At 37.6% G+C, this 72,089-nt stretch overlaps 1 protein-coding gene across 1 annotated transcript; it reads right to left on the bottom strand.

Moving 5' to 3' along the window:
- Positions 1–5,365: 5,365 nt before the first annotated feature.
- Positions 5,366–56,301, bottom strand: LOC131030896 (ribulose-phosphate 3-epimerase, cytoplasmic isoform). Its single transcript, XM_057961850.2, has 6 exons — positions 56,144–56,301; positions 55,860–55,966; positions 55,653–55,750; positions 6,369–6,461; positions 6,226–6,267; positions 5,366–5,828 (listed from the first exon to the last, which is right to left on the bottom strand). The coding sequence occupies exons 2-6, from the start codon at positions 55,942–55,944 to the stop codon at positions 5,673–5,675; spliced, it is 474 nt and encodes a 157-aa protein (XP_057817833.2). The 5' UTR covers positions 55,945–55,966; positions 56,144–56,301; the 3' UTR covers positions 5,366–5,672.
- Positions 56,302–72,089: the final 15,788 nt, after the last annotated feature.

Genomic DNA, 72,089 nt, shown 5'->3' on the forward strand with positions numbered 1-72,089 from the left:
GAAGGACATTGCCAAATGATGAATAAAGTTTTAATGAAAAACGATGAAGAATCAAGCCTAAATTACAAAAATCGCTCTTGACTCTCAGAGAGGGTCCAGAGCGAAGTTGCCTTTAAGGACATTATTTCCTCCAAAATTGTTGATGAATTAACTTGGTAATGTAAGGGAATGGATTTTGGAAGTGACATTGTGAGTTTAACAATCGAGCCAAGGTGCATTCCAGCTAGAAAATAAAAAATTGCTCCTGACCCTTGTTGAGGGTCCAGGGTGAAATTGACATTTCCACCTATTTTTCCTCACGCAAAATGTCAAATTTGAAGTGCAACACATTAACTGGATATCAATTTACCCTCCAGGAGATTTTCAAGTCAAGATGTGAAGTATTCAAGGCTAAAATTAGAAAATCGCTCCTGACCCTCAGAGAGAGTCCAGGGTGAAATCATCATGGAGTTTAATCAAGCCTTGTTTTGAAAATTAATATTCTCCAAATTGCATTTGATCACCAGAATTGCTAATTTTGAGGCATTTGGAAAATTAAAATTAAATTAGCATTAAATTAAAGCATTTTGGCATTTAATAAATTGATTTTAAGCCTTAGAAAATCGAAATTTATTTTGGAGGCATTTAAAATTAATTTTTAATAAAACGCTCAAGCCTTATTTTGTTTTTATTAGCCAAGTTGGCCCCCTTTTTTGAGATTTTACTTATTTTTTACCTCCCTTTTTGCCAAGTCGGCCTAGAGGAAGCAAAGGGGTGAGCGCTCTATATAATAGGAGATGCTTTGTTCAAGTTTTAATCATTCATTCATCCTTTTTCAAGTGCAAAGTTGAAGTGCGAATTGGAGGAGTGAAATATAGCATGTTGGAGGCGAAATTCTACTAATTGAGGAGCAATTTGAGGAGCGAAATCCAGAAGATTGGAGGCAAAGTTTGCTAAGTGTTGGAGGTTAATGGAGGCGTGATTCATCCAAGAGGAGGCTATGATTTAAACTTTGCCTAGCGAAATTCATCTATTTTTTTACATCATTTCTTAGAGTTTAATACTCAAGAGGAGGTATCAAGATGACGACTCCAAAGTCTGGAGGATCTACAAGTCGGCAGGTTCTCATCAAAGAAGATCAAGCAAGGATAAGGACGACCTTCTTCAGTCAAGCATCATCATGACTAACCTCTTCCAATCCAACATTCTAAGGCGAGGTACATCATCATCCTGCACATCAAAGACAAAAGAAGTTAGAGAAAGGGTTCGTTGAAGAAGCAGATAGTCTCAGAAGAGTTAATTAAAGCTAGCTTCTCAGCAACATCAAATTGGCATCAACCAGGTGTCAGACGAGGTGGCATCCTAGTCATCACTCCTCCAGTCGGATAGGTCCACTTCAGCATGTCCATATTCAATGTACCTAACTCATGGGAGATGACACAAACTTCGATGTACCTACCCCAGCTATCTATTGGTCGAATTTTCCAAAGAAGACATGTGTCCTAAAGATGTAATTTTATCATTGGTCAAGCATTAAATGTTATGTAATGGTTGTAACAAACCCTAATTAGGGTTTTCATTATTGAATCTTGGCCATTGATCTCAAATGGATCTTAGCCATTGAATTGTATTAAGGGCACTATATAAGCCCCGACTCTTCATTTTGTAAAGGCAGTAATAATAAAGATAGATAGAGAGTAGTTAGAAGGTGAATAGTCAGTTGATAGAGTAGCAATTAGAGTAGAATAGGAGGACAAGGCAAGAAATTGTTGCCATTGATTGTAAACAAACTCCATTTTCATTGAAGTAATGGTGAAGTGTGTCGTTTCTTGCAATATGCATGGTTTCTTGTTGAATCTTCAATTCTAGATGGTAGATGATTAGATCAAATGAAGGAAATTGTTGAATGCACCTGTGTGGGATCCGTCTAATCCAAACCACTAGCCTCTTGCTGATGGTAAGTGCGCCTTGCGTGGTCAACTGGAACAAATGAGCTTAATCATAAGTCATTACACGTCTATTGTTTCATGCATTTTCTTGAATGGTGATCATTGTTAGATGGTGTACGATTTAAACATATTAGAAGCATCCCTTAGAAAATCGCACTGAGTTGGTGTTGAATTGTTCAGCTTGATGGTGAGACCCAACCCAATAAGAATCCGCCTAGTCATTCATCCATCTTCTCGCATTCTAGGTAGTAGAGTAGACTTTCTAAACCTTGCATCTTTTGCCATTTGTTTGTCTTCCATTTAGTAAATAGGACTCGTGATTCCAGCAAATCAGACGTTCAATCATCAAGCGTAAGTCCCCTTGTGATTCCAGCAAATCACATCATACCACAGAGAGCTTATCCACACGTAGAGATCCTACAACAAAGAACCTTGAAGTCATCCCGATTGATCCTTTTCGCAACATCTTCAACATTCAGAGGCTTTATTCAAGAGAGGATAAGGTACCTTTAGGTATTTTATTCCGTGTTCGAATGTGCATAAAAAACACGTCAACACATCTCTAAACAAAACTTTAATAATTTACAAAAATCATTATGAAATCCGAAAGATTCTAAAATTAGTTCTATGAATGACCATTCCACTATGTTATAGACTTTTTCAAAATCAAGCAATAATATACTAACATTTTGATTTTTTTTCATAATCTAGGCTTGCAACTTGTGATACAACCTAGCTTGGGTGCCATTAATAATTCCTAGAAGAATAACCATTAGTCTTAAATATAAATCTCTTGCAAGAATTTTATATGATACATTTAATGAGGGTATGGGTCTCCAATTTTTCATTTAAGCCTCATCTCCACCTTTAGGAAGAAGCTTAATAATTTCCCATTTAATTTAAGCCCCATCTCAAATTTTTTAAGAATCTTAGATTCTTTTTTGAGATGGTTTTTCTATGTATTTTTTGAGCTTGTTTGCTTTGAGTATTTTTATCATTTGTTGTAAATGAATTCAAATAAAAATCTTTGAAGGCCTCCATATTATTGTTATTGTTCCAAAGATTACCATTCCCCCAAATAGGATAGATAGCTTCCTTTCTGTTATTTGCTTTAATAATATTGAAAAAATATTTTGATCCCTTGTCATCTTTCTTGATTCAATTCATTTTAGTTCTAATCCTTGCCTCCTCAACCTTTTTTTCTATGCCACCTTACTTTATGTTTGATATCCTCTTGAATAGATACAAAAAGTAACATGAACAAAAAAAAATAGACAATAGATATATCAACATAATCTTCATTTATCTTCAATGTAAATCTTATGTGAAATAGTAGATTTGAGCTTCTTATAAAGAACTTGGTTAATTTAAAAACATGAAATGCCTTTCTTTTGAAGTGAAAGATTTATCTTTTATTTTTATCCTTTGAATTTTAACTAATATTATAAATCGCATTTAATAGCCTCAATCACATAAGATTTTTCTTCTTTGAATTTTAACTAATATTTTTATTCTAAGTCACTCGAGGCACAATCTAAACCTTGGGGTATTGCGAGCCTTGCACTCATCAGGACTTGATCCCTGATAGGAACAATCATCATTTAGAAACATTTAACTTACAACAAACCAAGGGACCATGGACAAGTTTCATTTATTGATGTTGGCACTAATTACAAAGCAACCAATTCGTTCAAGGTGGTTTTCACTTTCTACAATCTACTTCCATCGTCATTTTATTTTTGAAAATGTAAGTGTATATAAAATGAATTTAATTACAATCTTATCCCACAATTAATAGAGAAGGCTTTAAGTATTCTTATTACATGATGAATGAAAATAACAGATAGTGTGTAAATTATTAGAATATTTAATTATATTTTAGTCATCTATATTGAGTACAATGACCATTAAGGAGGGTGTTAAAATAATTAGTCACCTATATTTAGTTCCTTGTTTAATGGTCATTTAGATTTTTATTTAATTAGCTTTTAGCTTTTTCTTTTTAGTTAATTAGCTTTTAAGCTTTATTTAGCGTTTAGCTTTTTAGTAGTTCACTTTAAACAACTTGTTCTTAATTTGGAACGTCGTTTTGTAATCTCTATATATACGCTTGTATATTGTTGAATACATTGTCTGATTATTGAATCATTCATTCAATTTATTTTTCATGGTATCAAAGTGGGTCGATGAGATTCTTTGAAGTTTGGCGAATTTTTTAATAAAAATTCATGACCTTTTTCGAATATTTTCCAGATTTTTTTTATTGTTTTTTTATAAAAAAAACGATTTTGCTTTTTTGAAGGCTTTTTGAGGGTTTCGAAGGTTTCTGGTTAGTGAGTGAATTTCTTTGTGCTGGGCAGCAGTTCATGTTTTTTTTAAGGTTCTGGAGATTTTCGGGCTTGCAACTTGGAAGTTTTTTTTTGCAGATTGAAAATTTTCCTAAGGTTTCTACAATTTTTTACTAGAGTTTTGACCCTTAAAAATAGAAGATGACCACTAAAAACAGAAGATGGCCATTATAGAAGAGGGTATTAGAATATTTAATTATATTTTAGTCACCTATGTTTAGTTCCTTGTTTAATGGTCATTTAGATTTTTAGTTAATTAGCTTTTAAGCTTTATTTAGCGTTTAGCTTTTTCTTTTTAGTTAATTACCTTTTAAGCTTTATTTAAGCTAAACTTCACTTTAAACAACTTGTTCTTAATTTGGAATGTCGTCTTGTGATCTCTATATATACGCTCATATATTGTTGAATACATTATCTGATTTAAAAAAACCGTTAATTTTTTTTTTGAAATGTTTTAAAATAAAATAAAGTAACTTTTGAAGTAAATAAAATAAAATGCCCAATGTAAAATAACTCTGAAATAAATAAAATGACTCTTAATTAAAATAAACATAATTTTTTAAATGATAGAAATAAAATAAACATCATAAAGAAAATAAAACAATTTTTTAATAGTATATTGAATCAGTATTCTTATCCTTCATTTTAAAAGATAAAATGCTTAAACTCGCTCAAATACTTAGGATAATCTCATTGTGTAGACTCATTCGATACCACTTATGTGATAACTTAAATGAATCTACACCATACTCTCCTTAAGTTTAATGAACAACGTTCAAAGGTTGCATTTCTTTTCATTCTTTTATATTCTTCTTGTCGGAAGTTGAGCAATTTTTTTAAACCTCTATCAAAGATGGTAACTGCTTTTCCATGATTAGCATGAGGTATAAACAGTTTTGGCTAACAATAACTGACTAAAGAAAATGACTGTCCTTTAAATCATCACCCTCACACTCTAGTGATGAACCCTTAAAACTTTTCTGACATGTGAAATTATGATAAATGTTTAAAACATAAACATGGAGTAAATTATTAGCAACAATTTGCTGGTTTATTTGAATTTTTACAGACACAAGTTGACAAATTAAATTGAAAATTATCAAACACCTGCACTTAACTAGGATCCCATTGATAATGGAATCAAAAGGAAAAAAATGTAGGAAATATTTTAATAAGTACATAATGATTGGCAAATCTTCCCAGTTTGTGTATATTTACTATCAGTATGCGTATATTTTATTAACGAATAACCAGACATCACACAACTACAGTTGCTACAGAAACAATGCCAATATAGTGGAGATTTCGTCTAAAAACCTCCATGTTTATTGTAAGGCAATGTGATATGCCAGCACTATAAGTGATTTTTTGGGAGCATTCATTCTATAAGCAAAGATTATGTAAGTTTTTGAGCTTCTTCAACACTTTTTCTCAAGAGGGCAATTACGGAAGGTGGGTCTTTTGCTCCAAAGACAGAACTTCCTGCAACTATACAATTTGCACCAGCAGAAGCTGCCTGATCAATTGTAGATGGGCCCAAACCTCCATCAACCTGCAGCGATTAACATATCATATAAAGATTTTCTCCTCCCATAGCTTGCATTATGTCACAATAGAAGGAAACAAAGCTGACACATTGGAAGAATAATGTAGGTAGAGCTTTTAAATTTTGTTCTTGAGGTTTTGAAACATAAGGGCCATGAAAAGCTAAGAACTGACATTTTAGATTGTGCAATTAATGTGCATGGATTATATGAGGACTGACAACAAATTATGGTAGTATTTACTTCTGCCTTTAAGAAAAAATAAATCACAGATGGCCAATTTAACCATTGCCAAGAAATTTGATGAAAACACGGAAATACCTAATAAATTAGAGCATTTGAAGAAAGAAATGAATATTGCAGGCAGTCTATTGTGTTCTAAAGGCCGAAGTTTCATAGAGTTACCTCAATGTCAAGAGTTGGGTATTTCTGCCGAAGGTCACGGACCTGGTATAAGAACAAAAGTAACTTAAACAAACATAGAGCATAATTGAGGATAATATTGAATTAGGTAATTTTGCTAAATGATTGAATTTTCTAGCACTGACCTTGTCCATCATATGAGGCATGAATTTTTGCCCTCCAAAACCAGGTTCAACTGTCATAATAAGTACCATTTCCACAGGCTCTTCACTTTCCACCTGAAATTACACTTAAGATAAGAAATATTTTCCCATTAACCTAATAAGTTGCAATGCAAAATATATAGCAAATGCTTATCCAGCTTCCTGGACACAAACACTACTTCCAAATCTCCTTGTTAACTGGTTTTCTTTATGGAGAAGAAAGAGGTGCAGTGGTTTTACTCTAACCAACTTATATACAGACATTTGGTATGGAACCTTATGGTGGATATATGACAGATATGAAACACAATTTTTACTATTATTACATTAAAATATTTATAGTTAGCATAATTGAGTTCATATTGTAATTTTAGTTTCACAGGTCATTACAGAAACACTGCTAGCTTTCAATCCTAATAACATTTTAGTAGAAAGATCTTGGGATCTGAAACATAGCCAAGAAAACATCCATTTGAATTTTCATGAGAAACAAAGTCTGATTTTCTCAAACATGCCTGCAAGCTACGCAAGACCATTACAGATAATAGGCTTGCTTTCTGTGAAACTCAAGAATTCCAAGTATCGTATCCTCCTAGTTTCTTTGATGTAGAATCAGATAAAACAAATTTTTACCTTCAATATCATTATCTCTGTGCTGAAAACGTTTTCACTTTTCAGTTCCAAGCTTCAATACCACTTTACAGGAAAAGTGCAAGGCAAAAATAAACTGCACTAATTGGCAATGCATCATGCTAGAGCTCTTCCGGGCTACCACCTTACCTTTGGATGATGCAATATATGAAACTGTCATTGGAATGCATGCCAATCTTACTGAAAGGTAACTGATGACATACAATTTGTTCAGATACTCTTGTTGCAACCCGGTTTTAAATTGGCATGAATGGATAATTCTTAATCCCATAAACATAGTTACGAGACTCGGACTCGGACTTGGACTCGGGACTTAGCAAAGTGAAAAACTCGAGAAATTTAGATTTTTAAGGATTTAAAACTTGTTTCATGCACCCTTTATTAAAGAAGCCTTAAAGACACAATAACATCATCAAACAGAAGCTAATTTGATCACACACAAGTATACATTGATCACATAAGTATAAACGCAAATTGTAGCTGAAGGAAATAGCACACTTGGATATATAAATATTGTCAAATGTATACAAAACTCATGGAAAATGAAATCCATGACATCAAAAGTTCCAAACAAATATCAAAACAAAAATTAGAAGTCCAAGGCTTAGAGGACCCTACATCTTTCCTACAAAAGGCATCTAAGGTAGGTCCTAGATGATGTAGCAGCCATAATATTTTTTTAACTATGAATATGCAAAGATTTACAAGGAGGGATATGTATCATGTAGATTTTTATGATCATGATTCATCATTGGCCTATACTTGCTTAGACTTATACTTTGATGGGGGTTTGGGGGCAACACCGAAACAAGGTTGAGAGTAGAAAACCTCTTAGGGGCTTGAGGGTGAGAGAGAGGTAGAGAGATAGGTCTAGATCTTGGGGGAGAGAAGAGAGAGTGAGATAGAGAGAGCGAGAGAATGCTGATACGAGCTTGATGATTACTGGAATTTGACTAAATCTAAAAAATTATAAGATCTTCTAAAACCTAGAATTTTCATTATAACTCCTAGAGATCTGAAACCACTCTCAAACATCCTGCCAATATATAAATGAAATATAGTATAAGGTCTTATACCGAAATGTTATATTTCATGTATATTGTAAGGGCATGTCATAAACCAGCAAAGCATTGAAATTTTGAGACTTTAAATAAAAAAATTGGGTTTGGGTGAGTCCTAGGTGAGTCTGTCACCGACTTGGCCAGGTCAGTCCTAGATTTGGTCGAGTTCGAGTCTGAGTCCAAGCCCCTGGGACTTGCTAGGCTTGACTCAACTCATGACTTGCTGAGCTCGTGCGAGTTTCGTTTCTCTGCCCATAAACAAAGGTCAATAAAAACTAGATAGCTAAGAAAATATTTTCAAAGATTTGGTAATATCTGGACTAAAATAACCAACATCATGAAACGCATGGATAAATTCCACCTTTCATATGCAAGTTCAACTACTTGTAAGCAAGTTCCAAATCAGTCAAGGGCTCAATCCATTTCCTCAAATAAGGCTTGTATTGGGCTGATCTCGACAATATAAATGATTAATAGAAAGACAAAAGGATCAATAAGATTAAAAAAAAACATTTCAGTTGCAAATAAGAAGAAAATGGTAAGCAAAGGCAACGGAATTCTATCCGATGAAGTGTCGTTTATTAAAAATACTAAGAAAGAGGCATTTGCATGCTACAGCAATTTATAAGGTATGAGTTTATAAGCTTTCATTCTTCCCTCAAACTGACTTCAAGGATAATCAACAAACCAAAGTCAATACAACTAACCCGATTTCAAGATTCTATTAGCAGATTCAATAGAATTTTCCATCACAATCAGTTAAATGCCTACAACAAACAGGTTTAGTTCTAGAAACCGATTTAAGTACTACCAAGAGTGTTCAAACTAAGATCACCACTTACACAATTGAGTGAATCCTTTGTTTTATGGGCAATTCATGAGATTTGCAGTCCAGAAATGAGGCAAACCAGTTTCAGCAGCTTTAAGAGGGGTTCAAACTTCAGCTAACTATGTAGTTGAGGCATCTGCACATAAAGTAAACAGATAAATCACCTTACTCAAGTTTATTTATCAGAATCTTTGCAACTTTTGATCTTCCATATTGTGAGCATCATGGGCATGATCAAATGCAAGGCTACTTCCCATTTGTACTGCTCCAGGTATAAATACCTAGCTCCAATCTTTAATACAACTGGCAAGCCAAGGCTTTTAACTTAGCTGGTACGCCACTGCTTTAGAGATGTCTTTTTTTGATCCTATGTGGGATGATGAAGCTCCGATACAAAATTTGCTGATAAATCCTCTAATGTTGCCAGCTTGAGACTCCTATTTCACTAGAAAGGATGCTAGTACATCTTCAGGAGATCTATAAAGTTCATATGAAGCTAACATTTAAGGAGCCAAAAGAGCCACGGACTTCCATTTATACTTGGGTTTTCAAGATGACCTCGTTGATTCCTCAGAGTACATCAAGATGCCGCTACCCTATAGCTACTAACTTAGCCTCCAGTCTTTTCCCATAAACTCCTAATGGATATACATATATTATCATCTTCCAAGCTACTCAATACTCATACATTTGACTTTTGTAGACTTCAAAGTTCAATGACTGAGTATGGTAGATGGTTTGTGTCCTCTATAATGGAGATCAAATGTTCGAATCCAGAGGGGTAAGTGCTGTAAACCTTATTACAACATATATAGTAAATGGAAAAAAAAAACTTTTTGTGAAATGCATATATAGGGGGTTTCTCATACACCAATTTGGTGTCTAAGTCTTAGTTGGTTGTGACCTTTGAAATGGCTTTTTTAAAACCTTTATATAGAGTGAATTTCACTTTTAAATTCCCTGTTTATTAGAACACATGGAAAGTATCACCACTAGTTGAGAAATTTGCACATCCTTTTGAGCACTATTAACTTAGTTCTGCTTATTCTAGCTTTCTATATTAGCTGTCTTCTTTGTGTTTACATGGGCTTTATAAGGTTTGGACAAGAATTCTCCATGGTGGTTATGTCAAACTTGTCCACAACGCCCACATTCTCTATTATTGGGTTTTTCTTCAGCACCTTCTCCATCATTCTTGCTGTTCTCAATGAGTTAAAGCCACCATAGCAGGTTCAAGGATCACTTCATATTGATTGTCTTGGACACCACAAGACTCCAATATTTGACCGCTTTTGTGTCTTTTAAAGAGTGGTGGTTGGCATCTTTGTTTTATTTTTGCTTGTGTGACTTTAAATGTGAACTGATTTGAAATGATTCCTTCATTCTCGTATGACTTTAAATGTGAACTGATTTGAAATGATTCCTTCATTCTCATATAATCTAATCATATGATTTTTCATGTGAATATGCTAATTCCTTCTTTCAAGCACCATTACTTCTTTCAAGTGCTATTTGAGTGTATGTTCTTCTCTTCCCTCCTCCTTACTGCTCTCCCAAGTTCAATCTCTATCATTCTTGCTCTTAGTCCACTGTGTTATTTGCAAATCAGCTCTCTGTTTTGCTCTCAGGCTTCCATTTATCTCCTTCAAACTTCATTTCAGAAGCTTAGTCACTCTTCCACTCTTCCAAATCTATCTCTCGTCATTATTCTTCCTCTTTCTGCTGTATATTTTACTGTTTTACAGTAGGACAACAATGGCAACATTTCCTACTTTTGTGATAAACCTCTCATCTTTTTCTATAGTTTGTTTCTAGCTGTTCTTGTCATCTTCCTTGTCTTTTTTCATTCATTTCACGTGTATTTCAATCTACTCGTGTCAACTTCACATCATCTCTCAAAATGTTTTTGCTCAGACAATTTTGACAGCTGTATAACATTGTTTCTGTCGCTGTTCTATTGCTGTTTTTTGACCTTTTTTTTTGTGTGTTTCATGATTATCTGTGTTTTGTTTGTCTTAGAAAGCATCTTGACATCTTGTTATACCTTCCCTTGCATTCCCTATCCATTTGATGGTTGTTTGAGGAGTTTCCATCACTCAGTTTTGCTGTTTTCTTGCAACTTTATTTGGTCTAAAGTGTGTTCTAATGTTTAGAATCTTTTTTGGTCTGCTTGAAAGCTCTTTCTTTGTTATCCAAGTGTATTTCATCTATATTCCTGTTATTTTCAATTTGTATCTTCATTGTTTGAGTTGCTATAGGCTGATTACCTTTTTCTTTTATTTGTATCATCTGAAACAACCTATGCCAAACATTGTAATCAATTAAAAAGATTACTCGAGAGCATTTTTAGAGTTATTAAGCTAACTTGCAGCACTGTAGCACTTTTCATACAAAAATAAAAAGCCTAAAGATATCATTAGGTGCTTCTTGTCAAACTACTTTATCAATTTTCACAGTTTGAATAAGATTTGCACGTGTTGTTGTAATGCCCCCTATTGGGACTTTACTTAATTTGTCCTAGAATTTCCTTAAGGGGGTATGTGTTTATTTTAACACTTTCAGATTGATATAAACTCAGAATTTATAATTAGTTTCTAATTAGTTTGATTAACTGAAAGAAATTGGAATTAATGACAACATAGAAATGAACAAATTGAGAGCAAGACACAGTTACCTTGGGAAAACCTCCTAGGAGGAAAAACCCAGCCAGAAAAGATCCTCAGATCTGATTATGGATTATAGTTTATGCAATCATTACATCACTTATCTCATGTATTTGTAGGTTCAGATGTTGCTGTCACAAGAAGTATGGCAGATTGAGGTGGCTGCCTTCAATATCAGCTTGCTGTCATATGAGTGATGGTTGCTGCTGCTCCCTTAACATAGATTGCAGACCTTTCAAGGAATTTGCTGTAGATTGCAGACCTTCAAGGAATTTGCTGCTTACTCCTAATGATGGATTTCGCACCTCCAATGGCAGATGTAACTTGCTTAAGTGCAGATGTAATGTGTCTCCTTGAAGTTCGCATTTAGGCAGGCATCTAAATTTCGCATGAATGAGAGAGCTGACCGAATTGAGTGAATAACAATGAGGTTTTACATTTACTTATATGAGGAGCGAAACCTTTTAGATAGGTCAGCTTTCCTTATAATTACCTTTAATTATATTTTTCCTTAATTGCCTTATGAATAGGGTTGGCCCTATTTATCAACACGTTGAGTGTTTAAGTTTGTGAGGCGAGGTTTTAAGGTTGCCCTGAGGTATAGGGCTTTGCTCTACACATTTGAGGAAAGGGGCCAGCCCTTTTGGGCGGATTCCAATGTTGCCCAAGGCAATTGGAATCCGCCATTCCCTAATTAACATCAACACTCCCTCTTAAATAGGGAGGAGAACCATAATTATAATCTTCCATCTTGCACACAAGCAAAGGATGGATTACATAATCAGAATATTGTAGTCTTCCATCTTGTACACATACAATGGAACTACATAATATAATCTTCCAGCTCGCACACAAGCATAGACTGGATCCACCTTACATTGCCCGCAGAGGGTGGAGAGGATCTTTTCTACCATCTTACATTGCCTGCAGAGGATGGTTAATAATTACTCTTCTCCCTGAGAAGATTACAATACCATCTTACATTGCCCGCAAAGGATGGTTAACAATTACTCTTCTCCTTGAGAAGATTACAATACCATCTTACATTGCCTGTAGAGGATGGTTAACAATTACACTTCTCCCTGAGAAGATTACAATACCACCTTACATTCCCCGCAGAGGGTGGTTTGATACAACACAATGTATCACTGAGGTTGAGACTCCCTCTCAATCAGGATTTCATTTTCCACAACATCGAGTTTGTCCCTGAAGTATACAAACTTTACTTTGGACAGAGGCTTGGTGAGAATATCTGCAACCTGCTCATCAGTGCTCACATACTTCAGCTGAATGGTGCCTCTTTGCACCATATCCCGAATGAAATGATAATGAGTTTCCACATGTTTTGACCTATCATGAAACACTGGATTGATAGACATTTTGATACAACTTTGATTATCACAATGAATAACTGTAGGATCCCAAGGCTGACCAAACAGCCTAGCAAGAAGCTTGTGAAGCCACACTGCTTCCCTAGAAGCTACACTTGTTGCAATGTATTCAGCTTCAGCAGTACTTAGTGCCACTGAGGATTGTTTTCTGCAAGCCCAAGAGATCACTGTGGATCCTAAGCTGAAGCAAATGCCAGAAGTTCTTTTCTTGTCTTTGACGCTTCTAGCCCAATCTGCATCTGAATAACCTTCCAAGGTTATTGAAGTGTTAAGTGGATACTTCAACCCATAGCCAACTGTGCCTCGCAAGTATCTTAGAATGTGTTTGGCCGCAACAAGATGAACATGTTTGGGTATGCTCATAAACTGGCTGAGAGCATTCACTGCAAAACATATGTCTGGTCTAGTGTTAACTAGATACATTAAAGGGAATAGTGAAACACTTAACTTCTTTAAGCTAGATTCCATAGGAGTAGACATAGGTTTACAATCCATCATTCTAAATCTTTTCGAGATATCAATAGTGTACTTCCCTTGACTTAGAAAAATTTCGTTAGATCTTTGCAATACTTCTAGACCTAGAAAATAATGCATTAGACCTAAGTCTTTCATTTCAAATTTTGAAGCTAGTTCTTTCTTACATCTAGTGATAAGTTCATCTTTACCAGTAAGAAATAAATCATCCACATACAGAACTAGAATTAACATTTCATTATTGGATAACTTAAAGTAGATGTTAGAGTCAGCATCATTTTTACAAAAACCTAGAATTAACAAGTATTTATCAATTCTTTCATACCAAGCACGAGGAGCCTGTTTGAGGCCATACAAAGCTGTCTTTAACCTGCACATATGAGTTATTCTATCCTGAATCTCATAACCCTCAGGTTGTTCAATATAGACCTCTTCCTCAATGACACCATTAAGGAAGGCAGTCTTAACATCCATCTGATGTAGCTTCCAACCTCTAGTAGCAGCAATAGCTATTATAGTTCTAATAGAAGTATATCTAGAAACAGGAGCAAATGTTTCTTCATAGTCTATGCCTTCCTTTTGAGAAAAACCACAAGCTACAAATCTAGCCTTATACTTTTCAATACTACCATCAGTATTATGTTTAATTTTAAATAACCATTTAGAGGAAACAACAGATTTACCTTTGGGTCTGGGCACAATATCCCAAACATCATTCTTGATGATTGACTGATATTCTTCATCCATAGCAAGCTTCCAGGCATGATGGTTCAAGGCTTCTTCAACATTGCAAGGTTCAAATTCAATGAGATTGTTCATCAATGCAACGTAGTTGGAGAATACTTGAGGTTTCTTGATTTCACGGAAGGTGCCACTGGGAGCAGCAAATCTTTCAGCTTCTTGGATGGTGTTTCTTACCCAAAGTGGCCTCTTTTTGGTAACAACAATGTCACTAGGAATGTCTGTAGGATTCATGGGCTCTGTAGGATCATCATGTACTTCTTAGGGTGAAGGTTCAACAGGCTCCCTTTGAATCTCAGGGTTAGTATCAACATTCATGTCTTGATTGTCTTTAGCTTCATCAATAACAAAAGAACCTTTTGATCTCTTAAAAGCAATATCTTCTTCAAAGGTAACATCCCTATTTACCTCAACATACTTTTGACCCGGGATGTATATCCTGAATGCCTTGGAGGATTCACTGTAACCGACTAGCATGCCTTTCTTCCCGAAGGGTTCCAACTTGGTTTGCTTTTCCTTGGGCACATGAACATAAACAGGACTTCCAAAAATTCTGAGGTGACTGATGTCTGGTTTGGATCCTATGAAGGCTTCTTCAGGGGTCATGTTCTTTAGAACACGGCGAGGACATCTATTCTGGATATATACTGCTGTTCTAGAAGCCTCAGCCCATAGGAAGGTCTGCAAATCTTGATCGTGAATCATAGCCTTTGCAACCTCAATAATAGTCCTATTCTTTCTTTCAGCAACTCCATTTTGTTGGGGATTGTATGGAACACAAAACTCCCTCTTAAATCCTGACTCAACACAAAAATCATAAAAGCTACCGGAGGCGTACTCACCTCCATTGTCAGATCTTAAACATTTAATTCTTTTACCAGAGGAGTTTTCAGTTAATGCCTTAAACTCTTTAAATTTACTTAAAACTTCATCAGATTCTTTAGATTTCAAGAAGTAGATCCAAGTTTTCCTAGAGAAATCATCTATGAAGATTACGTAATAAAGAAATCGACTAGGAGATGCTATAGACATAGGACCACATAAATCAGAGTGAACAAGTTCTAGTTTATCTTTAGCTCTATTTTCATTTTTATGAAAAGGACTTTTAACATTTTTACCTATAGCACAACCTTTGCAAGTATTATCATGAATTTGACTGAGTTTAGGCATACCTTTGACTAACTTTTCAAGAGAGGGAAGAGCTTGATAGTGCAAGTGTCCAAGTCTTCTATGCCATAGCTCACAGGATTCGGGAGCCTCATTAATGAGGGCTTGAACAGGCTTAGTAGAGAGCTTATAAAGACTATCATATTTATTATTGATTACACAAGCAAATTTAAAACTAGATTTCTTAGGCCAAGCAAGAACTTTTCCCTCAGAAAATGCAATTTGATAACCTTTATCTTCTAGAGCAGAAATGGAAATTAGGTTTCTTTTAATTCTAGGAACAAACAAGATGTCACTAAGGTGTAGTGAAATACCAGAGTCTAAATTTAAAGTAGTGCCAGAACCTCTTACCGAATAACAAGCGTCATCACCAATTACCACGTGAAGGTTGGTACCCTTTTCTACTAAGTCTGAAAGATGATCACGGTAGCCTGTGATGTGTCTAGAAGCACCACTGTCAATCAGCCATGTATTACTATCTAAAGGAATACTGCTAGACAGAGCAGAGATGAATAAGAAGTCATCATTTTGTTTTGAGACTTCATTTAGGTTGGCTTCTCTTTGGGTAGGGTTATTCTGACATTCTTTAGCATAGTGACCAAACTTGTCACATTTAAAACATCGAACAAGCGAGGTATCTCTTGGTTTCTTCCAAGAGTGCTGAGAACTAGATGGTCTGAATTCCCTATTTCTTTTTGGATAAGGCTTCTTCCAATTTCTACCTTTCTTGCATTGGGCTGCAAGCATGTGTTGATCATCTACATGGGGACTTTTGGTTTGCCCTCTTGTGATGAGGCGGGATTCTTCTTGGATGCAATCATTCTTAAGGCGATCAAGGGTAGGAAACTCCATTCTACCACTTATGGTTTGGATAAATGACTCCCATGAGTGTGGTAAACCATTCAAGGCAATCATGACAAGGTCTTTATCTTCCATGTTATGTCCAATTATACCTAGCTGATTTTTTAGTTATGAAATTCTCATAAAATAGGAAACAACAAAGTCTTCTTTTGCCATTTTGTTATTAAGTAGTTGTTGTCTTAAGGTAATTGCCCTACTAAGATTGTTAATTTCATATGTACCTTGTAGACGACTGAACATTTCCCTTGCTGAAGTAAATGAGGCAATGGAGGTGACAAGGTGGTCTTTAACTGAATCAATGAGGAGCTTTCTGGCCTTGACACCATCCTTCTTGAATTGTTTTAGCTCAGCAGCATCTGTAGGTTCAGTTAGCTCTTTCGCATCTATGAAGTGGAGAAGATCTTCTTCTTCTAGAGCCAACATGATTCGAACCTTCCATGCAAAAAAATTGGTATTACCATCAAGCCTATCTTCAACTTTAAGCCCCATTGACCTGACCTGTAAATGAGACAACAATCTGGAAATGAAAGAGTACTAAATTCTGAAATCTAAAAGTTGATCTAGCCTATAGCTCTGATACCATGTTGATTTTAACACTTTCAGATTGATACAAACTTAGAATTTATAATTAATTTCTAATTAGTTTGATTAACTGAAAGAAATTGGAATTAATGACAACATAGAAATGAACAAATTGAGAGCAAGACACAGTTACCTTGGGAAAACCTCCTAGGAGGAAAAACCCAACCAGAAAAGATCCTCAGATCTGATTATGGATTATAGTTTATGCAATTATTACATCACTTATCTCATGTATTTGTAGGTTCAGATGTTGCTGTCACAAGAAGTATGGCAGATTGAGGTGGTTGCCTTCAATATCAGCCTGCTGTCATATGAGTGATGGTTGGTGCTGCTCCCTTAACCTAGATTGCAGACCTTTCAAGGAATTCGTTGCAGATTGCAGACCTTCAAGGAATTCGCTACTTACTCCTAATGATGGATTTCGCACCTCCAATGGCAGATGTAACTCGTTGTAAGTGCAGATGTAACGTGTCTCCCTGAAGTTCGCATTTAGGCAGGCATCTAAATTTTGCATGAATGAGAGAGCTGACCGAATTGAGTGAATAATAATGAGGTTTTACATTTACTTATATGAGGAGAAAAACCTTTTAGATAGGTCGGCTTTCCTTATAATTACCTTTAATTATATTTTTCCTTAATTGCCTTATAAATAGGGTCGGCCCTATTTATCAACACGTTGAGTGTTTAAGTTTGTGAGGTGAGGTTTTAAGGTTGCCTTGAGGTATAGGGCTTTGCCCTACACGTTTGAGGAAAGGGGCCAGCCCTTTTGGGCGGATTCCAATGTTGCCCAAGGCAATTGGAATCCGCCATTCCCTAATTAACATCAACAGTATGGATGAACTTGAGAAGTGTAAGTTGTCAACTCAATACCTTGATTTAGAGCCTGCAATCAGGTTAGTTATCAAAGATAAACAAATATATAATCCAACAATGCTACAAATAGACCTAATCACTTGTATAATATTCAGAATGTACAATATTAGATTCCCTTAAGGTTCTACCCATACAACTCATAGTCATTATGGAGCACCAGTTGGGAGATCATACAAGGTGCCTTGAGCCGTTCCATCCACCCCAGGAGCAAGGAATGACTACCATCATTCGGCCTCCCAGCCCCACTTGGGGTGTCTCTACTGGAATGGCTGCCTAGCTACTTGCCTTCCTCATATGCATTAATATCTCCCCTCCAAATTGGCATGGCCAATTGGATGAGAACTTTAAAGGAATCCTAATATCTATTCTATTATGCTTAGGCAGTATCATAACAAGAACAACAATGTATATAGAAACAGATAAAAGTAGCGATGTAATATTCTACATCCTATTGATAAAAGACCAATAATAACTCGGCCCAATCATTATGCATTATAATTCATACCACACTATTAGATAGATATCTAGGCTGTTGGTTAATAGCTTAATATATAGATACTGAGTCTGCTAACTCTGATAGGATCGAATGCTTAATTATTCTACTTCTTCCCTTTGTTTTATGCAGATATTATTCTTCCTGATTCTGTAATGCTTATCAGATTTAATTGTTTTTCTTCTTCGATGCCTCCTCCAGGCTGCTAGAATGGTCTTATATATCATTCCTTGAGGGTGGAGGGTCATATTCTTTCCTACTGGTTGTGATGGTTGGGAGAGAGATGTCTCTTAATTGTTGATTGCTGCCCCTTCGTAACTAATTCCTGCTTAGAGTCACCTTGTTCCATTTGAACTGTTCCTCTTAATTCTTTGTTTGCAAATCTAACTGATTATTTATGAGATCGCTGCTATAAGGGAAGAAGAACGATCTGGATAGGCAAATGTTAATAACAGACATCAAGTTTCCACAATCCATGAGATATCGATTTTGATTGTTTCTGGATTAGATTGTGTACGAGTTTTTTGCATCAACATTTCAGATCACACTCCGTGATCCATCATTAGTTTGAAATATTTTAGGAAAGCGAGGTCTGCAACTTTCTTTGAGAGTTTGATTCTGAGCATCTCTAACTGCTTAGCCTTGAAACATGATTCCCTTCCGTGTATGGTGTCAATAACAGACATCAAGTTTCCACAATCCATGAGATATTGATTTTAGGCAAATGTTATTCGATGAACGTATACAGGAATTCCTCCCCACGTGACCTGCTGTAGTAATCATGAACTGGTGTTGACATCCTGATTAGCACTGGAGAAAAGAGGAAATTGTGAAGTCTTACTAATCGTAAGACAATTTCCAGATTTTGTTTCATGGAGATTGTAACGACATGGTGGGGCATGACAGTTGTCAGAATGGACATAGCACTAGCTTAACTTCATAGCTTCCTGTTTCTAATTTGATTTAGCTTGAGGGTAAAAATTTTATTCGGATCATTGACTGTTGTTGCCTGTTTCTCTTATTGTTAAACTAACTTAGATTTCCTTAAATAGTATCTATTGTAATGTCCCCTATTTATACACTGTCAACTTCTTTTTACAGTATCACTATTAATTGAAAACAACTAACTAATTCTTTGTAATATAACTTATGACACCATTAAAAACCATGCCTAAACCCAAACCAATCTGACCCCATTCCCAGAAGAGGGCTTGGCTGCCTAGGATGCTTGACACCACCTCCTTAATGTAGCCTAGATTACCGGAACTCAGTCCATTCACCCTTGGGGCTTACAGCCCTGATTTCAGGAGTCGTCCTTTCACCCTTGGGGCTTTCTATTGAAGTGGTTTTACTCTGCCCTTCCCTAGCAGCACCCATCTCCCTTGGGGAATAGAAAATGCGGAACTGATTATGGTTTAGGACATTCTGTTTATGTTTCAAGAATTATCAATCATTTATTTATCTTGTTATCTATTTATTTATGAACCTCTGATTTGTATAATTGATTAAATCTTATTTGGTATATTTAAATTAATTGGTAATCATGTTCTTTGATGAATTTAGTATCACTGTAAATCTGGTTAAGTACTATCTACTTATAATAATTATTCTCTGTGTATATATCCATATAATTGTTCTCTATCTCTCTCTCTCTCTCTATATATATATATATATTATTAATATGTTCATATCCTTGAATAAATATTAAATAACAAAAATACAGGAATATCTTTTACTGTCTATCTTACAGTCAGCAAGGTTGGATATTAATATACATACCAGGAAGTCCAATCAGGATGTCACTATGGAACGGGACCTTTCTCCTGCGATCTTCTCTATATTTTTCTCCATTTGAGTGCTGATTCCTTAATGAGTTACTCTGCCTTGTCGGTTCTATATTTATTGCTCAGTGATGCCGATATTCTGCATAGGTGTTCTTATATTCTCCCCTTCGTATCTCCTTCCCCTTGATACGCATCGAACATAACTAATATCAAGAGTTATGTCCCTTTGAAGGGATGGTTTTCTCTAACAGCCATGTCCTTTACTAAATAACATTAATTTATTTACTTAGCATTCCTTTCCTTTAATCGCACCTTCCTAGGAAATGAATTACTAATCGGTTGCTACAAACTAATCGCACCATTTGGTTTGTTCTCATTCCTTTCCGATGTGGCAACCTTGTATTGCTGGCTTGTATCATTGTTGTCGCTTGACTTTGATATGTCTTAGTTTATTAAATGATCGCTGCCTGGCCCTCACAAATTAATCCATATTTTAATCACTGCAAAACTGATAAGTCGACCATGAAGTTGGCTTATATTCTAATAATAGATGCCAGTATGGAGTACATGAATGTCAAATCATTGATTGAATTCTAGACTTCATCAGCAACAGAATATAAACCCCGCCTTTTCTCTCACGGTCTTCATTACTATGTATTCGGCCAGCATTGAGACTTAAATCTCTTCCTATCCATTTGTTCGGATTTGGGGACATGACAATTATACTAAATCAAAAGAGGCAAATGCTAGTCTACACACAAGCTAGTCCACCAATTCTATCTTGCTCCTTTCTAGCTTATCTAAATCTAGCTGTTCTCTAGCAGGACTGGTATAGATTCTTTCCTTTCTTTTGTTTCCTTTCCTTCATGTTTTTATGTATGACAGTTTCAGGATGGATAAGGCCCTCAAAGCCAGGAGGATTACCCATGGTATGCAACTAAGGCATGTGCTGAAATGACCACCCCTATTTTCATTTTGAAAGAGACTTGCAAACTACTATGTGATATCAATTAAATTGCTTAATAATCAACATGGCATTTTATCAAACACTTGACAAACATACAACAATATATGCAAAACCCGAAACTTCTTATTTGTTGTTAAATACTGATTTGCAATATCAATGTGCACATTCAACTGCCTTATGGGCTGTGACAATGATTCAGGTTTGTATTCAACAATTACAATGCTTAGTTATGAAAATATGATAGAAAAAACCTGGAATTGAATGTTGTAGTGGTCTGCAGATGTAATGGTAGCCTTCCAAACTTCTAATCAGCAGGAAAAACAAGTAAACTTCATACCAACATTGTTCATGCACTATAGCAGCACTATTCATGGTACTGTAGCATTTTTACTATTCACACGGCACTGTAGCAAAAACACTATTCACGCGGTACTGTAGCAAAACACTATTCACATGGTACTGTAGCAAAAACACTACTCACGCGGTACTGTAGCAAAATCACTATCTTCAAATCTGCACTTTCAAACCCCTGTAAAAACTTCATGCGAGAGCACCAGATTAAAGCCCAATGTGTTTCCTAAATGAAAACACCATTAATCCTCCTGACTGTGTCTTTCAACAGCGAAGAGAATGCTAGCAAAGAGGGATTCCGTCCTCCAAGCCCAATAATCAGATCTCTACGAAATCCAACAGCATAACATTAATCTCATCCCAGCATACCCCAAAAGAGAGCTCTCAACCTCAATTTATATCTTCTTCCTGGATGCAAACAATTCATTTCCTAAATGTGGGATAATACATTTTAGAATAAAATATTATTTCCCACAATGTACACATTAAAGGGAACTTTTAATATTTTAAACATTACTTTATATTCCCAACCTTATAATATAACGATAAAGTTAAATATTTAATTTAACTTTACACTTTATCGTTAAATATTAAAACATTGTTGATAATCCCTTTAAATCATTGTCGCCTTCAAATATTTTTTACTGATAATTATGCCAACCAGGGAAACACTAAAAATTTCAAGTCACTGCTTGGAGACTAACTTACTATAAATAGTAAGTGTCTAGAAACCCTGTCAGAGCAGCACCGATTGGCCTGAAACTAAAAACACCTAGGCCAAAACACCTCAGGATCCCACCAATGTCCTTGTTAGCCTTCGGGACCGTGTCAGAATAGGCTAACGACACCCCATATCATGTTGTGCTAAAAAGGGGACATTACAGTCCGCCCCCCTTGAAATTGCTTGTCCTCAAGCAAATTCGGTCCTGAATGTTGCAATACCTGCTCATTCTCCCATGTAGCATCTTCATCTGGCAGGTCTCTCCATTTCACAAAGTATTCCTTAACGATTCTGTTCCTGAGTGTCCTTTCCCTGACATCCAGAATAGCTTCGGGTACTAACACAAGCTTCCCCTCCTCATCCAAAGGGGGTAAATCTGCAGAAGGCACTACACTCTGACCAATGGCTTTCTTAGGCCTAGACACATGAAACACATTGTGCACCCGACTGCCCTCTGGAAGCTCAAGCTCATAGGCGACTTCGCCCACTCTGCGAATCACCCTGTAGGGACCATAAAATCTAGGCTTCAACTTTTCAGCTCCGCTCTTCTTGAGTGATGACTGTCTATATGGTTGTAGCCTCAAGTAAACCATATCCCCTACCTCGAAACTGCGCTCTATTCGGTGCTGATCAACGTACAATTTCTGTTGATTTTGGGCCTGCTGTATATTCTCCTTGAGCACTTTCAAGATGTCCTGACTATCCTGCAATAAGTTTTTGGCTTTGGGCACTCTGCTGTCCCCCAAAACTAAATCCATGAAGCTAGGTGCGTCATAACCATAGAGTGCCATGAAAGGAGTCATCCTGATGGACATATGATAAGTGGTGTTATAACAATACTCTCCCATATGCAACCATCTGACCCAAGCCTTTTGTTGTGCAGTTACATAGTTCCTCAAATATCCCTCCACCCATTTATTCACAATCTCTGTTTGCCCATCTGTCTGCAGATGATAACTAGTGCTAGGTGTAAGATCTGTACCACACAACCTAAACAACTCCTGCCAAAAAACACTCATAAACTTACTATCCCGATCACTGACAATGAATCTGGGCAACCCATGTAAACTGAATATCTCTCTAAACAAAAGATCTGCCACCTGTGCTGCTGTGTAAATGGACGGAATAGCAAAGAAGTGAGCGAACTTCGTCAAGCGGTCCACCACCACATAGATGCAATCCCTTCCCTGCACTCGTGGTAAACCAGTGATGAAGTCCATCGAAATACTTTCCCATTTCCTATTAGGAATGGGCAAGGGCTGTAATAAACCTGCAGGAAATGTGTGCTCTCCCTTATTCTGTTGACAAACTGCACACTCCCTGACATACCTCTGAACATCACCCTTGAGCCCTCTCCATGAGACCCGCTCTCGGATTTGCCTGTAGGTCTTGAAGATCCCTGGATGCCCAGCTGTGGGTGCATCATGAAATGCCTTCAATATCACCTCTCTCAAATGTGATGACGGAATCAAATAAACCCTGTCCTGAACTCTGATCAATCCATCTATCACCTCATAGCGATCATCCTGTATAGTACCTGAAATCAATCCAGAAGCCCAAGCATCTCCGACATACTCTACTATAATCCGATCTCTCCAATCTCTTGAAATCTCTGCCAGAGCACATAAGTGAGGTCTCCGAGATAAGGCATCAACCACCACGTTTTTCTTACCTTTGACAAACTCTATGTCAAAGTCATAAGCCTGCAATTTAGTAACCCATTTCTGTTGCCGGTCATTAAGATCACGTTGGTTCATGAAGTATTTAATACTATTGTGATCAGTTTTGATCACAAAACGCCCACCTAGCAAATATGATCGGAATTTGGCCAATGCATGCATTATGGCCAACATCTCCCGGTCATAGACAGAATAACTCCTCTCAACTCCCCGGAGCTTCCTACTCTCGAATGCAATGGGATGCTTCTCCTGCATCAATACTGCTCCAATCCCATCACCCGATGCATCACAATGAAACTCAAAAGGCTTCGTGAAATCCGGTAGAGCTAGAACTGGACATGAAGACATTACCTGCTTGAAATGCTCAAAACACCTCTGTGCTGCCCCTGTCCACACGAAGGCCCCCTTCTTGGTGAGATCTGTCAAAGGCGCTGCCGTTTGTGAAAAACCCTTAACAAACCATCTGTAGAATCCGCAAAGACCAAAGAATCCCTTAAGCTGTGTGAGGTTCGTAGGACTAGGCCAATCAACTATAGCTCTAATCTTTTCAGGGTCTACTCGAACTCCATCTGCACTAATAATATGCCCAAGGTATAGTAATTCTGTCATACCAAACTCACACTTAGACTCCTTGGCATACAAAGACTCTCTCTCTAGGATAGATAATACCTCCTCCAAATGCTGTGAATGTTCCTCCCAGGTCTTACTGAAGACCAAGATGTCATCAAAGAAGATCAAGACAAATCTCCTCAACTGCTCCCTGAATACCTGGTTCATACAACTCTGAAATGTAGCGGGTGCATTGGTTAGTCCAAATGGCATAACCATAAACTCAAAGTGGCCATAGTGACATCGGAAGGCAGTTTTCTCAATGTCCTCTGCCCTCATCCTGACCTGATGGTATCCAGACCGTAAGTCTATTTTGGTGAAAAAGCATGCTCCATGCAATTCGTCAATCAACTCATCAATCCGAGGAATGGGATATCTGTTTTTTATTGTTTTCTTATTCAATGCCCTATAATCGATGCACATGCGCATTGTCCCATCCTTCTTCTTTACCAGAACTACAGCTGAAGCAAAGGGGCTTTTGCTAGGCCTGATGTGCCCCATTTCCAACAATTCCTTAATTGCCTTCTCTATCTCATCTTTATGTTTCTTAGGATGATGATAGGGAGTGATCATCACTGGTTTGGCTCCCTCCTCGAGCTCAATAACATGCTCTGCACCCCTGTCAGGAGGAACCCCGTGAGGAATATCACTGAATACCTTGGCATGTCTGTCAAGAATCTCCTGTATATCTGGTGAATGACTCTTCACCCGAGGCTCCGGTGAAGATGGCATAACTAAGCACTCTGTTGCCCACTCTATGTCATTATGTCGAAAAAGTCTCTCCATTCTCCTCAAAGAGACTACCCTGCAACTCCCATCTGAAAGTCCCCTGAGAACAACAGTCCTACCCTCATGCTGAAACCTCATTTCCAACTTCGCTAGGTTGAAAGTGAATTCAACCAGCGATGCCATCCATGTCATACCGAGGATGACGTCGTAATCTCCCATGTCCACAACATAGAAATCATCCTCCAACTCATAGCCATCTCCAAATCTAATGTGAAGATTTGAAACCTTTTGAGTACATAATAGCTTTTGGCCATTAGCCACCATGACTCTAAAACCATCATGCTCCTCTATCTGTAAGCCTCTCCTGGCTACCAACTGTGTATCTATAAAGTTATGTGTAGCCCCAGTGTCAATGAGAGATACCACTTTCTGCCCCTGGATAGTACCCTTGACCTTAAATGTGATTGCCTTTTGGGCCCCTGTCAAGCGTGCCAACGATCTATCATCCTTAGGAAAATTGCTCTCCTCTATCGTGTTACCCTCATCTGAATCGGAGTGCTGATCCTCCCCCTTTGACTCTGACTCCTCTGCTGAAAAATACTCCATTTGATTTGCCTTAGCCTTGAGAGGGCATTTATGAGATAAGTCCCAAGGATCTCTACATTGTGTTGTGACGTTTTCACACATCGCCCCATTGCAAATGGGGACCCCCTCTTTTCGCTTTTGTTTTGCCTGTTCTTCTCTATGCTTTTAGGGTTTTGAATGAGTGAGTTGTCTGTCTGGGCTAGGGCTAAACCTTAAGGGTTTCTTTTGGATATTTTTTCAAGCTAAGTCTAGTCAAATTTTGAAAGTTATTAAGCGTCCTTCCGAAGGTTGATTTTTTAAGTAAGGTGAGTCTGTTTGGAAAGTCAGATATGTCCTAGGTTAGGTCTAGACTCGGAAATTTTTGGGGTAAAATTCAAATTTTGTCTAAGTGTTAGCATTTTGAAGATGAAATTGTATATTCTTGCCTAGGTAAATTTCAATCAAATTTCGGAGGCAAGATGATGCCTGAAACACAAAAAAGTGCTCCCGTCCCTCACTGAAGGACCATGCCACTTTTTCAAGATAACTGATTCCTGGCCTTGAAGATGACCTAATTATGCCTTGTGAAATGATTGGAGACCTAAATTTTGAATATTTTAGCCAAAAAGGACAAAAGTGCTCCCGTCCCTCACCAAGGGACCAGAGCACAAATGTTATTTTATGCATATTTGTCACTGACTTTTCTATTTTGTTTTGTGCAGGGTCTTCTGAAATGATAATTGGACATGACTTGATACTTTTGAAGATTTTGAAGGCACAAAAATGGTGAATTTTGAAGGTTGAAGGAAAAGGTGGTCCTGTCCCTCTCAGGGGGACCAAGGCAAAAGTGCTCCCGTCCCTCACTGAGGGACCAGAGCGAAAAGACTTATTTGGGCCATTCTGGGCCTTGTTTGGTCAAATCGAAACATCAAAGGCATAGTGGAGGACGAAATGAACATGATAAAGCATCCAGACTTGATCAAAAACAATGAAATGATGAAGTTTTTGCCTAGAAGGTAAAAAGTGCTCCCGTCCCTCACTGAAGGACCAGAGCGCTTTTCTTTATATGCACAATTTTAGACCTTTTTTGGACATTAACTTTTATTCATAGCATGAAGTAAGGTGAAATCTTCCCTAGCAAAGGAATTTCAAGGTGAAAAGTGAGACAATTTGGCTTAGAGGGCAAAAAGTGCTCCCGTCCCTCACTGAAGAACCGGAGCACTGAATTTCAAATTTGCACTATCTTTGCAAGGTCAAAGTGATTTTACGATTTGAAGAGGTCAAGGGAAGCATGTTTTGTCCATTGAATATAATTTAAATGGTTCACAAAGGAGTAAATCAACCCAGATGACAAAAAGTGCTCCCGTCCCTCACTGAAGGACCATGCCACTTTTTCAAGTTTCACTTCTTTGTTTGATATTTTATGGCAAAACTTGGCTCGGATAGGAGGGAGAAAGGATGTTTTATGCCTTGGACGCAATTGAGAGGTTTAAAGAGCAAAAAGTATGCCAAAATGACAAAAAGTGCTCCCGTCCCTCACTGAAGGACCATCCCACTTTTCTAAAAATACAAATTTCTTGCAAACGCAAGGCAAGTTGCGTGATTGAAATGAATGAGAGAAGGCAAGATTCATCCATTGAAGATAATTTCGAAGGCTAGCAAAGGACAGATAAGCTTGTAATTGCAAAAGTGCTCCCGTTCCTCACTAAAGGACCGTCCCACTTTTTTTAAAAGTGCTCCCGTCCCTCACCAAAGGACCAGAGCACTTAACATGTTATCTTGCCTTTCTCACCAATTTTGGACGAATTGAGACCAAGGCGCAAGTTTGAAAAAGTGTTTAAAATGCCTTGAAGTGGAATTGAGATGCGAGAGTTGCAAATTTTGACGACAACTGGCAAAAGTGCTCTCGTCCCTCACTGAAGGACCGTGCCACTTTTTTCCAAATATGACCATTTACCTTGCATTTTGAAATGATATTTTTATTACCAAGGCTCAAGATGGTGTGAAATGTGATATTCTACGCCTTGAGGGTAAATTGAAGATTAACATGATCAAGAATTCATGCAATGGACTCAAAAGTGCTCCCGTCCCTCACTGAAGGACCGTCCCACTTTTTTTTTAAAGCAACAAATTCTCTCCGAGATTATGCTAAGGCAACGTTGTATGAGATGGGAAGAATCTTCTAAGGCGTGGTGAACAAAGGTTTGACTTCAAAGTTGAGAATCCTAGCCTAAAAATGAAAAAGTGCTCCCGTCCCTCACTGAAGGACTGTGCCACTTTTTCAAAAGTGCTCCCGTCCCTCTCCAAGGGACCAGAGCGCTTAACATGTGCATTCTTTATTTTGCAATATCCCAACGTTGATATCCTCCAAATCACATGAAATGCCAAATTTGCCAACTTCGAGATTTTGAAAAAGGAAAATTAATTAAATTGGCATTTAATAAAAGCACATAGCATTTAATAATTAATTTTAAGCCTTGGAAGATCGATTTTTTTTTTTTAATTATTATTAAGGCATTTAAAATTAATTTTTATTAAATTAAAATTAAAAAAGAGAGCGCTCGAGGTATCATTTTTATTATTTTATTAAGTCGGCCTCTTCCTTTTTTTAATTTTATTTATTTTTGGCCTATTTTGCCAAGTCGGCCTATGGGGAGGTGAAATGGTGAGCGCTCTATATATTTGGGACATGTTTTCATTATTCAAATCATTCACTCATTGTTTCAAGTGCGATTTGGAGAAGCAAAGAAGAAGTGCGAAAGCTGGCCTATTTGGAGCGAATTTTCCTTAAGTGCTGAAGCTAGAGGTGATGGAGTTGATGCTTGTGAAAACTAAAGGAGGCGCATTTTGCTAAAGGGAGAGCTTTGATCTACATTTTGCCTAGCAAATTCTCCTATTTTTGCATCATTTCTTAGAGTTAATTCTCAAGAGGAGGTATGGTGAAATCATCTTGACACCCTTATTCAAGGTTTGATTTTTTAGACATTTTTTGGAAAAATCTAAATATTACATGGTTAATTAGGAAATGATAACTCAAGATTTATCATGAAGTTTCCTAATTAAAATCTTAAATCTTCCTTTTGAATCCTAATTTCTACACTTCAAGATATATTATTAATTGTGAAATGTTGTGTAGGTATCAAGATGGCGACTCCCAAGCTCGAAAGATCTACAAGTCGGAAGACTCTCCTCAAGGAAAATCAAGCCAGATCAAGGACGGTCTCCTCCAGTCTAGCATCGACAAGGACGACCTTCTTCGATCCAGCATCGACAAGGATGGCTTTCTTCGGACTAACATCATCAAGGGCGACCTCTTCCAATCCAGCATTCCAAGACGAGGTGGCATCCTAGTCATCACTTCTCCAGTTGGATTGGTCCACCTCAGCATGTCCAGATTCAATGTACCTAACTCATGGAAGGTGGCACAAACTTCGATGTACCTACCCCGGCTATCCATTGGTGGAATTTTCCAGAGAGGACATGTGTCCAAGCAATACAATTATTTCATTGGTCGAGCATTAAATGTTATGTAATGGTTGTAACAAACCCTAATTAGGGTTTTCATTGTAAAATCTTGGCCATTGATCTCGAATTGATCTAAGCCATCGAATTGTATTGAGGGCACTATATAAGCCCCAACTCTTCATTTTGTAAAGGCAATAGTTGGAAGTAAATATATAGAAGCAGTTAGAAGATAGATAGAGAGTAGTTAGAAGGTGATTAGCTAGTTGATAGAATAGCAATTAGAGTAGAGTAGAGAGAGAAGGCAAAGATTGTTGCCAAGATGTTGTTGTAAGAGACTTGTAACTTCATTGAAGAAATGGTGAAATTTATGGGTCGATTCGACAATTTGCATGGTCTTTATACTTCTTATATTTGATTTCATGTTATTAGATGAGTGGAAGAAATGTGCTTGATTGATGGTGGAATTCGTATATCCATACTACTAGTAGTTTGTTGATTGCAGACTTGCCTTGTGTAGTCAACTGGAATCATTCAGCTTAAGCTTAACTTCAATTGTCGATTCTTCATTGATATGCATCAACCTGATGGTGTCTATGCCTGTAGTGATGATTTGAACATCATAAAACTTTCCTTCGAAGATCGCACTAACCTTGTGGAGATGGTCCTGGGATGTCAAAACAAGACTTAGTTAGAATTTCATCAAAGATCAATCATTGCTCCTACATTCCTTAGTATTAGGATTAGATTCTTTCCTCGCCCTCATCTTTTTTTCCTTTTTTTTCAAATCTAAGGCAATAAGATCCTGTGTTCCAGCAATATTCAAAGCAGATCAGAAGTTCAGTCATCAAATGTAAGTCCCCTTGTGATTCCAGCAAATCACATCATACCACAGAGAGCTTATCCACACGTAGAGACCCTACATACAAGAACCTTGAAGTCATCTTGATTGATCCTTTTCCGCGATATCTTCAGCAATCAGAGGCTTTATTCAAGAGAGGATAAGGTACCCTTAGGTATTTTATTCTGTGTTTGATAGTGTACAAAATACACGTCAAGACACTGGAAGCACAGTTTCTTCTTTCGAAGTTCATTCAAGGTTTCACTGTCTAGTCCTTTTGATTCTTCTTTGGGTTTGTTATACTCTTTCTGAAATGGTTTTTTGTCTTTGTCCTTGCGGTAGGAAGAATCTGTTGAATGGTATTTTCCTTTGTATACTGAAGGGGCTAAATCTCGTGCCTTTTTAGTTGCTTCTGCTAAGGTGAGTGGATCATGTCCCTTCACCCAACCACGTAATGGATCAGCAAGCCCATCACAATATAACACCACCAATCTCCTAGGAAGGATATCAGTAACAAGTACAGACAAACGCTGAAACTCGACGATGTAAGCATCCACAGAACCTAACTTTTTTAACTTTGCTAGCTCCTTGAAATGTAACTCGGGATCCCTAGTGTCAAATCTCTCAATGAATCTTTCTGTGAATTCCTCATAGGATGTAATATGATTATACCCTAGAGTCACCATGCCATGATGCCACCATTCATGTGCAACGCTGTCCAAATGCATAGCCGCATACTTGATAGCCTCCTCCTCAGGCATAGGATTTAGCTGAAAGTATGTATCTACCTTCTGCACCCAAGCTCGTGTGGTCATCTTCCCTGAAACATCATAATAAGGCAAGGAAAGTTTTCCAACTTTCTTTCTCAGCTCAAAATTCTGATTCCTCCCTCCTGCTCTAGGCATATGTCTCATCCTCAGGTCCATATAATCTCTGAGGGAAATATCTGCCTGAAACTCGGGTCCACTGGCCTCCCAGTCCCTCCTGAACTGACCCTGTAACTCAGTAATCTGCGGTTCGTTCACTGGTTGAACCGGATCCCTAGGTGGGAAGGTGGGTAGAAGAGGTCTCGAGCTCGCTGTTTGAGCTGGGCGTGCAACATGTCTAAAGTTATCCGCCTCATTCCCATTGTTGCCATGTCCATTATTACCATTAATGTTATTCTCAGGGCCATTGTTGTTGCCTCGGCCTCCATTATTATCATTGCCCCTATTGTTATCGTTTCCCCCATTGTTATTGTTTCCATTGTTGGCATCACCTGGATTAATATTGACGCCCATCTGTCTAGCCATAAGCTGCAACATCATGTCCATTCGCCTATTCTGCTCCTGCTGCATACACTGCTCTTGCTCTAACATACCCAGTAACTGTCTGAACATTACCTCCCCCTGATCTGGACCGGTATTCCTATCATCTCGGTCACCCATACTGCTGTCCTGATCAAAGAATATCTCCTCTATGTCTGTATGACTGGATTCTATGTCCACCTGCACGGATGAACTAGACTGCTCGCTCTGTGAGTTCAAATTTCTGTTTTGTCTTGCTTTGGTATGGCAGAAGTTATAAGGCCCCTGTTGCATGCTTAAACATACATGCTTAGCATGTTTTTTAACTCATTAATTTCTGATTTTAGTGTTTTGATATTTTGTCAAACACTTTTCCCTCTATCTGGCTGTTCCAAAGTCTCTGTAAGACCTCCACAGGATGGCAGGACTTATAGCTCTGATACCACTGAAATGACCACCCCTATTTTCATTTTGAAAGAGACTTGCAAACTACTATGTGATATCAATTAAATTGCTTAATAATCAACATGGCATTTTATCAAACACTTGACAAACATACAACAATATATGCAAAGCCCGAAACTTCTTATTTGTTGTTAAATACTGATTTGCAATATCAATGTGCACATTCAACTGCCTTATGGGCTGCGACAATGATTCAAGTTTGTATTCAACAATTACAATGCTTAGTTATGAAAATATGATAGAAAAAACCTGGAATTGAATGTTGTAGTGGTCTGCAGATGTAATGGTAGCCTTCCAAACTTCTAATCAGCAGGAAAAACAAGTAAACTTCATACCAACATTGTTCATGCACTATAGCAGCACTATTCATGGTACTGTAGCATTTTTACTATTCACACGGCACTGTAGCAAAAACACTATTCACGTGGTACTGTAGCAAAACACTATTCACGCGGTACTGTAGCAAAATCACTATCTTCAAATCTGCACTTTCAAACCCCTGTAAAAGCTTCATGCGAGAGCACCAGATGAAGCCCAATGTGTTTCCTGAATGAAAACACCATTAATCCTCCTGACTATGTCTTTCAACAGCGAAGAGAATGCTAGCAAAGAGGGATTCTGTCCTCCAAGCCCAATAATCAGATCTCTACGAAATCCAACAGCATAACATTAATCTCATCCCAGCATACCCCAAAAGAGAGCTCTCAACCTCAATTTATATCTTCTTCCTGGATGCAAACACTTCATTTCCTAAATGTGGGATAATACATTTTAGAATAAAATATTATTTCCCACAATGTACACATTAAAGGGAACTTTTAATATTTTAAACATTACTTTATATTCCCAACCTTATAATATAACGATAAAGTTAAATATTTAATTTAACTTTACACTTTATCGTTAAATATTAAAACATTGTTGATAATCCCTTTAAATCATTGTCGCCTTCAAATATTTTTTACTGATAATTATGCCAACCAGGGAAACACTAAAAATTTCAAGTCACTGCTTGGAGACTAACTTACTATAAATAGTAAGTGTCTAGAAACCCTGTCAGAGCAGCACCGATTGGCCTGAAACTAAAAACACCTAGGCCAAAACACCTCAGGATCCCACCAATGTCCTTGTTAGCCTTCAAGACCGTGTCAAAATAGGCTAACGACACCCCATATCATGTTGCGCTAAAAAGGGGACATTACAGGCCTCTAATCAAAATGTTGTCAATCTACATCTTACCCACATATAATAATAGTTCCTTGACTCATTTCCCTTAACATTCAATGCAAGGCCATTGAAAAGTTGCAGAAATGGTGCAAGAGCACCTTGTCAAGTTCAAGCCTCCATGAGTCAATTTTGGTTTCTTAGCTTAGGTTTGGTAATTTAATTATGTAATAAGGTCTAAAAGACCATATTGAACTTGTTTGTAATGGTTTGGAGTCTTAAAGTGTCATTTTGGGAGTCATTTGTCAAATAATGTAAGAAATTGTCAATTCTTGCAAAATTGTCAAGTTGTAAAAAATGCAAGAATGGGAATATGAAAAGTCAAATGATGTAAGGGAAGTTAAGAGTCAGTTGTTTTCGGTTGGGGAAGGTTTGAAATACTTTTAAAAGTATTGCTGCACGTTGGTAAAGTGGTTAGAAGTTGTAATTTTCATTTTTGAGTATCAAACACTAAGCTTTTCCTGCGTTTTTCATAGAAATCTGCTGCTACAAGCTCTTGTATGGCCTGGTACGATCAAAAAGTGCAAGTTTATGAATTGGAGTTGGTAAAGGATAAATTAAGCTTCTTTTGGTCTTGGTCTGAGAGCTTTTCATTAAGATTTGAAGATTTTATAGAGATTTTACTAAAACTGGTCTTAAAACCCTGAATTTGAGGGTTTGAATGAATAAAATGATTGCCTGAGCCATTCCACCCTGTAGAACATATTTTACCTTGGTGGAATAGCATAAATAGATGTGGGTTTTGTGTTTATGTGGTTTGCAGGAGCAAAGAAGGCAGAGTGTTAAAGTTTGAGCGATGCCCTAGTTGATTTCATTCAAGTTTTAAGCCAAGAATGGTGGCTAAGAGTTGGAGTTAGAAGAAAAGTCATTGGAAATGGTTGGAAAACGGTTTGGAGAGGTTGTTCAGATCATATTAGACCTGGTAAAGGTGTTGGGGAAGTGATTTGAGGCTTGAGAGTCATAGGACTAACAAACCCTTAGTGAAATAAGCCTAATTAAGCCTTTATGCAAGCATAGCAGCAGTTTTTTGAAGGTTATGTTCCAAAGAAACCCTGGGAGCTTTCAAGATATGTTGTATAAAGCCCAAATGGGTATCCAAAAGTGGTCTCATATCTTCTAGATCGGTTTTGGTTTGAAAGTTATGGTGAAAATACATGAATTTCTGCTCTTTTAGGCCTTTAGGACAGCATAACAGTCCATTTTTGAGGGAGACATTCTGAAACAACCCATGCCAATTTTTTTATATGTTTTAGGGGAGCCAATGTAAAATTCCCCAATTATCGTTTGATTGCGAAAGAAGATGTACCACTAATACGAACAGAAATATGTTTGCACAGCACAGCCAAATATGATGGAACATCTTTGATTGGTTAGATTTGGATCCTTCTTGTTTATTCATAGCAAGGTGTTTATGCTCTATCTTCTAATAAACATAGCAAACTGTACAAATATTATTCCAAACATTAACTCCAGTGTATAGAATATTTTGAGAGGAAAGATTTGTTAAAATGCACCTGGTTATTGAACTGCGATTGCCATGGTGGACTTCCCGCAAAGCATGAATTTATAGTGTATGCTATACGATAAATTCAATTCTTCATACACTGGTTCCAGAATACATTACTGCCGGTGTGAACATAATACATTACTGCCGATGCCAGAAATTCATTGCTTGCTCATTCAATGCACACGTTGAAACTGTCAATGCGATCCTCTTCCGTGTCTGGTTTACTACAAACGCCTACTCTTCCTTAACGCTTGCTTTTGCGAAACAACCAGTCCACTCCTTGTATCCGATGGTTATGTGCCTGAATGCAGTGATCGCAGCTTCATACGGTTACCCGATATCGGGTAAGGCACGGTTTATATTGCGGTGGTTTATATATCCCTGCGGAAAATATTAACGCTTGCTTTTGTGAAACAACCAGTCCACTCCTCCTGCTTGTATCTAATGGTTATGTGCCTGAATGCAGCGATCGCGGCTTCATACGGTTACCCGATATTGGGTAAGGCATGGTTCATATTGCGGTGGTTTATATATCCTTGCGGAAAATATTTATAAAACCACGCCTTCACACTGCAGTTTGTGCTAGGTCTCTGGCAATGTCGCATGGGGTGTTCATGGTTGCTAGGTCTCTGCGGATTGTAACTCGCCACGCCTCCACAAGAATTGATTGCGTCCACAATCTTGCGCGTAACAATATTCCTCCCGCAACTTATACTCCGTGATATGCTGGTTCTCAACACTTGCACGATGATGTTGAATACTTACTTTGCCAATAGGAAATTCGAAAACACAACCAGTAGGCCAGTGGGATACTGACGAAAGGCTGGAAATCCTTTGTGTGGAGCGATAACTCGCACACACAGGAAACAATATATTATCTTCTTCTCGATATTTTTGTATATATAAAATCCATGCTCTTCCTCTCGAATGCCCATCTTTTATTAACATTAATCGGTTTGAGAATTCCCGTAATAGTTAGTAATAGTTAAGATTAACTATTGTGAGTATTAATTATTTTATATAAGTAAATGGGGACTTAATATAAAGTATTTAATATCTTTATGCATTTGACAATTATTTATTATTTATTAGGGGGCATGATAGCCAAAAGGGTATCCAAAAATGCTTTCACAGTTTGGGAATGAGGCTTTCTCTTAAAGTTATTAATGACTGTCCTGTTCAGGAGGGCTACAAGGAAACTAGGTTGCTAGTGAAGGAAGGGTCTTGAGGTGAAAACCCCTAACACTTTGTGTGATCATCATCAAATATTGGTGTATATGTCATTTGAACCCCTGCTCTACATCAAGAAACAAAAAGCTTGCAAGCAAAGACAGATCCTTCAACCAAAAATCCGACAAGCCAATTGGTAATCTGCCTAAAAGATGAATACCTTGAGGCCATCTATTGTTGTTTTAACCCATCTCAACCTGGCATTGGGAAGTTGATTGTGGAGATGATTTGTGTAGTTTTCTGGGGATGATTTGTGCAGATTTATCTGTATGTGAGGAAAACTACACAAATCATCCACACACACTCAATAGATGAGAACAAACCAATACCTATTCTTGGGCCTTTGAGGATATTGATCAAAGTGTTATATGGTAGGCAAATAAGCTATGCTGAAGTCCCAAAATATATTATATTATGAAAACAACATTCAGCTCTAAGTTACAATTATTATCCTAACCAATGTAATTATGGGCCGTGAAACTCATGGTGCATAACTGTAGAATTAATCTTTCCATTTTCACATTGCATCCACATTGGACATTTTTATCTTTCAAAATTTGGGAAACATGGTTAAAAATTTCAACATTACATATACAATTCACTTTGTACAAGAAATCATACAAAATCTTATTTTTATGTATATAAATTTCATGGAACATGCAGTGAAACTCAAGTCATGATGTATTTAGGTGCAAATCTATTAAATAACTAAAGTTTAAACACAATGGGATATTATCCTCAAAATCAGGTAGATACATGCAGCTTTATGTCCATGGAGAGGGTTGCTCTGCATCTATAGTAGCATCCATGGGAGAGCGTCAGTAAAACAATGCGAGACACGCAATGGATTTCAAAGAATCGATATATTAACAGAATGAGCAAGACGCTCATAAATAATACAAGAATAGCAAGTTTCTAATAAGAAACTGCTGAGAAGATCGAAGACGATCTAACTAAAATAGAATATACACTATTGAGCATTAATACTAAAATTAACATTATTTTAATATTCTATTACCCTCCCTTAATGCTCAATCTATTAACTACACTTATAGAACCCCTGAATTTTACAAATTTATCAGGACCAAGGGGCTTGGTGAAGATGTCTGCTGGCTGCTCCGAGGTAGGAACATACAGCAACTGGATGGATCCGTCTTCAACCAGCTATCGAATATAGTGACAATGAGTTTCCACATGCTTGGTTCTTTCATGGAAGACTGGATTCTTGGCGAGTTTGAGCACTCCCTGATTATCACAGAACAAGGGAGTAGGACCTGCCTGGGAGACATGCATATCCGCAAGCATTCGTCGAAGCCAAACCGCCTCACAAGATGCCTTAACTGCTCCCCGATACTCTGCTTCTGTCGAGGAGAGAGCCACTGCCTGCTGCTTCTTACTAGTCCATGTGACAGCACCAGATCCCAAACTAAACACATACCCTGCTGTAGACTTACGGTCATCAATCGAACCTGTCAAGTCAGAATCTGTGTAACCACTGAGTAGAGGATCAGAACTCCGAGTGTACAGAAGTCCATAATCAAGAGTGCCACTCACAACGCAGCACACGCTTCACTGCTATCCAATGATCAGCCTTGGGAGCTGTCATGAAGCGTGAAATGTAGCTCACTGCAAAACTGATGTCAGGTCTAGTGGCAGTAAGATAGATGAGGCTGCCCACTAGTTGCCTGAACAGAGATTCATCCACAACTGGTGAAGATGACTGAGCTGAAAGTTTGAGCCCGGGTTTCATAGGAGTAGAGGCAGGTTTGCAATCCTGCATTCTGAACCTGTCCACAAGACTTCTGGCATACTTGGACTGAGAGAGAAAGATATTGTTCTCAGTCTACCAGACTTCAACTCCTAAGCAGTAATGTAGAAGTCCCAAATCTGTCATATCAAAGGTGCGGCACAAATCCTGTTTGATCCCAATGATCAAATGTGCTGAACTGCCAGTAATGATTAAGTCATCCACATAGACAACCACAAACAGAATATCATTACTAGTATGCTTGATATACAGGTTTGCATCAGATGGACTCCGCTGAAAACCATGATCTGTCAGATACTTATCAATTTTCATGTACCAAGCCCGAGGAGCTTGTTTCAGACCATAGAGTGCTTTGACTAGCCTACAAACCTTCTGTTCTTGACCAGCAACCTTGAATCCTGGGGGTTGCGTCATGTAGACTTCTTCCTGTAAGTCACCATTCAAAAAGGCACTCTTGACGTCCATCTGATGGACTTTCCAACTGAACTGGGCTGCCAAGGCAAGAACGAGCCGTATGGTACTCATTTTGGCTGTAGGAGCAAAAGTCTCCTCGTAGTCAATGCCTTCTTTCTGTGAGAACCCACGAGCAACAAGACGAGCCTTATACTTGTCCAGGGTTCCATCAGCTTTGTATTTTACTTTGTACACCCATTTGCAGCTAATGGGCTTCTTCCCTGAAGGAAGATCAGAAAGGGCCCAAGTGTGATTCTTCTGAAGACTCTGGAACTCAGCTTCCATAGCTTGTTCCCACTCAGGTATACCTTTAGCCTCTGAGTATGTCTGAGGCTCAAAAACACTGTGTATGTTAGCCATGAGAGCAAAATTGACTGTATGCTGCTGTTTGCTCTTATTACGGGAGGTTCTACCCTCAATGAGCTCAGTATCCCTGAGATCACCAATGGTCTTGGCCCACCATTTAGGCCTCACAGTGTTCTTATTCCATTAGGTTCGCCTGATGGGAGGGATGATGCAGAATCTATTTTCGATGATGCACTACCTGAGTTCCCTCCGGAGAATAATCCTCCTCCTGCTCCTGATCTTGAGCCTCTTCCAGCTCCTCCAGATGTTCGCACTTCTACTCTCCGGCCTAAATGGTCTTGGCCCACCATTTAGGCCGGAGAGTAGAAGTGCAAACATTTGGAGGAGTTGGAAGAGGCTCAGGATCAGGAGCACGAGGAGGATTATTCTCCGGAGGGAACTCAGGTAGTGCATCATCGAAAATAGATTTTGCATCATCCCTCCCATCAGGCGAACCTAATGGAATAAGAACACTGTGAGGCTGATCCTCAGAACTCTGCTCAGAAGAAGGGGACTGAAAGAATCCTCTGTCTTCATCAAATACAACATCACGACTGAAGATAAGACGTTCAGTGTCTATATCTATCAGTCTGTAGGCCTTATGGTGATCACTGTATCCTGTCATCATGAGTTTCTGACTTTTGGAATCCAACTTGGAGCGCTTAGCATCTGGAATCCAAACATAGGCAACAGAGCCAAAAACCTTCAGGTGGTTGATCTTAGGCTTCCGACCAGACCAAACCTCTTCTGGAGTCTTCCCCTTAACAGCCTGAGTAGGGGACCAGTTAAGAAGGTAGACAACAGTAAACACTGCTTCAGTCCAATACTTATTCGGAACACTCCTGTGTTGTAACATAGAGCGAGCCATCTCAACAACCGTACAATTGCAACGCTCGACAACACTGTTTTGCTGAGGAGTGTAGGGTGTAGTCAATTGGCGTTTGATGCCATGGGTATCACAGAAGTTGGAGAATGCAGCAGAACAAAATTCCCCCCCGTTATTTGTCCTAAGAGTAATGATACTATGTCCAGACTCTTTTTCAACAAAGGACTTAAACTTCTGAAAGATACTAAATACATCTGATTTATGTTTAAGAAAGTACACCCACATCTTTCTACTAAAATCATCTACAATAAGCAAAAAGTATTTGCAACCAGTAACAGAAGATGTATTCATAGGACCACAAATATCAGCATGAAGTAATTGAAGTACCTTAGATGCGTGCCAAGACTTTCCATGTGTGAATGAAGTCCGATGCTGTTTGCCAGCTTGACAAGCGCCACATACTCCAAGATGCTGAGTTTGAATATCAGGTAACCCTGAAACAAGTCCCTCCCGAGATAGCTGAGAGAGATACTGAATGTTGAGATGTCCATATCTCTGATGCCACAAAGTGCTGAGAGGAGAAACACGAGCTGCCAGAGCCACTTCAGGAGAATCACCAGTGTCAAGAAGCCTATATAGACCATGATCCTCTAGACCAACAGCAACAATAAGACGAGTCTCCCGATCAATGATGGAACACTTGTGAGCACTGAACACCACATCTAGCTGAGGAGAATTCCTCATAATCTGGCTGACAGAGAGTAGATTAAGTTCCATTCCAGGAACATAGTACACATTTAGAAAAAGGAGAGTCCTGCCACCAGACTGTGTCTGAACAGTGCCTCTGCCAACAACTGTATACTCCTCACCTCCGCCAAATACAACGGAATCACTGAAAGGTGAGAAGTCTGTAAACCAGTCACGCCGATGAGAAAAGTGACGTGATGCACCAGAGTCGATGTACCAAGCAGAAGACCTGGCATGATCTGAAGACCTCTTAGCCATAAAGGCATAAAAGGCAGACTCCTTCTGCTCGGAATGTTCAGCAACATGCGCCTTCTGGTGTGACCCTCCCTGCTTCTTTTGTTCAGAAGCGAGCCTCTGACGGCAATCTTTCTTCATATGGCCGTACTTGTGACAGTAATTGCACTGCACATTATTCTTCTTAGCTCCATCCCGTGTCTGAGAAGAGCCTTTCTACTGAGAAGACTGAGAGGACTGAAATTTGCCTTTATCCTTGTGAAAGGATTGGGCTGTGAAGGCATTTTCCGAGGAGGCTGATGTAGTACCACTACCAAACTGTTGTTTCCAGCGATCCTGCTGTAGAAGTTTGGTGCACAATTCTGAAAACTTCAGATCAACATTAGTGGAAGTAATATTGAGGGTCTCAATGAAGTGTTCATACGATTTCGGAAGACTTTTCAGAGTGATTACTACCATGTCTTCTTCCTCCATAGTCCAACCAATAGCTTCGAGCTGATCTCAAATGTCCTTAATCCTCGTGAGGTGTTCCTATAAGGACATACGTTCGTCCATCATAATGGAGAACAGCTGATTCTTTAGAAAGAATGCTCGGCTCTTGTCGGATGTCTCATGCAATTCCTTCAGATGCTTCCAGATGTCAGAAGCTGTCTTGCCGGAAGGAATCTGCGGTAACTGATCATCAATCACTGAGAGTTTGAGAAGCATAACTATCTCCCGATTGTGTTCATCAAACTTATCTTGATCTGCACCAGGTGTACCAAAACTGAGCTCTTTTCCCAAAACAAGCTGGTCAAGACGCCTATATTCAAAAATGGTCAACATACGCTGTTTCCAGATGTTGTAATTGTTGCCATTAAAGCGTTGACTGCCTTCTAACATCAAGTTGGTTAGAGAAGCCATTTGCACGTTTCCCAAAAAAAATTCTCGGCTGACCCAGAAAAATCCAAAGACAACCCAGAAATTCGTGCGAAAAACCCAGAAGGAATCTGCTGTCAGAATCTGGATCCGTGGGCTCGAAAATCGAGGCACAAAAATCCAGGCACCTAGAAAAAACGGACAACTACCCAGATTAGGGTTCGAAAAACCCACCAAGAATCTGCAAGAATAGTTTATTTTCGATAAAAACTTGAAGGTAAACACCTTAATCGAAAAACTAGAGGGTCGTGGAAGCCATGATACGCCCAGAAAATCTGCAGACCAAAGAAACTTGGCACAGGGAAGAAAACAAAGTCGCGCCACCAGTAGAGATGGCCGCACGCGTTTTTTTTGAACCCACAGAAACAAGCCCAAAACAGTGTTATCGACTGCAGGGCGCGCACAAAGCCGCGGACGCCGCCGGTTGAGGTCGCGACGCCGAGGGTTGCAGGTCGTGGAACGCCGAGAGTTGCAGGTCGCGGGTTGCAGGTCGCGGGTTGCAGGTCGTGCGGGAGTTACAGTGCGGGCACAAACACACAGAAAAACCTTGCGATAGCCCTCACACAAAAACGTGAATTATAGGTCCTCACACACAAACGTGTATTACAGGTCCTCACACGAAAATGTGAATTACAGGAAAAAATCCGCTCAAGATCACTACCGCTCTGATACCATAAAACAATGCCAGACACGCAATGGATTTCAAAGAATCGATATATTAACAGAATGAGCAAGACGCTCATAAATAATACAAGAATATTTACAAGAATAGCAAGTTTCTAATAAGAAACTGCTGAGAAGATCGAAGACGATCTAACTAAAATAGAATATACACTATTGAGCATTAATACTAAAATTAACATTATTTTAATATTCTATTAGTCAGTACCTCTTTAATAAGAAAATAAAACAAAATTTTTGCTCATTGAAACTTGTGTGCCACAATTTATTGAAATCTATCGATTGCCATTTTTCTTGAATCATATATTTGATTCTGCTATTTTAATGCTCCTTTAAAGGTCTTTCAATTATATTTCCTTTACCACATAATATAGCATTAAAAGACTGCTTTAGAACACTCAAATCTTTATTCCACAAAAATGCTTTGAGAAATCTTGTTTAAAGTTATGAGTTGGTGTTCCTACTGATATTGATGTATAATACCTTCTATATTAGCTTGGCATTATATCACATTTGAATATGACCTGAATTATGCTACTAGAAATTCATGGGATATTACACTAGTAACAAAACGGGATTGACAATTACTGAATAGCGAAACAAAATAGATTATTATTTCAATTAAGAGCTTATATAGAATGAGAAAACTCAAAAAGTATAAATGTATGTTTTCTAACATATTTAAACGCTTCAAAGGCATTATTATCGCTTTACATAAAAGAAAAAGAAAACTTACTAGAAGTAATAAATAAGATTTCTTGATGAAAATCAAATAGTCACCACACACAGTAGCAACTAGTGTCCTTAAAAGATGAAATGGACAATTTTGTAAAAAACAAACTTATTATAAACCTGAAAATGTTTGTTGGAGTTACTTAATTTTGGTCCCCTTGTTAAGATCATAACTTCTAGCCTGATACTCAAACTACGAAGTTTATATAGGGTGATAACCTAAACAATTCGGTTGAACAGTTTGTATCAAAATCAATAAAGTCATTTTAAAACAAAATCTGGTTGGACCGTGGCATAAGCTCCAATGGCTGTGTTGCCTAATTTTGTCTTTAGAGGGTCTCAAGAACATAGATTTTCAAAAAAATTCAAAAATTTGCCCAAAACTACCAGTTAGATTTTTTCTAGATCAGCATATTAGTGCATAGAGTTCTCATAGATGTTGAAAAACATAGATGAGTTCTCTTATATTCAGAAAGAACAACAAATACACTAATTAGTAATTAGCTAGGTTCCTCTTGTTTCCCTACTGCCATTGGATTGAATTGGTTGTGGGTTGGAAGTAGGCATTGGTTTGTGAATGAGACGGACAAGGTGCAGCCTTGTGCCTTGTTGCTCTGGTAACTCGTGGGTTCATCCTTGACAAACCCATGTAATGTCCCCACTTTGAAATAGAATTTAATAATAAATAATAATAATAAAATTTAAATATTAAAAATTAAATTAAAATATAAAAGAATATAATTAAATATAATTAATTAAAATTTAATCAAGTTAATGAATGGTCAAAAGACATGGAAGGAAAAGTTGTGACTCCCTCAACAATAAGATTAAAAAGGGAGAAGAGAACCTCATTTGGGAGGGTTATAAATTGGAAATCAGAAGTGCACATCTGATTTAAATAAGTGTAGATCTGATTATGAAAGGTTATGTCCCTTTCAAAGGGCAGAAATAACGAAGAGTTGCACTCTTTCAAAAGGTGCTAATGGTGAAAGGGTGTGTCTCTTGCCAAAGGGCATGCATGATGAAGAGGCGTGACCTCTCCCTCACATTGAGAGATATAAAGGTAAGGAATCAAAGCATCTAGTGTCATTACCATTGATCAGATCAAATCAGAAATGTTATTAAGTTACAGGCAGTAACACCCTTGTTCTTGGTGGTATGCATGGGGATGTGTTTAATAAGTATGCTTAATATATGAAGCCCAATAATGTTCTTATGCAGAATTAATAGTTAATATTAATATGGACTGCAATATGTATGACAGTCATACTTAATTTCATATATATTCATAATACATAAGAAATTAGTATACTTATAGTCTAAATCAAATTATTACTGTCAGTACTCAAGAAGATGGGAATGAGATGTTCCAAAGAGGGGTAGTCTAAATCCAAGCAATTGGTTAAGCCCCAAGATAGGGTGGGGATTAGCGACCCATAAGCCTTCAGGGTATTGACCCAAGATAGGTAAGGGCTTGGACCTGTAAACTTTGAGGGAACCTATTGTATTTGGTCTCTAAGCGCTTTGGTAACATACATATACCCTTCTCCCTTAGAACTGAAGTAGTAGCAGGGTCTAATATCTATATTAAGAACTATGAATAATGAAATTAATCATCTAATGAGGAAGATAAATAAGCGCTTGTTAATAACTAATAAATTGAAGAATAACAATGACTGGCTTCATGATTAGTCTCTCAATCAATTTTAGTATATTGAAATAGATTAACTATGTTAATCAGGTAGGGGACATTACAACCCACAAGGTACCTGGTATGTGCCCAACTATGCCTAGGGAAATCCATAGGCCATAAAAGACATTTAAAAAAAAAATCCAATCAACCCTTTTTTAACAACCAAATGTGCATTTTCAACTCTAAAATATGAGTGAAAACCTAAATGCACCCCAAAACACTTGCATATGATTCATTTCACAAACACAAGCCTGCAAGCACAAACATCCACTAACATTAAGTTCACAATTTTTCATTTTGCAAGCTTGCTAGTTTCTTTCTGAAGGTGAAGGATTGCAAAGGTGCCAAAGACATTTGCTAAATGCTAGGGGAGGGATCTAGCTTACACAAAGGACATTTATCAATCAAAGGTAAATATTTTGTGAGAATTTTTCAAGTTTTAAAGATTTTTTCAAAAACAAATTTAAAAAAAATTCTTTAGATGTTTTAAAAAACATTTAAATTTTGTGCTTGTTTTTAATTTTTATTCAATGTTTCAGGGAAACGCATTCCCCCCCTCTCAGACCCACATTTTTGAGACAGGGAGACGGGGACGTGGTGTCTCCCGCCGTCCCGCCATTGCCACCAATGCTCTGTCAGGGACGGGGAAACGTCTCCGTGTCTCCAAGAATTCTAGGAGACACCGAGACATCTCCAAATCTCCTTGGGAGACATCTCGGCATCTCCAAGAATCCTTGGGAGACTCCTAGGCATCTCCAAGACTCCTTGGGAGACTCCCAAGTGTTTCCAAGACTCCTTGGGAGACTCCCAGGCATCTCTTGAGAGGCAGGGAGACTTGCAGGAGTCTCCCGTTTGAACACGTCAAAGCAATTGAAACTTTTATTTTTTTCAATTTTGAGCGTTTTTTGGGGGTTGGGGGGTAACCCTAATTTGACATGGGCCCCACCCCTTCCCCCAATGCAATACAAAAAACACTAAAACTACTGATTTCATTCACATTTCTAATTCTGATTTTTTTACCAGCTAGCTGAAGAGGAGAAAAAACTTAGAAATTTTCGTATTTTGATTTAGTATTTCAAATTTTCCTATTTTATAATTTTACTAATTTCCTATAGTTTCATTTGAAATGTAATTCTTATACTGTTATACATCTTTTCACAACTAGTTTTTCAAGTACTATAAGTATATGTATAACTATATCAACACGACCACCCCCCGTCCCCGCGTCCCTGCGTCCCCAAACTTAGGCCCTTTGTCCCTGCGTCCCTGAAACCCATCCCCCCGTCCCCAACGGCCATGAAACACTATTTTTATTACATTTATAAATATTGCAGCGTTGTCTTTTTGTTTTTTTGAGCTACCTCCTCCAAGGTTACATTTTCATTTTTAAATTTTTTCTTATAACAATCTATTTAGAATGCCTACTAGTTCAAGTTCAATGGCCCTTGAGACAAATATACAATTTATAATATGATCAAGCATCTCCTTTATGGAAATATGTTACATGGATTGAACTAGTTCCAAAAATTAGGGCTCTTCTTTGGAGTTCTAAGCAATGCAAGATCTAGTATAAGAGCTTGTATGGTTGAGTGAAAGCTCTTATGTGCTATGACTGCCATGAAATTAGAGTTTGTCAAGGGCCAAACAAGAAGTGGTTGACAAAGGAACTAATTATGGCATGCATGAAAGAACAAGAAGCTAATACTGTGAATGAGTGCAAAATTAAAATCTCAACCTTTACTGAAGAAGGGATTAGGGAAGCCACCTACAAGATCTCCTTTAATAGTGGCTGCCTCACATCCTTTCTTGGAGACACTATCTATCCAAGAAGAAGATACCTCTTTTTCTTCCCACAAAAGAGATGCATTGAATAAGGCATTTTCTAAATGAGGCTCGAGCCAATGTAGATGAATATAATGCATGTTGAATTTACACCAATGGTCTTCCTTTCAACCTAGTAAGATCATCATATTAGCAGGAAGAGGTGACAGCTATCGATTGAAAACCCTCTGGTTACATTGGTCCTAGACATGAGAAGGTGTGAACCACTTTATTGGCAAAAGAGTTTTTTGTAAAGACATCACTAAAACCAATTAAGGATTTATGGGTTGAAATAGGATTGTCCATCATTCTTGATGGATGGAAAGATTGAGAAAACCAACCTTTAAATAATGTCATTGCAGTGTCCCCTAAAAGAGCATTTTTTTTAAGGCAATTGATTGTGAGGGGCAAGTGAATAATGCGAAATTTATTCCCAAAATCATCAATGAGTCCATAGAGATGGTGGGTGCTTTGAAAGTTATCTAAGTCATAAAAAACAATGCAAACAATTAAAGAGCAAAAGGGTGCTTTGGTTGAGAAAAGGTATGAGCACATTTTTTAGACATTGTGTATTGTACACACTACACACCCTTAAATTGGTGACACAAAACATTGGCACTCATGAGACAAAGTATAATGTAGTTAGAAATATAATGCTCACCCTAGATTAAGTTGAGATAAATTTTGTTTTGGAATCCACAACCAAGTTAGATTTAATGAAGATGTAATTTATGAGATGCATCCATTTCTAGGGTTAAAGAGAACATATATTCATAACATATAGAAAATCCAAACTAATATGTGGGATTCAACCATATCGAAGATTTGAGATAAGAAGACATGATAAGATGCCCTAACATATCCCCTACCTAGGCCCAAGAGTGGAAACTCTTTCCCCCTTGGCCTCATGTGGCCCTTGACCATCTTCATGAGGTGGTGTACCTAGTGAGGCCTGCATAGCTGTTCCCCTTCATCATGCCATCCTTCTTACACCTTTTTGATTGAGGTCCCTTGAGTTCACCCCAATAACCGATCCATATAGGGTTTGTAGGGGAGATTGCAATAGGGTGCCCTAAAATGACCATCTACCCTAGGCCCAAGAGCGGAAATGCTGTCCCCCTTGGCTTCATGTGGTCCTTAACCATCTTCATGAGGTGGGTGTACCTAGTGATGGATCCACAACTGTTCCCCCTCCTTGCACTCCTTTTCCTCCCCTATCATGATCAATTATTGCAAGTAGAGAGTCGTATAGTTGTTCAAACTTCATATACTATTAAATGCATAGATATATGTATATTGTATATAATAATTCATGCATTCATTAGATATATACATTCATCCACATATAACTATTATAAATACATAGGTATATTGAACAATTAACTCTGCATACCACAAGAAATAGATATGTTACTATTCAGATCGGGTCTGCTACAAATGAGTGTCTCTGCTGTAGTTCGATCTGCTATTTCTGCTTTTAGGACAGACTGATATATCTTATTTTCTGCTTATAATTCTAATCTTTTCTGCTGTAGATTTGCTCCCCCAAATGTCTAATTTTTACTCAGAAGTCTGCTACGTTTTCTTCTCAATATCTGTTCTTGAAATAGGAAAGATATGCAATGAATAGTTGTAAAAATGATCCACAAACATCTCTCTTTTATACAGCTCCAAGATGTCTTTTCACCAACAGTTGCATCTCAACCATAGGTCAGCCATGGAAGAGATAAAAACATTTATTTTAAATTAATCTTCCCCAAAAATGGGCACCATAATTCACAACGTCGGCCATAGCAGCATTTTATATTTATTTATTTGTTTTGCTGGCTCTAGGAAGGTCGGCCTTAAGCAATTTGAATTTAATTAGTTTAACAAAACAGGTCAGCCATCAACATGAGTCGGCCCTCATAAATTAATATAAACTTATTTATTTGTATGCTATTTAATTTCTGATTTGGGTGCCAAAAGGGGGGTTGGCCAACAAATTGATTTGTCTTAATTTTGGGAGGGGCATGACAAACAATATACATCAAGGGTGATGAGATTAAAGAGTTAGATATTCATGACACAACATCATATGTCACAAGGCATCTTTAGGACTTTCTTCAATTTGGAGTTGTTGAAAGTAAATTTATGAAATTTCAATAGTTATTTTGAGTTTCATTTAAAACATATCTACTTATTTAAAAATTTATTTGTTGTACACTTGTTTTTACACAATATTAGGTTGTGAAGGCTCAATTCAAATCACACACAATTGTTTTCAGATGACTTCTGAAGGTGTGAGAGCAGTTGAGCACCATGGTCATTGGTAACCAATGGAGTATGTGGAGGCAATGAAATTTAGAGAGGGCTAAAAAGGATAAATCATTGACCCTTGATGATGATTGGTGTGATCTGTGGACTACATCTTGAGTTTCATTGAGCTCAGGATGAGTATGATCAAGTTTTCTAGTATGTTTTCTAATATAGATCAGTTGTCTTTGGGAAAAGTCTGATGGCATGGACTTCATGTTAGAAAAAATAAAGGCATGGCCTTCATGTTAGAAAAAATAAAGGTCATAACAGCAAAGGAAGAGAATGAAACTGAAGAAATATTTTTCCTAAGAGTGGAAAAAATCATTCTTGATTGTTGGAACAAGATGACTAGACCCTTGCATCTCTCTGCATATGCGTTCTCTCCCAAATATTAAGAAACCAAGATACTTCATTTGCTTGGTAGAACACCATATAGAGACAGTGAAGTTGCTGAAGGATACAAGAAATCATTTTGAAACTTCTCAAATCAAAAAGTGGTGGCTAACATTAGGACTAAATTTGCCAAGTTCATCTATCATCAGATCATAGTATTTGCACTCTTTGAGACAAATACAAGATGGATACTCATACATGCTAGTAGCTCCATGGGCAAAGTTAAATGTTCCTCTAGCTTTTTGTGATCAAAATTCTCTCACAAATGAGGAATTTTTATCTTTAACATTCTTACCATTCCTTGTCATTTTTAAATTGTATTGACTTTTTCTCTTATTTCAATAGGTTGTGAGTTCTTCTTCAGCTGGATGGAATTGAATTACATACTCCTTTATCCTCTCAATTTAGTATAACTTGCATCTACATCTATTCCAACTTGCACCTCATATAGCATAAGGAAGTTGACTAGAACCAAGGGGTAATGAAGAATTAGGATATAACCCTTGAGTGTGTCAACTAAAATGCATCTATTGTAGACACACAATGTAGCTAGTGGGGGTGGGATTGTAAATGCTTGTAATTCAAATGAAGTTCAACCAAGTTATGACTTGTTGTGACATATTTCACACATCACCCCATTGCAGATGGGGACCCCCAGTTGTTTGCTTTTTAGGGTTTTGTCTTAGCTCCGCTATTTCATAAGTCTTCCTTTTTTCAAGAGTTTAGAGTTAAAAAAAAAATTGAGGTCATCTTGGTCAAATAGAGAAATCATGCCCCGATCAGTGTCTAGACATCACCAAAGCACTCAGAAGGCCTGAAGGATGAAGATCGCAATTGCTTTGAGTCAATTTTGATACTTTCCTATTTTTTAGAAATTTTGTTTTTTTTCTTTTTCTTTTTTTTTTCTTTTTTTATTTTTGGCACTTTGAGACCAATCCGGGAAGCAGCTTTTTTGGCTTGCTTTTTTGCTTTTTTGTTTTTTCTACTTTTTTGGAAGTAGACCTAGGATTGGGTCCCATAGGTCATAGGGACAGCGTTCATGTCTTCAGAATAAAAAATTTACATCTCCAAGTGTAAAAAGAAAGAAAGAATCTCCAGGTAAGGGTTTGTTCTATCAAGTGTCTGCACCAAGGACGTGATCATAAAAGAACGGCTTATCAAGATGAAGTCCTCCCACCTTATGGTTGGACATGTATGAAGTCCGCCCCATCCAAGATAACAAAATGGCCGCCTAAGGGTAAAGTCCGCCATGGGGAAAGCAAAGAAGATGGCCAAACATGTGCCAAGTTCGCCTTGGCAAGTTGAACACAAAATCTGCCATGCCTAAACCAAGGTCAAGACCGCCCAAGGTGGGGAGTGACAATAGATTGGCAAAGTCTGCCATGGTATGGAATAAGACAATGTCCGGTACAAGGCAAAGTTCGCCCAAGGAAGGTTGGAAGCACATCAAAGTCTGCCCAAGGCTAAGTGTCCAAGAGGTCTTGAAGTCCGCCTAGCAAGGTAAAGACAATATCCAAACGGCAGTGAAGTTCACCAAGAGGAGATGGCGAAACAAAGGCCTAGTCCGCCAAGAAAAATGGCACAAGTAAAGGTGAAGTCCACCAAGAGGGGTGTCTTATAAGTCTTCAACTCCGCCTAGACCATGGCAATGTCCAAACTATCTTCAAGTTCGACCTAGCACTTGAAAACAACGTCCAAAACATGAAGAAAGTCCGCCCTCCTAAGAAAGACACGTGAAAGTGTCTTGGCACATGAATAAATTCAACATGGATAAAAGTTCAACCAAGTTGGAAAAATAAAATTTAACACAAAATATTTTTTATATTTTTCCAACACTTGGAAGAAATTTTCAAAAAAAATAAAAATAGAATCCAACATTTGGAAAAAAATTCGAATTTGAGAGAAGGATATTAGAAGGTTCCATGCCAACTCGCCCCATAGAGAAGATTAAGTTTCCATTTTTGGAGAGATAAAACAAGTCCAAGTTCGATGAACCTAGGGAAAACAAAAAATAAATAAAAAAAAACAACAACATGAAATCGAACTTCTCCAACTCTATATCTATTCGACTTGTCCTTTTCAAATACATTCTTCCTCAGGTTTGGAAATTGAAGTTAGATGGTGAAAAGTTTTTCTCTTCCAAGGTTGTGAAAGATAAATTTTTGAAGGAGGATTTTTTTTTTTTTTAAAACAGTAAATTTTCTAAGTGAAAGACAGGAGATAAAGTTAAATTTCTGAAGTGAAGGACAAAATTTCCAGAAAATAAAGTGTTTTTTTTGAGTTAAAGGCAGAATTTTCAGAATTAAAGGCAAATTTTTGCCAAAATCAGTCAAAAGTAAATTCTAGAAGTTCAAAAAATTCATGTTTTGACTGATTTCTTCTGTCTTATTCACTTATTTACTGAGTATTTAGCTCAAATTTGTCCATTTCTCAGCCTGATTTTTAACAGAATCTTAGCCTTTTGGCAGGCTGAAAGTGAAATTCGAGTAAATCGTCCAAAATCAGAGTTAAAAACTTTAAACTTCTCAAAAGTAATGTTGAGTTTTTCATGTTTGTTACAAGTTGATGACAACTAGAGGAGGACCTTCAAGGAAAGCTCAAATAAAGTTTGCTAGTAGAGGGTTGCAGCCGGAATCAAAAAACAATTCCAAATGGAAAAATGTCACGGACACCAACCTCGGGCACGTAGACTTCAAAGATTTCAGAAAGAGAATGTATGGGTTAGATGGATTTTTGCCAACACCTATTGCTCTCCGGATGATGAGAAATGGCATCGTCCAAGCGGCTGGATTTCCCCCAGCTATGGAATGTGCAGAACTTATGGTTGAATGTGCCATACACTACAATAACCAAGAAAGAGAAATTGTTGCACCAGATGGAAGAGTCTTGGCTCATCTTGGAGAATTAGGCATTCGAGAAGCATTCGGGATTCCAAGCTACAACAGGGTTTCCTATAAAACTAAGGAGGAAACCAAAAGACTCTATGAAGATCAGCCTGAACTCTGTGCAACCAATGTTAATAAGTCGAGGCTAGAGAAACCAAGACCCAGTCTCAAGAAGGTACCAAAGAAATTATTCCGCACTGATATCAAAGAAGACTATGGCGATCTCATCTTGTTGTTGAATAAAGTAATGGGCAGCCCTCAGGGTGCGCCATTTGAAACATAGATGTACTACTTCATTGATGAGATCACCATAGGTGTTAAAATGTTCAATTGGTCCCGAATAATCAATGATAATCTTGACAAACAGCTGAAGAATTTGAAAAGGACGAAGTCCTTTTACATGAGCTCCTACATAGTCTACTTGCTGGCAAGAAATTTGAGGTACACTTGATTGATTAGCAAAGGCGTGGTAGGCAACGGTGAAAATGAGTATAAGTCCTATGACTGTTATCCACAACTGCAGTTGAGCGAGAAGGCCCACTTCAGGCCGGTAAATGATGTGTTCCTGATGTGTATCACCAGAACATTGCAAGGAGGAACCCATTAGAGACTCACTCTAGAAGCCAAAAGTTTAATAAGCAAGTATGGATCCTGATTTATCCAGTTTCCGAGATTCACATACATAAGAGTCCAGGGGTTTGCCGGATGTCCTTATCGGCTTCCAACTACAAAGGGTCAAGAGGTGGAAGACTTAAACAATTCAATCGCTTCCATGAAGGCAAGACTGGATAAAGAGGTAGGAAAGAAGAGAGAATACAAAAAGGAAATTGAGCACCCGAAGGAATACATTCAGCACTTGACCAAGCCAATTAACCAAGGAAATCCAACAACTCCTCCACTTATGAACTTCTCGCAGGAAGCAATTGAAAATTTTGAAGAAAAAGTGACGGCAAGAGATACTAAAGAATGGATGGCAAGCAAAAGAGAAGAAGCAACCACATTCATGGACAGATTGATGCTAACATACGAGCAAACTTTCGTTTTGCTCTCCAGAATTGAGAGCATGGTAGAAGCATGGGTTGACCTTCAGGATGTTCACGATAGAATTATCCCATGCCTCAAGGTGTTGAAAGGAATGCCTAAACAGGAATTGATTGATGGAAAGATAATTGCAGCAGAGGTTGCATATGACTTCAACGCATGGCATTGGGTATTGGTTGCACAGAGCGAAGTCCTGGAGAGGGTGAAGGCTAATAGTACCAAGCCAAAGAGCAAATTAAAGAAATACAAAGCAAAATTTTCCTTGTAACTGTTGATTTACTTGAAAAGGAGACCATCCGAGAAAGTGATATGCGGCTGAAAAATCTCAAATTGAGAACTCTGGAAATTTTCTTTGCCATCACTAGACTAGTCCTGAAGCAGAATTTGACCAAGGCATTGGATTTCTTGTCCATCCTGGATGCCCTCAAAAACAAGAGTTGGAATGGGAGATTGCATTTGCCGCTTGTGTAGACGGCTTGGATAGATGGGAATACAAGATCAATATGCTACCACATGTCACCATGGAAGAGGTTGGCCCAATCATGTCCAGATTCATCAAACACATTGCCACTCAAGAGTAGAGGGATGCACCTTCCTTGGAGAGAGCTCTTCACGCCACTTGTCTAGCATGCATTTATCTCTGGTTTTATTTTGGGAAACTCTATCTAGGGTTGTGTTATCTTAATCTCAGCCGTTGATCTTAGATTGATCTCGGTCAAAAATTTGTTTTTAGAAACCTTATATAAACTCTCATTCTCTCATTTCAGTGTGGTGGAGAGATTTATGAAATTGTTGCTTAGAGCTATCTTGATAATATAAGTTCATTCGCAGCTTGCTTTGAAATTTTATTGTTATCACATGGTTGCATGGTTGCATATCTTTCTTCAACATAGAATAGTTTTGTTTAGAGTAACTTTGCTTTCAAAGCTGTTAAATGAATGAAGGATTTGATAGTGCAAATTGGTGAAACTTTTGCTCATACTTTCTTTGAATGGATGATTTTTTTTCAATGCGTTAAGTTAGCCTGAGCTTACACCGTGGATGCTTAACTTCTACTTTGGGTGAATATTGTTCGTTGGATGGATCATTCAAGGTCTGAAAATATCAAGCACAACCTTAGAAGATTGCACCTACTTTGTCTAGTTGTCCATAGTGTGGCGAAGCAGAGTATCGTTAATTGGTTTCACCTAATCTTTACCGTCTCCCGAGTTTTTAGGAGTAGTATAGAACTTCTAAACCCCTATCCTTTTACCCTTTTTTATGAAGTCCAAATCTGAAAATCCAAACAAAAAAAGAGAGAACATTTATTGTTATATTCATCTAAGTCTTAACTTGTGATCAGTATTAGTTGAGCCTAAGTCCCCCTTGTATTTCAGCATACATAACCAAGGAAGCTATCCCACATAAAGTTGCCCGTTTGCACATATAAATCTTGGAGTCACCGTGTGGTCTTTCTTTGCAATCTTGGCATATGTAGTGATTTTGTTCAAGAGAGAGTAGAGTGTCCTTGACATTTTATTCTAATGTTCGGTTAATGATAAAACATACACCAACATGACTCAGATCTAGATGCTTTCACAGAAATTATGTTCTTAGTTCTTGATTGAAACACCCCCTATTTAGGTACAATCCACTTCTGGTTTGGATTTTGGTTTGGTTCGATAGGGGATATGGCTAGGGTGTTGTTTTTGCCTTGTAAGATGAACTCAGGCAAACCTATTTTGAATCCATAGAATTTGATGGATTCTGCAATGAACCTGCAACAATTGGCCATTTGCTTTAAATTTTTTATATTTTTTAATTGATCCTTTGTCCCATTGTTCCTCACTTGGAAAATCGTCCTTATGCAACTCCTAGCAATAGTTGTTTCAATACACATGATGAACCCAACTTTTTGTTCTCAGTAACAATTTCAGACAAAAGGAACGGCCAATGTGAGTATTTTATTTTTCTTTCAATCTTTGTTTGGGCAGAGTATTTTAATGGGTTAATTGAAGCTGTGCAAATTTCCTTGTCAAATATATTGTGTAAGGCAGTGAACATGCACCCCAAGCACCATGAATTGAATCTACACCTTTTATGTTTGGAAATTTGCTATTATGCATATATTTTAATTTATACAATGCTCATGTTTAAAGATTTTCAATATACTATTTCTAGAAGGATGCACAGAATTTTATTTATTTATTATTTTATAGCAAGAATTTGGAGCTTCAACAACTTATATATAAAGGAATTCTAGATTTTTTAATTTTGAAGTTTAAATTATTAAAGTATATGTTTTCTATTTGTTTATTAAGGAATGAAGTTTAAATACAGATATGTTATTTATTTAGGATGGGTTTTTTATGGTTTTAATTTTTAAATATAAATATTTTGAGAATATAATGGAAATTTGGATTGAATGAAGGTGAACTGTGTGTGTGTGTATGAGTTTTATATGTTTTTGTATGGATGAACCCAGCCCCAATTTTGTTTTGACTGAATCTGCAACCCAACCCAGTGAACCCAAATTAGGACCAGTAACTTATGATAAAGACTGAGATAAAGATTTTTCATTATATTTATATTTTCAAATTTTCTAATGCTTTCCCATATTAAATATAAAATTAAATTATCAATTGTCTTTATCACTATCAAGTATCACAGTATCAAATACTAAATGTATTTTCAATGTTGTATAGTTTAAACTTTATATTGCTGTACCAGCTTACCTGAACCCCAAACCCATACCAATTCCCATAACAGAACTGAAAACTTAGCAAATACAAAATACTCATATATTTAGGCTTCTATTTTTGTAGTTATGAACCTTGTTGATTCAATAAGATCTTTCTACTTCATTCAGCTAGCATGAAACTTACTTATAAATTCTTCTATATAGAAACCGATCCTTGCCATTAAATATGATACTATAGGAAAAGTCTTGATTTGTTTATTATAGAAGTTGTTTATGTTGTCGTGCATAGAGAATTTCTTTGACATATTCCAAATTTGTCTGATAAGTGTAAATATGTTAGATGCTATTTACAAGTAACAGTAAATTTGATCTATTTATGGTACATACAAGAAGATTTTTTGTATGCTATGATTTTATGAAGAGTAGAAAGGGATCAATCTTCCATTCACTTATAAAGGGAAACAAAAATCATAAACTCATGAGGTAAAATAACAAGACAACAACAATATAAGAAAACTTAAGTACAAACAAAAAAAACTTCCATACCAATGGATAAACGTTTTCTACAGGTGTTCCGGGCTTTAATGCTACTGCAGGGCGCATGCCAGCATTTCTGACCCTTTTAATAACATCTTGCCAATTGTCTAAAGAGAAATAGGACAAGCTAGTTTTAGAAAATTTGCCTCTCAACCCATTATATTACGAATATATACAACAACTAGATACTTTTTTCTCAAACCACATGCAATATACCTTGAGTAACCTCCACATGGAAAGTAAAACCTGATGCTCCAGCTTTTGCAAATGGTTCTATGTAATCAAGGGGATTTGTAACCATCAGATGGCAGTCCAGAAATGCGCTGCCAGCATGTAGACTTTATTAACTCCAATGAAAAACAGAATACCAACAGAAAATTGAAGAAACTTGCCTAGATATGGCCTTTTGCATATGATTGAAATACCCTCACAAGCATAACACAATGTCCATTCCTGATTCACTTGGATAAAAAGACATTTGCATAAAAAGTTTCACTCACTGTGTATGCTTCCTCAAGCTCTGGATAACAGGTGCTCCAATGGTAAGATTTGGAACGAAGTGCCTGAACAATATAAGTGCAGATAGCTGTTCATTACAATCATTTTAAGTACCTAGTGTTATGGATGTCAAAGAAAATGCTAAGATAATTAAGTATTGTTTTATCTGCAACATAATTAGAATTTTATACATAGAGGACTGAACACAATGCACATAGATTAAAAAGCTAAGTCCTTAATTGTATTTGAAGAGAAATAGAACTATCTCACTTCTCTTGATTAAAATTAAAATGCATGCAAGACACCACGCATGATTCGCATGCATACAAAGAAGTAATAGTGTAAATTATTGAACTGAGGTACAGAAACACAATACTAGTATTTCTAGCAAGGTACAAGCTGCGTGCAATGAATTCCAAAATATTCTTGCCATGTTTAAGTCTCGCTCATTTACTGTGGGCTATGCCTCAAAGTTTACCCCTTAGAGTAAGCAATACAGTAAGTGACATACATAACAATTTTTTGCCAAGTATATTATTGTTATTTGGACAATGCTGATGACTTATATATTTGTCTGTTAGTTGTTATAGATCTTCCACAATAAAGTGTCTGTAAAGATTGACACTGCTATTTAAAATAATAACAACTATGAAAGCCACAAAAAGAGTTTCTACTTGAAGCACTTTAGTGCAGCATTAGAGCAAGAGAATGTATACAACCATGACATGCAAAAATGGCTATTTTATATCTGATTTATTGTAATATTGAAAATCATCATGTTATGTTTTGGGTTTGCTTTAGTGTCAATAACCCCTAGCATTTTCTAAATTCATTTTAACCTAACCTCGGCCTTTTACTTGCTCCTAGTGTTAGTGTTGTGTTGTGTTTTGGTATGTTCAACCTTGTTCCATATGTTCCCCTATGCTTGTGTTATTTTTTCCATCTTATGAAGTTTTGAGTGTGTTCATGCAAACATTTGTGGACCACTGAATATGGCATCAGTCATTGGTGCCAGGTACTTTCTTTTGTCCGTTGATGATTTCAATAGGAAAATGTGGATGCTTTTCTTGATCTCAAAATCAGATGTGCAAAAGGAATTTCAAATGTTCAAATCAAAAGTACAGAAAAAGTCAGGATGTGACATCATAACTCTTAGATCTAATAATGGAGGTGAATTCTATTCAAATGAATTCAATAACTGGTTTGCTAAACACAAAATCAAGAGGCAAAACACAACACCCTATACTCCATGACAAAATGGGGTAGTTGAGAGAAGGAATCATACAATTACAAAGATGGCCCAGTGAATGTTGGAGAATAGGAATGTTCCCAAAAAAATTTGGGCTGAGGCAATTTACACTACATTTTATTTTCTCAATAGATCTCTGACACAGGCAGTGAAAGAGAAGACCCTAGAGGAAGCTTGGTCTGGGAGGAAACCAAAAGTAAGTCATCTTAGGGTCTTCAGTTCTATTGCATATGTTTGGATTCCAGATGCAAAGGGAACCGAATTAGACCCTACGAGTAAGAAGTTCATGCTTGCAGGTGTAGTGAAAATCATAAGGCCTACAAGAAGATTGATGTTGACACTGACTGCTCGAATTTCAGTAGAGATGTTGTGATCAGTGAACAAGTTGGGCCCTTTCAGCTCTCTTCATAGATCAAGATTACTAAAGATCAGCCTATTAAGGCTAAGGATTTAGGTGTTCAACTTTTGTTAGCTCCACTTGAAGGGGGGAGGATTTTGAGCATGAGGAGTCTCCGACACGTGTAATAATACCAAAAGAATTTATTGATGAGAACCTGGATCAGCATCCAGATGACATGGAAATACGAAGCCCAAGTCATGATGGCAACGCTGATTTAGACGAAGACACTTCTAAAAAGAGACCAAAGTGGTGGGAAAGCGTGGGCAATGAGATCATTCTATTGGTCATTTATGTAGATGATATCATCATCATAGGTAGTGAGACACATTTGATTGAACAAATCAAATGTAATTTAGGTAAAGCTTTGAACTAATTTAGGCCACCTACATTATTGCCTAGGTGTGAAAGTTTGGCAAACAGGTGTTGATATTTTTATTTCTAAATCTAAATATGTTAGGAGTTCTCTTGACAAATTGAAAATGATAGATTGCAAAATCTTGTCTACACCTATGGAGAAAGGGGTAAAACTTTCAGCCAAAACAGATTCAAAGGTAGTAAATGAGTTAGCATTTAGACAGCTAATGGCCAATCTCATCTATCTTACAACCACTAGACTTGATTTAAGCTAGCTAAGAGTTTTATTTCCAGATTCATGACGGCCCCAAAGGCAGAACATGGATTGCAACAATGTTGAGATATGTGAAGGGAGACTTGACTTTGGTATTTTGTACAAAAAAAGCAAAGACCCTAGGCTGGTTGCATTTACAAGATTCAAATTGGGTAGGTTCTATTGATGACATAAAATTCACTTCCGGATATGTTTTCAGTCTTGGCACGGGTGCAGTCACAAGGACCAGCGGGAAGCAACAAGTAGTAGCTCTTTCCTCGATATAAGCAGAGTATCGAGGAATAGTAAAAGAAACATGTGAAGCACTATGGCTAAGAAAAATGCTTTCATACATGAAGATGCCTCAAGCAAGGCCTTCACCCTTGCTTTGTGACAATCAAGTGGTGCTAAAGCTTTCCAAGAATCCAATCTTCCATTAGTGTACCAAACATGTGGAGCTTCATTGTCATTTCATCAAGCAACTTATAGAAGATGGATTAGTGATGTTGCGGTATTGTCCTTTTGAGGATAAAACTATAGATATTCTTACCAAGCCTTTGAGTCTTGACAAATTTGTACAATTTTGAGATAAGCTTAGTGTAGTTAGTAGATTGACCAGTAAGGGAGGGTACTAAAGCATTATTGTAAAATTTAGTATATAATGGTCAATTTAGTCTTTCGGATAGACTCTAGGAATATTATTTATTTATTTAGTTAAGCTTTTATCATTTGCTTTATTAGCTGTCACTTTTAACCTTTACAGATAAAGCTTTTGTAAACTCTTATTTGAGGAGATTTTCACTTAGTTTAACATTGAATATCTTGGTAATCATTGTGTGTTATATTTTTTGTAATATCTCCAAATCTAATTGAGAGAGGCCCACGTATGCAGTTTGAGGGAAGAATGAAGCCTCTTCTAGAAAAATTATTACAATTCCTTGGGAAGAAAATTCTTGGCAAGAGTGTCATAACTAAAAAATTTATGTGACGTGAAGATGGTGGTATGGGTGTGATGATGTTGAGGACAAATAGGTGTGATAATGTTTTGTTGTGTTGATAATGATGGGGGAATAATGGATTTTTTATGGAGATATAAAATCATTTTGATTCCCAAAGGAGTGTATCCCCTCTTCTCCTATTAAATGTGTATTCATTGTGTACATATGTTGTGAATGTTTTGTGAAACTGGATTATCTTCGGAAACTCCTAGTTGTGGGTGGGTTTGAAAATCAAACCCTACGGTTGGGAGGAGAGTGTTTCCTCCATTGGCTGGATTCTTGATTAAAAGATAGGTGAATATTTAAAATCCTTTTGTAAGGATGGATATATATTAATTAAGCATATAATGAACAATGTATTTTTGTACAATGTTGAAAAGAGTTTATGAGAAAGTTATTCTCATGTTATTTACAATATTTAATTCTGTTTTTACGATAAACATACTTGAGAAGATTATTAGTAATATTTTCTATGCTCATTATCTTAATAATGATTGAATTAGAAGAGATTGAAAAACAAAAGAAATTGGTTGTGTTATGTTTAGCGTGATTTAACCAAATAAATTTTTTGGGCATGACTTGGTATCAAAGCCAGGTTATAAACATTGAGAACTTAGGGGAAAATAAATTCAATTCAATGGTAGAACAAAAGAAAGGTAAGAGTGAGAGTGCATGTATACAATAGGGTTTAGTTTTGTTTGAAAATTAAGTGCGTAATTCACAATTTTGACATCCTATCAAACCACATTTCTTTGAGGCATTGTATCAAAAAATTCCATTGCTTTGTTTCTGATTCCACATTTTACATAAAATGTCAACTGAAACATTTCCAACTATAACATCTGACAAAAATCCTTCCTTTGCACATTAATAAATATCCACACCTTGTGCAGGCATAGAAAATGCTAGCATAGTTTATCAATCATAGCTTTACTTCACCAGTAGATCAAGCCTAGTAGAAAATAACAAAAAGCTTGGAGAGCCAAAAACTAAAACAAAGTTGACAATTTCACTATCTCATAAACAAAGGAAATCTTGTAAAAAATGCAGAATTGTAACAAGCAAGCAATTTTTGGAAAAATTCATCAATAAAAACATGCTCAAATCGTAATAATCCTCTTAGGGCATTAACTAAAATTGGCATAAATTTTTTGAGGTCACTCTAATTCTTATTCCTTTTGATCACCCAATTCCTGACGTGGCAAAGGTGAGAGCATTCAGAATTAGAACGGGGACAAAGGAATTATATTAAGATGTTGACAGCTAGTTGACCTACTTACAATAAAACAGAGTCAAAACTACTCAAGCAAAATTGACTAATAGTGAATGCAAATCTTAATCAAGCCAAATTGGTTGATTATAAGTAGGATGGTGTCAACACTAAAATGGTAGACTAATTCATTCAATTCTAATACATGCCATGCCAATCAAAGAATGTATTGAAAATAAATTTGGATACAATGGATGTATCAACCAAGATCAATTACAATTTAAATGGGATCCAATGGAGAACCATCTAGGATCTTCAATAATATCAAAGAGAGGCATTAGATGTTGAGAAACAAGATGAAGAAAGCTTGCAATATTAAATTTCTTATGTGGTTACAAATCTGAAAAGATTACCAAATCTAAAACTATATTTGAAATAAACATGTGAAAACTACTTGGAAACCTCAAAGAAACCATAATAATGAACTATGCCTTGGCTCCAATTTATAGCCAAATGGGTGAGGAAAAACCACTGCAGTTTTTCCAAAACAAGGGGCCAAAACCACTTGCAAAAAACCCACACCTTGGAGAATGAATAGCCAATAAAAATAATAAAATAATAAAACTCTTCAAGTGACGACTCCTTTAGTGCCAATTACAAAGCCACTTAGTCTGTTGACATCCCAAGTGCTCTGTAACTCCCGAAGACTGTTTAGATAACCAAATGGACACCTTTTCTCTTCCTAAGCTTGGGCGCCTTATGCATGACCCTTCATGTCTTGATATGGAGATGGGAAATAGTGTGTTTTGTCCATTTTAATTCTCTTTATCACCTCTTCATGTTCACCTCTTGAAAATGCAATTACAAATAGCCATAAAGTACAAATATTAAATATTTTTCTCACATGTCCAAGGGAACACTTTCCAAGGAACATTGAGACGCGAATGGCTCATGATTGCAAGGTTAATGTCACCTTATCCTAACATTAGAGGTAAACTGTCCGCAATGAAATTAGAATTCAAGGACAAGTATATTTTGTTGATGTTTATAGCGTTGGTCAGTATCCTTCTCTGAACCGACAAAGCAAAACTAAATGTCTAATTGGCCTTTCGGGCCTTAGACATTTTGTGAGACCAAGTCATATGTGCATCGATTTAAATAATATATTTCTTGCCGACTTTCATATTTTTATATTGACAATTTATGAACCGGTTTGTTAATAAAACATAAACTAATTATATAACCCGCCACCCTCAGAGAAAGTCACATCGATTGGAGTAGAGATGACCTTTGATAAGAAGACGTTTTGCTTGAAGACACCCACGTGTGGGTACATATAGATCAGTTCTCTCTCTTTCTCCAAAGGCATTGAATCGAATACACCTTCAGCAGTTCGATAACCATCTACAGAAGATCGAAAACCATTCATAGTAGTTTGTATGCTCACAGCAGTTGCATCATAGACAGCGAGTGGACTGCACTTCTCATACACAGCAGATCGTATATATTCCTCACACTTTGTGAATGGTAGATAGAAGTGTTCAATAAATTGTTTGATGCCAGGAGTGAAGCAAATTCATTGTAAAGACATCTTGTAAATTGATAAATACAATAAGGAACATCATTGCTGGGTTTTTCACCTTCAAGAGGAAGGTTTTCCCAGGATAAATTTTGTGCATTTGTGATTGAATTATTTCTATCTAATCTGATCATTAAAACTTAACATATTTGACTTAATAATATGTTCATTGAAGATATTCTAGTGATTATTGAAAAATTATCTTCAAACTAGAAATGATTCAATACTTTGGTGAATACACTAAAATCCTAGAAATTGGAGTTGAAAAATATGGAGAAAATAATAATGTCAAACTACAAAATCACCATACGGAACTAGAAGTTCAAAGCTTCTAACAACATTTATGCATTGTAGGTCGATTCAACCTCCATTCTAGATTGATATGGCTTTAGAAATATTTGTATAAGGGCTATATCTAGGATTTCTATATTGGTTGGCGATTGGAGTTACTACACATCAAATATACCAAACCCATACAATCCATAAATGAAAAAGACATCTCACAATATTTAGATATCTTCATCAACCTTTTTTTTTTGAGTTAAGTACAACCAAAGGGGGTGGCTCCTTGAATTAATCAGGAAACAAAAAATGGTTACATCAGCATGTGCATAGTGTTGAGACATGGACCAGCTAGGACTCGAACCTAGGACCTTCCATACGCTGCTGGAATGCTCTACCACTAAGCTACTGGCCCCTCTTGGACCAGTCCATCGTGGGTCTGGGTGTGGCTTATTTCCAACACCAACACCCCCCCTTAAGCCACACCTCTCGTGTGCTTGGGGCTCCTAGCCTGGACCTGGCTCTGATACCATGTTGAGACATGGACCAGCTAGGACTCGAACCTAGGACCTTCCATACACTGCTGGAGTGCTCTACCACTAAGCTACTGGCCCCTCTTGGACAAGTCCATCGTGGATCCGAGTGTGGCTTATTTCCAACACCAACACATAGCACACATTAGGCTATTTGCACACCTAGCACAAACTATGGTGGGGAAAAGGAAGTCCAGCTCCAAATATAATGAGCATCAGAAGCCAACAAGACACACAAGGCAAACTCGAGCTGAATCAATTCAAAGGTATATACCACAATATTCCTCAGGTAACCGTAGCAGCAAAAGCACCTGTAATGGAACTATTGACTAGAAGAGCATCAAAGGAAGACAAACTCCCCATGAGAGCACCCACAACATCATGCCAAACACCATCGGAACCGCACCTTGCCTAGCCACATCCCACTAAAACATAGAGGCAACCACCAAGCGCAACAACCTAAGGAACAAAACAGATGCCGGACTATGAAGAGAACCCGACCAACCACCACAAACGGCCCAACAAATCAAAACTAAAGGCACAAAAAGCACAGAAGAGGACTCCACCACCCACAGGCCAGCCCAACCCATAACCCAAAGCATCAAGCAACAATCATTCGAGAAGAAAAACCATGGGAGGCAACGCAAGTCATGAGCATTTGTTGTCTAGTTCGAGAATGGTCTTGAAATCGTCATGATTAGTAATCTCAATTAACATGCCATCCGGATAGTCAATGCCAACCCCAAAATTGGCCAACCAATCGGCTGCACCATTGGCCTCACAATAGATGTGCACCAAGGATAAGTTCATTTGATCTAAGCACTTCCACACTCGCTTCACCAGCCTATCCAGCTTCCAATTAACACTGTTTTTTCCTAATGCTATTTATGCAAATGAGGGAGTCACCTTCGATTTCCACATTTAACTGTTGTCTTTTAATGCATTCTTCCAACCCCCCAGTCAGAGCCATGAATTATGCCTCGTTATTAGAAGAGAGATTGTGAGAACCAGCCACAGCCCAACGGACACTACTGCCATCGTCTCGTAGGACACACTTGAAACCAGCACAACCAAGGTTGCCCTTCGCCGCACCATGGAAATTAAACTTCAATCTTACACTTGAGGGTGCCACCCACTTAGCAACCCTTCTCTTGTTACTTCCACAACCCTTCCCAACCAAAGCGTCCACCACATTAGGAACCCTGAGGCTAGGCCACGCTCAACTAATTTGCACATCCCAATTGGTATACAAGATCTCCCTACATTTCAGAACTTTGTTATTCAGGGTTTCTACCAATGCTTGCTTAGCTTTTAATAACAAAAATCCCACCAAGCACTCGACATCTTTAAAATTATGTGGTTTTGCTCCTTCTAGAGGTGCCACACAATTGTGGAAGGAGCACATTCCCAAATACTGCCCCATAGATGCTTAGAAAATGACTTTGGCCAACTGTGTAAAAAATCAATGAGGTTTGCATTCCTAGGGCCATGCAAATTAAGTTTTCCTTGTAGCCAATCCCAACAAGCCACAACCACGGGGCAACAAAACAACAAGTGATCATAGGTTTCTTCGTCTTGCTTGCACAAACAACAACTAGAGGGTCTGGTAATACGAATCTTCTACAATCTATCTCCTGTCAAAATCGTATTATGCATTGCCAACCATAAGAGCGTGCCATCTTTTGGGAGAAAACAACTACCCCAACACAAATCTTTACGCCACTCAGCCTTCTCCCGAACCTCAATCTTAATCTAATATCCCAGCTTCACTATGTATGTCCTAGACTTAGCGCTGCACAAAAAATGTCGTCTGCTTAGTCGTTCAACTCCAACTCTTGTTCCTTCAATCGAGCCACTAGTTTGTTCTTCGCTTCTATTGCCAAATCAAGACCATCAAAGGGCTTCCACCACAAATGGGCAAAACCCGAATTGACATCTTTTGTTGCATAGTCTGCCACTTTTAATCCATAACTAGTCGAAAGAGTCTGCTTAATGTCAGCCAGATCCACACCATCACCCAATGGCATGCCCATCCCAAGAATCAGCCTAGAAGTTAGTAGTGGCACCATTTCCGATACACCGAGTAATATGATCCATGATGATATGGCAGCATTTGCAAATGAAATTCAATAAGGCCGAACCGCGGGGAGGATTAGCAATCATCATAATACGCTTGGGGTCCTATTGATGTGTTTTTTATGCACATGCAAACACAGAATAAAATACCAAGGTATCTTATCGTCTCTTGAACAAAGTTATTCGAATGCTGAAGATTTGCCTAAGGATCAATCGAAATAACTCCAAGGTTCTTATATGTAGGGTCTCTACGTGTAGATAAGCTCTTATGGTGTGATGTGATTATGCTGGAATCACAAGGGGACTTACATTCGAATGCCTGAGCGTCTGATTTGCTGGAACTCATGTCCTATCTACTCACCGGGATAATAAAGAAATAGCAAAAGGTGAAAGGCTTAGAAAGTCTACTCTAAGGCCTAGAATGCAAGAAGATGGATGAACGACTAGGTGGAGTCCTACTGGGTTGGGTCTCACCATCAGATTGAACAATTCGACACCAACTCAATGCAATCTTCTAAGGGATGCCTCGAATATATTCAAATCATTACACCATCAGGTACTGATCACCATTCAAGTTAATGCATGAACAATAGACGTGTAACGACTCGAGATTAAGTTCATTCTATGCCAGTTGACCACGCAGGGCGCACTTGCAATTAGTAAGAGGCTAGTGGTTTGGACTAGGCGGATTCCACGCGAGTGCATTCAACAACTTCCTTCATTAAATCTAATTATCTATCATCTAAAACGAAGATTCAACAAGAGACCATGCATATTGCAAAGAAATGACACATTTCACCATAACTTCAATGAAAATGGAGTTCATTTACAATTTAGGCAACAATTTCTTGCCTTTTCCTCCTATTCTATTCTATTTGCTATTCTATTTTATTAACTATTAGCTATTCTAACCTCTATTAACCAACTATTAACCTTTACAAATGAAGAGCCAGAGCTTTATATAGAGAGCTCTTTACATTTCAATGGCTCAGATTGATTTACAATCAATGGCTAGGATTACAAGATGAAAACCCTAATTAGGGTTTGTTACAACAAACTCCTTTAGCCAATGAAAGAATTGCATTCAATATTTGTGAGCCAATAGGAAATCGAGGTAGGTGCCTCGAAGTTTGTGCCATCACTGGTAAGTCAGGTACATTGAATCTGGACATGCTGAGGTGGAGCTATCTGACTAGAGGAACAATGACTGGGATGCCACCTTGTCTGGTACTTGCTCGTATCTCTTTTGATACTCAATTTGGTGATGCTGAGAAGCTAACTCTAATTAACTCTTCTGAAACTCTCTGCTTCTTCAACGTAACCTTGCACCGACCTTGGTTGATCCTCATTATTGACTTCATTTTCAACCTTTCCTCATAAAAAACAAGTGTTTTGCCTTCAAAAATGCTTGTGAATGGATTAGTTCATAGGTTGGAGCAAGGTATAATGCTTCATGGAGAAATTCGCTCTGGACCCTTTGGAAGGGTTAGGAGCGAATTTGGTCAATTAGGCTCAGTTCTTCCTCATTTTCACTCATCTTGCTTTAGACTTGTCTTTTTGAATCTCTTCCTTGCCATGTATGTCCACCATTTGATGCCTTGGTGAAGAAATAAGCTATTTGGAGGATTTCGCTCTGGACCCTTTGGAAGGGTCAGGAGCTTAAATTTTTTTTCACTTTGGACCCTTTGGAAGGGTCAAGCGCGAAATTTGCTTTTTTTGCACAAATTCCTCACTTTTCCTCATTTCACTTGGTTGAGCTCATTTCCAAAGGCATGTATAAGTCCATTTTTCATTCACTCAAGGCGTGGAATCAAGGATTTTAACCTATGCTAGAAGCAGGAGAGGTTTTTAGAGAAATTTGCTTTGGACCCTTTGGAAGGATCAGGAGCGAAATTCATGTTTGAGGCTCAATTCTTGACCTTTTCTCCAAATTTCCATGTCTATGTTTGTCCAAGGCGTCTCTAAGGGTGAACTCAAGCTTATTTCCCCTCAATCCATGCCTTAGGACGAAGGTTTTGTCCAAAATAGGAATCAAAAGAGAGCTAAGGAAGATTTCGCTCTAGACCCTTTAAGAGGGTCAGGAGTGAATTTGACACTATCACCCAAATTCCTCATTCAACTCTCAAGATTTCATGCTGAATCTTCATGTCCTTTGCTCCTCGAAGGATAAAATTGGTATCAAACAAGGCCCTAGACATAACGCAAAGACTCTCCCAAACTCAATCAAAACATAACCCCAAGACTAGAGCAAGGCCTAACCTAGAGAAGGCTTTCAAAGAGACCCCGACCTGGACCACCTACTGACCCACCTCAATTCAAATAGACCCTGCTATCCTAATGATCTCTCTGACAATTCTTCAATGCAAAGGCTAATAGTCAAGAACCTAAAAGACCAAGCCAGGAAGACTAACCCTAGAAAGCAAAAAGTAGGGGTCCCCATTTGCAATGGGGCGATGTGTGAATATGTAATGTCCACTTTTGGGATTGCCTTGAATCTTGCCCTTGTAAATATCAAAGTCTGCTAATTTTCACCCTTATTGATTCTGATATTAGATATTGATCCATTGACTTTCTTGTCTTCTTTGATCTTATGGATGGTTCCTCCAATTCCCCCTTCTCAATTGAATTAATCTCTTCTTTATATCTTCATTTATGGGAAGTCACACCTCTTCATAAGAAATGAGTCATCACTCTTCATTGCTGCCCTTTGAGAATAATAAATTATTTTTCAAATTGATCTCCCTTGGATGTACTCCTCAAATGAGACTTTCTCCTTTTTATATCCTCCAATGTGAGGGAGAGGTCACACCTCTTCATCATGTATGCCCCTTTGGCAAGTGACACACCCTTTGAAAGAGTTCAACTCTTCATTATTTCTGCCTTTTGAAAGGAACACAACCTTTCACATTCACATCTGCACTTCTTATTTATATCTGATCTGCACTTCTGATTCCCCCAAGTTATCCCCTCAAACGAGGTTCTCTTCTCCCTTTTATATCTCATGTTTGAGGGAGTCACAAGGAGTCACAACTTTTCATATCATGTCTATGACCATTCATTAACTTAATTAAAATCTAATTATATTTAATTGTATTCTTTTATATTTTAATTTTAATTTTATTATTATCATTTATCATTAAATTGTATTTCAAAGTGGGGACATTACAGTGGTATCAATGAAGAGTGATGACTCATTTCTTATGAAGAGGTGTGACTTCCCACAAATTAAGATATAAAGAAGAGATTAATTCAATTGAGAAGGGGGAATTGGAGGAACCATCCATAAGATCAAAGAAGACAAGAAAGTCAATGGATCAATATCTAATATCAGAATTAATAAGGGTGAAAATTAGCAGACATTGATATTTACAAGGGCAAGATTCAAGGCAATCTCAAAAGGGGGCATTACAATTTACAAGTTGTATCAAAGCATGATCTTGCCAGCCTGTAGGGTTAGAGTAAATCGTTTATGCATTATTATCAATGAGAAGGGATGTATTAACTCCATCCAAAAATATGGCAACAACTAAATGACAATGGCAAGACAATATGAGAGATTGTTAAACATACGTGTATTGTGCAAAGAAGACAATCGAGTATATAATATATACACTAGATTAAGAGAGAATATTATGGAGATCTAAGGAGAAGTATATGAAGAGTTGGTAACAGACTTTTGAGAAGAGAATGTGGATACTTTATGACAATCTTATGATCACATTATGGAAGACTTTATAGCAGATTTGTGGAAGAGATTTATTGTGAATTGTGGAATAATGATTACCCCAAGAGATGGTTCGAGTCCTGGTTGGATGCTCCTTCCTCTTGTGGATAAAGTGAGTTGGCCCAAGAGATGGTTCTAGTCCTGGTTGGACGCTCCTACCTCTTGTGGATAAAGTGAAATGGCCCAAGAGATGGTTTTGATCCTGGTTGGACGCTCCTACCTCTTGTGGATAAAGCGAATTGGCCCAAGAGATGGTTCTGGTCCTAGTTGGACACTCCTGCCTCTTGTGGATAAAGTGAATTGGCCCAAGAGATGGTTCTAGTCCTAGTTGGACAATCTTGCCTCTTGTGGATAAAGTGAATTGGCCCAAGAGATGGTTTTGGTCCTGGTTGGACGCTCCTGCCTCTTGTGGATAAAATGAATTGGCCCAAGAGATGGTCCTAGTCCTAGTTGGATGCTCCTGCCTCTTGTGGATAAAGTGAATTGGCCCAAGAGATGGTTCTGGTCCTGGTTGGACGCTCCTACCTCTTGTGGATTAGTTACTCCGAGAAATGGTTCTAGTCCTGGTTGGGCGCTCCTTCCTCTCGTGGGTAAAATGATAGATTGATTGGCCCAAGGGATGGATCTGGTCTTGGTTGGATGTTCCTTCTTCTTGTGGACCAAGTAAACTATATCTACATGTGTATGCTTGTATCTAAATATATCCATGTGTCTACTTCGTTTTTTCATGTGTATGCTCTGTGTTTTATGTGTATACTCCGTGTTGGGCATATCTACTACATGAATATTTATGATTACTGATTTCTATCATTGTGAATTCTATTTTTTTGTTGACCTAGAAAGATGAGTTTATTTAGAAAAGAATATTGCAAGTAGGGTCTTACATGTGTGTCATGCTTCTAATCCTCTTCTCAATGAATGAGGATTTCACCTTTGTTGTCTCAAAGAAATAACCAAACATAGTTCTTACGATTACAATTGATGAGAGAAAACTTGTCTTAAGATTACAAATCTTCAGGGGTTTGTTAGGAATCCTTGATTTGGGAAAATTTGGTTAAATTGATCATTGCTTGAGGACAAGCAATCTTGAGTGGGGCAGGCTGTAATGTCCCCACTTTGAAATACAATTTAATGATAAATGATAATAATAAATTAAAATTAAAATATAAAAGAATACAATTAAATATAATTAGATTTTAATTAAGTTAATGAATGGTCAAAGACATGATATGAAAAGTTGTGACTCCCTCAAACATGAGATATAAAAGGGAGAAGAGAACCTCGTTTGAGGGGATAACTTGGGGGAATCAGAAGTGCAGATCAGATATAAATAAGAAGTGCAGATGTGAATGTGAAAGGTTGTGTTCCTTTCAAAAGGCAGAAATAATGAAGAGTTGAACTCTTTCAAAGGGTGTGTCACTTGCCAAAGGGGCATACATGATGAAGAGGTGTGACCTCTCCCTCACATTGGAGGATATAAAAAGGAGAAAGTCTCATTTGAGGAGTACATCCAAGGGAGATCAATTTGAAAAATAATTTATTATTCTCAAAGGGCAGCAATGAAGAGTGATGACTCATTTCTTATGAAGAGGTGTGACTTCCCACAAATGAAGACATAAAGAAGAGATTAATTCTATTGATAAGGGGGAATTGGAGGAACCATCCATAAGATCAAAGAAGACAAGAAAATCAATGGATCAATAGCTAATATCAGAATTAATAAGGGTGAAAATTAGCAGACTTTGATATTTACAAGGGCAAGATTCAAGGCAATCCCAAAAGGGGACATTACAGAATACGTCACAACAGGTCCATCGACTCCAAGTATTTGCTTTGCATAAGCTTGCACCACTTCGTTTCAGGCGAGGAAAACATTTTCAGATTGAAAAGAGTGATGTCTCTCACGCCAACACGTCCATCACGAATATCCTTGCAAATTGAGTCCCATTTAAGAAGAGGAAATTTATGAGTGCCTTTCAATCCCTCCCAAAAAATTTCCTTAATATGATTTCTAGAAAATTGGTAGCCTACTTCATGAGTTTTCAGCAAGACATACCAAAAATAGGCATAGTCTTTAAGACATGTTTCACCATCGTGATTCTCCCAACAAGAGAAAGCCATTGCCCGTTCCATGAAGATGCTTTCCTTTTGCATTTGTCTATACATTTGGACCAAAGTGACATTTGAATAGCACCCTTGAAAAGAGGGGTGCCAAGGTACTTCGAAGGGAGATCCTCCTTCAAAAAACCCAACACCCTAGATATCCTTTGTTGATAATCTTTCTTAGTGTTAAAGAAGTAGATTTTGGCTTTTTCCTTGTTGATTAATTGCCCTGAGCAAGCACTGTATTGATCTAAAGTCTCCTTCATCACTATGGCCACCCTAATTAAGGCCTCCCAATGAGAGCGGTGTCATCCACAAATTGAATATGAGATAACGGCGGGATATCCCTAGCCACTCTAACACCATGCCAACCACCCCCCGACATTCTCGCCCTAATAGAACATCCAAGAGCCTCCGCCATCAGCATGAATAAGAAGGGGGAAATTGGGTCCCCCTACCACAAGCCCCTAGCCGACTAGAAGAAACCGCACAAGTAGTTGTTAATAGTAATGAAGAATCTAACTGTTGAGATGCAGGAGAAGATGCGATCAATCCAATCTTTGCAAAAGCCCATTTTGGCCAGCACTAAAGCCAAAAACCTCCAGCTCACCATATCATAGGCTTTCTTGATATCTAATTTGACGATTATGCTCTTCAATCTATTTGTCATTATTGAGTGAACCAATTCGTTAGCAAGGATGATGCAGTCAGCAATATCTCTCCTAGGCGTAAAACCGCTCTAATTTACTCAAACAATTTTACTAAGAATGGACTTCAATGTATTGGCCATAGCCTTAGAAATGATCTTATAAAGTGTATTGCACAAAGAGATGGGTCGACACTCAGCAAAAGAGGCACACTTGGACTTCTTAGTAATTAAGGTGATGATGGTATTATTGATGTCCTTAACAAATTTTCTTTTTCTCTGAAATTCCTCAACTACCCCCAAATCTCCAAGCCAATGAAAGACCAACATTTTTGAGAGAATAAGATCGTAAAGTTGTCGGGCACGGGAGCTTTGTTCAGGTGCAGCCTAAAAATCGCATGCTCGACTTCATCCACAAAAAAGGGCTCCATGAGCATACGGTTATCATTGTCAGAAACCTTAGGATTGATGTCATCCAAAATCCTAACTTGCAAAGCATCATGACCATCAAGAGGAGCTAGAAGATCTGTGAAAAATTGAA

Source organism: Cryptomeria japonica, chromosome 10 (assembly GCF_030272615.1).
Source record: "Cryptomeria japonica chromosome 10, Sugi_1.0, whole genome shotgun sequence".
NCBI classification, from domain to species: Eukaryota; Viridiplantae; Streptophyta; class Pinopsida; order Cupressales; family Cupressaceae; genus Cryptomeria; species Cryptomeria japonica.

Excerpts from the sequence above, each read along its gene's own strand:
- LOC131030896 (XM_057961850.2), bottom strand. The coding sequence starts at position 55,944 with ATGGTTACAAATCCCCTTGATTACATAGAACCATTTGCAAAAGCTGGA. Across the intron at positions 6,462-55,652 it reads TAGAAAACGTTTATCCATTG|GTGGAAAGTGAAGAGCCTGT; the intron begins GTATGGAAGTTT and ends GTGTAATTTCAG. Across the intron at positions 6,268-6,368 it reads TGCCTCATATGATGGACAAG|GTCCGTGACCTTCGGCAGAA; the intron begins GTCAGTGCTAGA and ends TTCTTATACCAG.